Raw genomic sequence first — 70,833 nt, 5'->3', positions numbered from 1 at the left:
TTAGTGCAGCTTCACTGACCCCTGACCTCTTAAAGAGAAAGGTTAAAGGTCCCATCGCCTTTAATGGCCATGGGGACAGTGAATAACCACTGTATCTTCGGCACACGGGGACCATGGGGACAGTGAATCACCACTGTATCTTCGGCACGGCACACGGGACCATGGGGACAGTGAATCACCACTGTATCTTCGGCACGGCACACGGGGCAATGGGGATAGTGAATCACCACTGTATCTTCGGCACACGGGACCTGGGGGACAGTGAATCACCACTGTATCTTCAGCACACGGGGCCATAGGGACAGTGAATCACCACTGTATCTTCGGCACGGCACACGGGGCCATAGGGACAGTGAATCACCACTGTTTCTTCGGTACGGCACACGGGACCATGGGGACAGTGAATCACCACTGTATCTTCGGCACGGCACACGGGACCATGGGGACAGTGAATCACCACTGTATCTTCGGCACACGGGACCTGGGGGACAGTGAATCACCACTGTATCTTCGGCACGGCACACGGGACCTGGGGGACAGTGAATCACCACTGTATCTTCGGCACGGCACACGGGACCTGGGGGACAGTGAATCACCACTGTATCTTCGGCACGGTACACGGGGCCATGGGGACAGTGAATCACCACTGTATCTTCGGCACACGGGGACCTGGGGACAGTGAATCACCACTGTATCTTCGGCACACGGGGCCATGTGGACAGTGAATCACCACTGTATCTTCGGCAAACGAGGCCATGGGGACAGTGAATCACCACTGTATCTTCGGCACGGCACACGGGGACCATGGGGACAGTGAATCACCACTGTATCTTCGGCACGGCACACGGGGACCATGGGGACAGTGAATCACCACTGTATCTTCGGCACACGGGACCATGGGGACAGTGAATCACCACTGTATCTTCGGCACACGGGACCATGGGGACAGTGAATCACCACTGTATCTTCGGCACGGCACACGGGGACCATGGGGACAGTGAATCACCACTGTATCTTCGGCACACGGGACCATGGGGACAGTGAATCACCACTGTATCTTCGGCACACGGGACCATGGGGACAGTGAATCACCACTGTATCTTCGGCACGGCACACGGGGCCATGGGGACAGTGAATCACCACTGTATCTTCGGCACACGGAGACCATGGGGACAGTGAATCACCACTGTATCTTCGGCACACGGGGACCATGGGGACAGTGAATCACCACTGTATCTTCGGCACGGCACACGGGACCATGGGGACAGTGAATCACCACTGTATCTTCGGCACGGCACACGGGGACCATGGGGACAGTGAATCACCACTGTATCTTCGGCACACGGGGACCTGGGGACAGTGAATCACCACTGTATCTTCGGCACACGGGACCATGGGGACAGTGAATCACCACTGTATCTTCGGCACGGTACACGGGGCCATGGGGACAGTGACTCACCACTGTATCTTCGGCACGGCACACGGGGCCATGGGGACAGTGAATCACCACTGTATCTTCGGCACGGTACACGGGGCCATGGGGACAGTGACTCACCACTGTATCTTCGGCACGGCACACGGGGCCATGGGGACAGTGAATCACCACTGTATCTTCGGTACGGCACACGGGGCCATGGTGACAGTGAATCACCACTGTATCTTCGGCACACGGGGACCATGGGGACAGTGACTCACCACTGTATCTTCGGCACGGCACACGGGGCCATGGTGACAGTGAATCACCACTGTATCTTCGGCACGGCACACGGGGACCTGGGGGACAGTGAATCACCACTGTATCTTCGGCACACGGGGACCATGGGGACAGTGAATCACCACTGTATCTTCGGCACACGGGACCATGGGGACAGTGAATCACCACTGTATCTTCGGCACGGCACACGGGGCCATGGGGACAGTGAATCACCACTGTATCTTCGGCACGGCACACGGGACCATGGGGACAGTGAATCACCACTGTATCTTCGGCACGGCACACGGGGCAATGGGGACAGTGAATCACCACTGTATCTTCGGCACGGCACACGGGACCATGGGGACAGTGAATCACCACTGTATCTTCGGCACGGCACACGGGGACCATGGGGACAGTGAATCACCACTGTATCTTCGGCACACGGGGCAATGGGAACAGTGAATCACCACTGTATCTTCGGCACACGGGGACCTCTGTCCATCGTCTCATCCGAATGACCAGACGCTCAGTTTGATTTTCCAGTGAAACGTGGGAGAAAGGGCGAGAGCTAGATTTGAACCCAGACCCTCACGGACACTGTTCCAGCAGATAAACGTCTTTACCATTGTGCCACTGCTGACCCCAAGTTCCAACAAACTGTGAGGACAAACAACAGTTGAAATAAATCCTGTTGTCCGCAGACATTTAGACAGCTGAAGTCTGGAAAAATCCCTTCTGTGTGGGTGTGTGTCCAGTCAATTAACAGTGTTCAGTCGGGTCTACGTGCGTTAAAATAAGGCCATTGTTTTCCCTTCCCCGGTTTTTATTTGCGTTGGCTGATAATTGATTTAACCTAATGATGGACCGAAAGTTGGACAGACTGACGTCAATGTGGAACTCCGTGTGTGTGTGTGTGTGTGTGTGTGTGTGTGTGTGTTCGTGACGTCTGTTTGGATTTAAGACTTTTACGTGGGCTTTGGGTATTTTCAAAGTGTTGATGACCTCGATGTAGCAGTTTGAGTGAAAGATCGAGCATCTGCATAATTGCATTGACACATGTTGCAGTATTCACCTGTTTGGGCCTTACTGGCCCGCTAATGCGATCTATATGCAGGCGAACGTGATGATGTCTTCGCATGCAAGTCACGTCGACACTGCCATGTGCTGCGGTGTTCACGTGGAGAGAGATACAAGCTACTGGTTGTGCTTTGTGAGTTGGTTCTGGGTTGTTTGAAGGTTATTTTTTAGTCGTGTTATTGGTAAATCCCCACTGGCTCCCTGTCTCACACCGAATAAAGTACAAGATCAGCACTCTATGTTATTCACAAAACTGCCCCTTCCTATCTCTGCGGCTGCCTTCACCTCCACACTCCATCTCGATCACTGCGATTGGCTTCGGATCCACTCCATTTACGCATACCCAGATTCAAACACTCGACTGTTGGCCGCCGTTCTTTCTCTGTCTCTGGACCTTGCAACTGGAATGAACTTCCTCTTTCGCTTCGTCAAATCTCCACACTCAGCTCTTTCAAGGCTGGCCTTAAAACCCACTTCTTCCCAAAATAGCCTCCCTTGCCTGCCTCTTCCTTGTCTTTAGTTTCTACTGTTTTAGAGTTATGCATGCGTGTGAATGACTGGTGCGAAAGCGCTTTGATTTGTCTCTGCACAAGATTCAGCGCTATATAAATACCATTATTATTAATATTATTATAAATCAGTCAATCTGGAACTGTTTATCAAGGCTGGTCGCGTTTTATTTGGGTGATGATGTTCAGCTTTGCTGATGACGTCTGGGTTTAGTGAGTTTCATCCCACACATCATATTCATCATCAGTCATCATCATCATTATTCTTAGCTTTCTATTCTATTTTCAATATGATCTTTGGGAAATCTTTCTCTTTTTTTTTCAAAGTGATAGTGATGATCCTTGTTCATCTTCCCACGCTCTCTCTCTCTCTCTCTCTGTCTCTGTCTGTCTGTCTGTCTGTCTCGCTCTCCCTCTCGCTCTCGCTCTCTCTTAGATACAGAAGCGACCGTTGGCAGTAACAATGAGGGCATTGATACTTATTGGATTCGTTATTATTGTTTCTCCTTGTTCCTGTTTTGCTCTTGTTCTTATTCTGTCCTATTTTCTTTACATTTACTTTGGTTTGTTTGCTTGTTTGCATTTCTTTCATTTTCTTCTAATTTGTGTGCATGCATGAATATATTCATTTCATTCCATCATGGTGGTGACAGTAGCTGTTGTATGAGTGATACTGGTGATGGTAGTAGTCATTTTAGTATTGATTACAACTGACTGCGTGGATTTGATGACAACAACAATGTGGCTTTAGTCACCCGGTTGTCGATACTGATGACATATTTCTTTCCCCTCCCCCCACCCCTCTCTCTCTCTCTCTCTTTTCCATCTGTCAATCTGTGTGTGTGTGTGTGTGTGTGTGTGTGTGTGTGTGTGTGTGTGTGTGTGTGTGTTTTCTTTATTATATTCCTTCTGCAGGACATGTTTCTGTTTTGTTTTTTCTTCTCTCTTTCTTCCCTTTCCATTAAATATATATGTGTTGTTGTAACTGATGCAGATTAGCAAGGACAGATTGGAAGAATGGACCATGCCTAAAATCTTAATCCTTGAATAGAAAAACGTTTCGTGTTCTGAGTTCTGAGTTCTCTCGTGCTGCTGGGTGAAATGGCCCCGATCCTTTCTCAACTGACCAGCGTGACTCAACACAAGGTCACGAACATCTGTAAATTGAAAAGGAAGCCAGGGAGGGACAAGACAGGCGAGTGACACGTGAGACACGGCAAACTTGGCTGACCACTAAGAGCCGGGCCCCAGAGGGCTGTGATCATGTGGTGTTGCACAGAACGCGATACGTTAATGTCCAGTGATACTGCCAAGTAAATCACTAAAAGTGGACTCCGGGAGAAAGAGGGAGTGGGAGAAGGGAGGGAGGGGGGATGCTGGGTGAAGAAGAAGGAGAGGAAGGGGAGAGAGGAAGGAGGAGAATGAGGGAGGGAGAAAAACTAGAAGAGAAAGGGGAGAGGGATTGTGGGATGGAGAGAAAATGAGAATGATAGAGAGAGAGAGAGAGAGAGAGAGAGAGAGAACGAATCAACTGTTATATGAATTACTTTATTCAGTTAAAGGCCAAAGCACAACTGGAAGGGGTGAACGCATACGTAAATTTTACGCTGATAATTATAAACAATTGTGTCATCCGACAAAAAGTGTGTGTATGCATGTGTGTGTGAGAGACAGACAGACAGACAAAAAGAGAGAGAGAAGCAGACACACACACACACACACACACACACACACACACACACACACACACACACACACACAAAGAGAGAGAGAGAGAGACAGACACACACACACACACACACACACACACACACACACACACAAAGAGAGAGAGAGAGACACACACACACACACACACACACACACACACACACACACACACACACACACACACAAACAAACAAACAAACAAACAGACAGACAGAAAAACAAGACAACAAAGAGACAGATGAAAACAGAGAGAGAATGCCAGTTAACAAGAAAGAACACGTCATACTGATCGCTTGATCGTCTTTCACAAACCAGCACGATGACTGTTCCACACCCAGCACTACCCACACACACACACACACACACACAATCTCTCTCTCAAACACAAATATCGCAAATACATGAACATACATACACACAGCTACACACGCATCACACACATACACACACACACACACATACACACAATCTCTCTCTCAAACACAAATATCGCAAATACATGAACATACATACACACACAGCTACACACACACACACACACACACACACACACACGCGCGCGCGCGCGCGTGCGCGCGCGCGCGCACACACACACATTACAATCTCTCTCTCAAACACTCCCACACACACACAGTCCACACACAGAACACTATCAGCACGTCCCGTGCCACCCTGTGGTGTGAATGACGTCTGGCCCTGTGTCCATCGGGGTTACTTCACCACCCCTCCCCCATCAGGGTGGTGGGTGTGACTGATGCTGGCCGTCACTTCAGGATCCGAGGTCCCTGTCCGGCACAAGCTAATGGCTGACGAGTCTGACTGGAGATCTGCAGACTGCTCCACAGCGGCTACAGGGGAATGTCTGGTGTGGGGCGGGTTCCGTCTGTCCCCTGTTGTTTCCGCCTTGTCGTCCTCTCCTCCACGCTGGTATGACGGCTTCCCTCAAAGGTGCTGGCGGCTTGGTGGATGGTGTAGCGCCAGGCACTTCGGTCAGCGGCCTGGGTAATCCGTTGTCCGGGGGGATTGATGTAACGGGTTGTGAGGGACTTCTTCAGCGTGTCTCTGTACCGCTTTCGGGGAGCTCCTGTGTCGCGGTAACCAGATGACACTTCACGGTAGAGTATGGCTGCCTACATGGCGGGGTAAATAAACAAAACGGTCATACATGTAAAATGTTACATGTCTGTCTGAGCGTGTATGTGTGCGTGCCTGAAATCTGATTGAATGACACAGGAAACGAATGATGAGCGCCCAGTGGCAGCTGTCAGATGGCTCTTCCCACGTAGGCAGGCCTGTTGTGCAAATGACTTCGTCTTTGTAAAGCGCTTAGAGCTTGGTCTCCGACCGAGGACAGGCGCCACATAAGTATCCATATCATATCACATCACATCATATCATATCACATCAAAGCGTATATTGATCAGTCCGCACGTTCTGACACCTTTAAAACTAAAACAGCCGGTGTGTGGATGACGTCAGTAACGTGGTGAGGAGAAGCTTTAATTAACGACTGTGCCAGACATACCTGGGTGTGGCTGTGTGTGGGGTACCAGGGATGAACTGAGTGACAGTGATGCCACTGAATGAACGAATGTCATGGATACCTACATAGCGCCTATCTTAAGCTGCAGACCACGCTCCAAACGCTTTACAAACACTCATTGTGTCATTTGCACAGCACGTTGCCTACCTGAGTAGAGCCAACTGACAGCTGCCTTTGGGTGCTCATCATTCGTTTCCTGTGTCATTCAATCAGATTTCAGGCACGCATACTTATACACTCAGACATGTAATATTTACGTGTATGACCGTTTTGTTTGTTTACCCCGCCATGTAGGCAGCCATGCTCCGTTTTCGAGGAGGGGCGTGGGGTGCATGCTGGGTATGTTCTTGTTTCCATAACCCACCGAACTCTGACATGGATTACATGATCTTTAACGTGCGTATGTGATCTTCTGCGTGCGTATACACAGAAGGGGGTTCAGGTACAAGCGGGTCTGCACACATGTTGACCTGGGAGATCGGAAAAATCTCCACCCTTTACCCACCAGGCGCCGTTACCGAGATTCGAACCCGGGAGCCTCAGATTGAAAGTCCAACGCTTTTACCACTCTGCTATTGCACCCGTCGGCGAAACGGTGCAGATGATGGGGCAGATGATGTGCAGATGATGGGGCAGCAAAAAAATAACCCTAACGACTGGGCAGCCCAGGGTTTCCATGCATGTGGAGAGGTGGCCCAGTGGTTAGAGCTCCGAGCAAGGGAGTGAGGGGTCCAGTGTGACAGCCTCAAACTACTCCTCTCCCCCTCTCTCGCTGCTGACATCAACAATTGAATTCAATATGTTTTTGTGTCCAACAGGTATTATGCTTTCATAGTAAAATGTCCTTTTTTCGTTTTAGATATTGACATCAATATTTGTATTTGCAAATGTCCATTTTGTCACACAAACGCCTTCATTTGGGGCTATGGCCTTTACATGAATATACCATTTCTATCTGTGTGTGTGTGTGTGTGTGTGTGTGTGTGTGTGTGTGTGTGTGTGTGTGTGTGTGTGTGTGTGTGTGTGTGTGTGTGTGTGTGTGTGTGTGTGTGTGTGTGTGTGTCTTTCTCACAACTAAACGGAACCAAAGATTGGGGACTCCTGCTTCGATAGCCTGTTCTGAAGCCCACCCAACCATGAACACACGCAATACTGTCATGGCAACATTGGTCTGTGGCAGGGCGGTGCAGACGTCAGGCAAACGTAACCTGGCAATCAAGGCTGTGACTGTAAAAACAACTGTTGTGATAAATAACTTTGTTAATTAATGACGAACATAACTGCGCAAACTATAACCCATACAGAGTTCAACGAGCTACAAACTATAACGACGAATACAGCTGAGCGAACTAATGATTCTCAATGATGAATAGAGTTCAACGAACTGCAAACCATAATGACAAATATAGTTCAACGACTTGCAAATTATATAACGGCTAGTTAGGCTTCAGCGTTCAATGACCGCACACGCTGACGAAAGGAGGTGTTGACAGGCACAGACAAACACAATCAGCTAATAATCAGTGTCGATGAACCCGACATGACATCATTCATGAAAATCATTTCTACAAAAAATATCCGTTCATAATGACCGACCACCACCCGTCTCTCTCTCTTCTCTCTCTCTCTCTCTCTCTCTCTCTCTCTCTCTCTCTCTCTCTCTCTCTCTCTCTCTCTCTCTCTCTCTCTCTCAAATTCAGTGTTTCCCCTGTTATCCCACTTGTTTCAAAATGTCAACAGAAATGTGACAAGAGATGTAGCAATGTTCATTTTTTATGCGTCAAAGCAGAGAGCACAAAGCGCTCAGTCTCAGATGAAAGACACGTTTCTACACATTACTCTTAGTTGTTGTTTTATTATTATTATTTACTTTGGTTACATTATCAGTTTATTCTTTCTACATTTTGTTGTTAATCCAGCTCAAGGTTTGGTTTTCACGTATATGTGTGTGTACAACACGTGCACTAGGATGTTGAAATCAACCCTGGGACCTCGGACCTCGGGGTCTCATGGAGGTCTCATGGGGTCTCATGGAGGTCTCGTGGGGGTCTCATCGGGTCTCGTGGGGGTCTCATCGGGTCTCATGGAGGTGTCATGGGGGTCTCATGGGGTCTCTTGGGGGTCTCATGGAGGTGGCATGGAGGTCTCATGGGGTCTCGTTGAGGTGTCATGGAGGTGTCATGGGGGTCTCATGGAGGTGGCATGGAGGTCTCATGGGTGTCTCATGGAGGTGGCATGGAGGTCTCATGGGGGTCTCATGGGGTGTCATGGAGGTATCATGGAGGTATCATGGAAGTCTCATGGGGGTCTCATGGGTCTCGTGGGGGTCTCGTGGGGGTCATACACCACAATCAAAATCACTGAAATACAAAGCAAACATCAAATTAATTATATAAAATAATAATGATAATAGATAAACAAGTAAAGGTCAAGACCATATTTATAAAGCAGTCAAACTTGTTTTCAAGTTTTTCCACAACCGTCATATGACGTCATAATTAAGCTACAGGCTTGTTGATAACTAAACACCATTCAACCCCTGAGACCTCCATGAGACCCCACGAGACCTCCATGAGACCCCACGAGACCCCATGAGACCTCCATGAGACCCCACGAGACCTCCATGAGACCCCATGAGACCTCCATGAGACCCCACGAGGCCCGAGGATTGATTTCAACATCCTAATACTACTACAGACGTCAGAAAATACAACTGTTAATGGCGGAAGTCATCGCAGGCCTCAGACGCAGTTTTATTTGTGGCCAGGAAATTTGAACTGTCCAAACCAGTGGACGAGACAGCAGGAAGCAAGTTGCATTACGTGCTAGTTAGATCATACTGTGTGTGTATGTGTGCGTGCGTGTGTGTGAGAGGGTAGGCGCTCAAAGCCTGCTCCGTTTTTTAACGAAGAAGGGAGGGTTTTAAAATGTTCAGTGGTCCCACTTGGGAAGATACTGATTCTATATATTTTTATATCAATATTGAAAAAAACGACATCTATTCTGTGATTATTTAGAGCAAACACAACACGAAGATGTTTTCTGTTATTCAACTTCAAGTTTCCTTTTCTAGCGCTTTTTTGTTTGTTTGTTAGGTGACGCTGCTGGTCATGCATCTGTTAGCAGAAGTGGTGCAGCGTATATATATATATATATATATATATATATATATATATATATATATATATATATATATATATATATATATATATATATGGATTTGTTAGAACGCAGTGACGCCTCCTTGTGAAACTGAAATTATTTTTGTGTGCAAGGCATTGTTTGATTTTGGCAAAAAGCAGAAAATGAAATCATATCAACGGCATATAAGTATATAGTAACTGAACACGTTTGGCACACATAAATCAATTCTAACAAAAATAATGAAAACAATAAACGCATTATCCTTAAGGTACTGTTCACGATCAGTTAGAAACAGTGAGAAAAATATGGGTGAAAAATCCTGAGCTTGTCCAGTAGACTGCTCTTCCAAAACATATTTACCATTACACCTAACTCTCACTCTAACACACACACGCTCTCTCTCTCTCTCTCTCTCTCTCTCTCTCTCTCTCTCTCTTTCTCACACACACACACACACACACACACACACACACACCACACACACACACACACACACACAAGCTGATTCAGTGGTGGGTTGCTTTTTTACGAACCATGACAAAGCCCTGGGGGGTCAAGCTGTTCGGTGCCGGGGTCATGACGCTGTCCATTGGTGGAGGTTAACACGAGGTGCACGTGCAGCACGCAATGAGAGTTACAGGTTTGTGAACTCACACAAGCTCACAGAGCAGAGACCAATTCGAAGGGAACGGAGTGACAATTTTCAAGGACTCCCAACTTAAATGTATTGGTTATGGTGCAAAGAAGCACATTCACACGACCATACAAAAAAAATGGAAATGTACTCTAAGATAGACTTCTCATCATTTTTGGTGGGGAAAAATGGAAACGGTGAACTCACTGTTCTTCAGCCACGTTGTTTATGCAATGTGAAGTGTTACTTTTGTGAACGTGGAATGGAAAATTCAAAGTGAGTTGTGAAGTCTTCGGTCTGAACAACTAGGACTTGTGTGTGCGTTTTTAAAACGTGCTGGGACTTTGATATTATGTACAAGAACTAACTCGCAGCGCCGGTTTTACCACTCACTGTTTGTTCATTGGCCGTCAAGTGGAGTGTTCATTTTGTGAGCATGGAGTGGACAAACTGAATGAGTAGTGTGTTCTTCAGTCAGAGCAAGGACCTGTGTGTGCTTCTAAAACGAGCTGGAACATTCATATCATATTCAGGAACATACCTCAGCACGGGTTTTACCCCCTCACTGTTCATTCATTGCCAGTCATGTGCAGTTGGAGGGCGTACCCGGCTGCCCATTCGAGGGATGTGGTCGAAATTATTTCCGTGGATGAAGTGCTTCCATGGTTGTGCAGTCTACGTGATGGTGTGGATTTTCATTTAGTACAGAATCTTTGTTTACGGGAGTAAGGTAAGGTGGTCCTCACCATAGACATGTATATATATATATGTGTGTGTGTGTGTGTGTGTGTGTAAATATACATCTCAGTATATATATATATATATATATATATATATATATATATATATATATATATATATATATATATATATATAGATGTAAATATACATACATATATGTGTGTGTGTGTGTGTGTAAATATTCATCTCAGTGGTCCTCCCCTCCTCTTCCCCTGAGCAATTCTCACTCGTGAATTTGTTTCGGGTAAATGTTCACACGCAACTTTTTGTAGACTGAGCCTTTCTCGTATGTTGTATTCATCTTACAGTTGGGTAATGTCATGTTTTAGCATCCTAAATTACTGCACCTGTTGGTTACATTTCCTTGGTTTGTGGGACGAAAAAGGTAAAAAGCAAGATGGTGACACGTTAGTACAGGGACTGTGTGCGTGGTTTTTGTTTCCCCCAACCCCATCCCCTTACACACATACACCTCCAGTCATAAGAAAGTTGTATTGGGAGCATATACGTAGGTATATAATTAATAGATGGATTTTAATACATTGATCTGATGCGTTCCCCACCACCTTAATGCCTTAATGTTAGATAGATATCCCACGCCCCTCTACCCCCTCCCCCACCCCTATCAGGGGAAGTAACAACGAATGTATTAATGGATTGGAACATCAAGATGAGTGACTTCCCATTGTGAAAAAAAATAATAAAGGAACAAAATTAATAAATGAATGAATAAAATAAGCAATGTGGATATAGTCGATGAATAAATAAAACGAACATGTTTTCAGTATATATGAGAATGCCAGTAGACATCTTTTGGAATGGCAGTCATGAAACACTGTCTCCAGATTTGTAAGCTTCTAGATCTTCAAACAGGGGGGGGGGGGGGGGGGAGAAGAAAAAAAAAGACCCCAACATCACTGACAAAACGAACAATGGAAGGGAAGGAACTATATTTTGACATCTTCCGTAGGCGGAAGTGTTAACGGGGTTCCTTCCCTTTTACTTGTCGAAAATCGGTTGACAATCGGGACTTAGTACAAGTGTATATTTGTACATGTACACGACATAGCTGAAACTGTTGCGTACGGAATTCGATGGAAGCACTCGTGTTTTATTGAGGATCTGAACTGTAACGCGTTTTCGCACACAACACGAGACTAGGGAGTTGTACTAGCTCTTCCAAGTGTGGCCTTAAAACCCACCTCTTCCCAAAATAGCCTCCTTTCCCTGCCTCTTCCTTATCTTCAGTTTTCGAGTTATGCATGCGTGTGAATGACTGGTGCAAAAGCGCTTTGATTTGTCTCTGCACAAGATTCAGCGCTATATAAATACCATTATCATTACAATGTGTGTGCGCGCGCGCACACGCGTCTGTGCGCGCGCATGTGTATGTGTGTAAATATGTTTGTGATAGTCTGCCAAGCGCATTTTTGTAAAATGGAAGCAATGAGTGATGTAGGATGTTACGTGTTAAGTAACTGTAGGCCTTTTTTCTGGACAGCGTGCTGTTAAAATTTATTGTAGTTATCGTCAATGTACTTTTCACTACAATCCAGCGTTGTATCATATTGGACTGGTTTGTGTTATGATTTACTACATTCAAGTTTATTTCAGCTGTTCTGTTTTGTAATTGATCATAGTTAGTAATTATGTTATGTAATATCCTTTACTGTACTGTTCTCCGGTGATGTAACTGACTATTGACTTGTTCTGTGTCGTAATTCATAACATTAAACGGTTCTGTTTGTGTTATAATTTGTCATCTTGTTCAAACTGTTTTATGATCTATTTCTTATTGCATTGTAATGCGTCGTTCTATATTATACAGTGCTTTACTATAACTCTTGTGTTGCACTGAGGTTTATATAATGTTGTGCTGCACAGTATAGGACTACACGGTGGTGTTTGCGTTGACATTTGTATTGCGCGTTTGGCTTTTCCCACATTTTCCCCTCCACGACGTGTGACTGGTGCAGAGAACGTCCACGCCTTGTTGTAAACACTTCCCATTCTGTCTTAGGGGAAATTGTGGATGTTGAGTCAGATCTTTTGTGTTGTTTTTTAGGTTTGTGTGTGTTTGGTGTGTTTTTTGTGTTTTTGTTTGTTTTCGTTTTTTTGTTTTTTGGGGAGGATTAGGGGGGATGTTTGTTTTTTTAATTTGTGATGTATTTGCTGTGCAGAGTTGAAGCAGACCAGGACAGACTCCAAAGGAGACGCACCAGAATGGAGTGGACCCCTACAGCTGTGACCCAGGACTCGGGGGAAGCAGCCAGACCTCCGCCATGTCGATTCAGATGGAACCCCCCAAAGAAAACGAATCCCGTGGATGTGTTGCACAGATTGTTGCCAGTCATCACAGCTCCACTTGACACAGTGGTCCGTTGCTGTTGTGGTTGCAGAGGTGTTTACAGTGAACAGGTTATGTACCAACACAGTGTATACGTCAGTGATCATGACAGTGTCTGCAGGATGCGTGCTGTGAGACTGGCAGCAGAATGGAATTAAATGCTGGCCTGGAGCTTCTGTCACCTCGTGAAGGAACTAGGGCCCCAGTCAGTGTGTACAGTGTGGGGTGGGGGGCGGGGCGGGGGGTAGTGATTTTGTCGTTGTGTGGAAAGGGAGTAGGTCCAATTCGCCTCTTTCGTTACACCAACTCTGGTGCGGTGACTCTCTGTGGCCCCTTGATAGTTTGACTCGTTCTGTTTCATCTACCCGCCATTCCCTGGTGTTTTACTAAGTCAACATTTATCTGTGTCAAACACACACACACACACACACACACACACACACACACACAATTCATACAAGCACATACACACGTGCCCATCCCCCCCTCTCACCTCCACCCATATATATATATATATATATATATATATATACACCGCACGTTCCAATATTCCGTTGCTCCCACAATACACACACACACACACACACACACACACACACACACACACGGCATTGAGACTGGAAGATTCGGTGGTTGTCATCTGTCAGTCTGTGTGGAGAGAACAGAGTGTATGAGCATGGATAGCATTGGATCTTTTACTTTCAATCGCTTTTCAATGTGACCTTCCTTGAAAACATGGATTTTCTCGATGTCGGATCATTTTGAGTACATTACACACAGACACAGGAACAGAACATCGACAACGGAGTGGCCTCGTGCGATACCATCCTCTGCTGTGCTGTCAAGTTTTTAAATCAAGTACCTTGAGTCCTTTAGTTTTTCACGGCAGAAGGCGCAGTATATTCATTATTTCGGTGTGTCCAGGGTACGGCATAGGAAGGCGCGGCCCAATCCTCTCCTTCCGCTGGTTTGAAGTTCCCCTACTTGGCCTTGTGCGATACCATTCTCTGCTGTGCTGTCAGGTTTTTATATCAAGTTAAAGTACCTTGGGTCTTAGTTTTTCACGGCAGAAGGCGCAGTGTATTCATTATTTCGGTGTGTCCAGGGTACGGCATAGGAAGGCGCGGCCCAATCCTCTCCTTCCGCCGGTTTGAAGTTCCCCAACTTGGACCGGGTTTCCATTCACCCCTGGGTGGAGTGAGGGGGAAACTGGAGCAGTGCTTTTGGTAAGGTTTGCTAATCCTTTGTTTCATTTTGTCCTGGTAGTGTACATCGTTAAGTGCTTACACACTTGGGGCTTCAAAGTCGAAGTTATGTTGCACACAGGACCCGCGACTCAATCGTCTCGTTTGAAATACTTGTACCCAGACCACCGCTTAGGCTTTGTGGATGTCCAAGCCATATTGGAATCTGGAAACTGCCGTCGTCTGTGTTTGGGGAGGGGGGGGGGGGGTGTTGTTATGGTTGTTTGGTGTGTGTGTGTGTGTTTTTGTTGTTTGTTTTTGTTTTTGTTTTTTTTTGGGGGGGGGTTAAGGGGAAGGGGTTGGATGGGGGGGAGGCATGTGCTGCACAGGAGTGGACTGTTGTGAAGCCCTGTGTTATGTACCGTGACGCTCTGTTGTGAAGCCCTGTGCTACGTACCGTGACCGGGCAGACGGACCTGTGCAGTGTGGGCAGTCAGACAACTGCGGGTCTTCAGTCAGAAGTTGACAGTGCCAGCAGTTACTGAAGGGAGATGACAAACTGGCGTACTGAGCGGGGTTGGTTTTAGTTGTTTTTTGACTCACTTGTGTAAACAAAGTGAGTATGTTTTAACCCGGTGTTCGGTTGTCTGTGTGTCCGTGGTAAACTTTAACATTGACATTTTCTCTGCAAATACTATGTCAGTTGACACCAAATTAGGCATAAAAATAGGAAAAATTCAGTTCTTTCCAGTCATCTTGTTTAAAACAATATTGCACCTCTGGGATGGGCACTAAAAAAATAAAAAATGAAGCCTAATTATATGCAAACTGCATTTACTGTTATATATTTTTTGTATTCTCTAAACTTGGCACTTTGATCTGATATTCTGACCCAACAACAAGAGCAGTCATTATTATCATTTTTTGTTCAAACAGGAACTTCTTTTGCTAAGCATGGAAGTTTTATTTATTTTGCAAACGTTTTGGTGCAGATAGTAAAAAAGGGAAATTACTCTGTAATTAATGCTAGGGGACTTAATTTGCTTTAAACTGATCTTTCTCATCTTAAACATTACATTTTGAAATTATACTTAATACATAAAAAGCTTGGATTTTTTTTTAAGTGTATCACAAGTGAGTCTCGAAGGCCTTGCCTGTCTTATTGTTTTTTTGTTTTTTACTTGTCTTTTTACATTTTTACACTCATCACTGCAGATCTGTTTCTTGGCATTCACATCGTGCAAAGTGGACCAAAGTTCTGGGCCTGATTAAAGCCTAGTCATACCATGAAAACCTGACATCATCATGAGGGAATACAGACCTAGTCACTGTATGAAAACTGAACATGGAAGAACGCAGGCCTAGTCATAGCATGAAAACTGGATATCAAAATGGGGGGAATACAGGTCTTGTCATAGCATGAAAACTGGACGTGGGGGAATACATGTCTTGTCATTGCATGAAAACTGGATATCAAAATGAGGGAATACAGGTCTTGTCATAGCATGATAACTGGACATGGGGGAATACAGGTCTTGTCATTGCATGAAAACTGGACATGTGGGAATACAGGTCTTGTCATTGCATGAAATCTGGATATCAAAATGGCGGAATACAGGTCTTGATGAAAACTGGACATGGGGGAATACATGTCTTGCCATAGCATGAAAACTGGACATGGGGGAATACAGGTCTTGCCATAGCATGAAAACTGGACATGGGAGAATACAGGTCTTGCCATAGCATGAAACCTGGACATGGGGGAATACAGGTCTTGCCATAGCATGAAAACTGGACATGGGAGAATACAGGCCTAGTCATTGCATGAAATCTGGACAACAACATGAGGGAATACAGTCTTGGTTACTGCTTGTATGCTGGACAATGAGAGAATGCAGGCCGAGTTCGTGTATGAAGACAGAACATTAACATGTGAATGAATACAGACCTAGTCAGTGCATGACAACTGGGTGGATGGAATATATACCCAGTCAGTGCATGAAAACTGGGTGGATGGAATACCAAGAGCAAAACGCGAGGATGGAAGGAGGAGAGTGGAGGGGGTGAGGAGAAAAAGAACCTCTCCACAAACCCCCAGTCCGGAAGACATTAACGCTGGGCTCTGACCAAGCTTCAGCCAGTACCACCATGAGTCCTGTGTTAACAGTGAGCGATTCTCTCTCCCTCACAGACAAGTCGTCAGCTGCACGCATGGAAGAGGGGGGTGGGGGGGGGGTTGGAACGGATGCAGACTGGGGTTAAAAGGTGGGAGGGGACCGGGAAAAGGTGGCACTGGAGGGGGTGAGTGTGGTGGAGGGGAGGGGGAGAAACGGGCTCGTTTCTGTGGCATTAACCAAGGCCTTGACACTCTTCCTTTTCACTCTGGAGTCCTGTCACTTTTCGCCCTGGTGTTACACATCCCGGCCACTGATCGCTCTTCCCTGTCGACGTGCACGTGCATCAGGCAGCAAGGATGGCCAAGAGGTGATCAGTGAATGCACTGCCGCCTTTTTTCCCCCCTTCAAGTGAGAAAAGTCTGCCATCACCAGTATGTGTGACGGGGCATGAAACAAATACCTCCAGGGGAAAAATCAATGCTAGGTGTGACGGACAGAAAGATACAGACTTAAGAGAGAATCGAGGAGAAACAGTGTTATCAAAAACTTGACTGGGAATTAAAAACCAAACATTACAACACCAATCAAGTTTGCCTACACATTACAACACATTTTACTTTACTTTTCCGAACAGCTCGTCTTCTAGATCCAACTGATACAATCCATTATCATACTCACACATATAAAGAAATCCCAAAGCAAACGCAAACGCAAACACAGGCGCACACGTGCGCGCTCACACACACATGACCGGGACCTATGTGTGAATGGCTACTAGGGTTGCTGGATTCTGTCCCGTGTTCGATTCCCAGCTTCGGCGCACCTGTTGGATGAATGGTGGAGATACTTCCGATCTCGCAGGTTAACAGATGAGCAGACCTGCTAGTGCCTGAATCCCCTTCGTGTGTACACGCATACAGATCAAGCTGGCATGTCAAAGACAAGGTAATCCATGTCGGCGTTTGGCGGGTTATGGAAACGTGAAATACCCCACATTCACGAACCACGAGATTCATCAACAAATTGATGTTGGTCGTATAATGGAAAAACAAGAAACAACAACCTTGCACTCTTCCCACCACTACCCCACCCCTGTCTCTCTCACACACACAAACACACACACACACACACACACACACACACACAACACCATTCTTTCAACACCCAACAGACGAGGCTAAAGCAGTATGCCCGATATTCCCTAACCTCCGTAAACCACCGCTGATTACCTGTGGCAGTGGACACACAATGTCGGTATGGTCCACATCTTATGTATAAATCCGACTCATATGACAGTTTCAGCGCACGTGCCTGCACAAACCCTGGCATTTCAGTGCACGTGCCTGCATAAACCCTGTGTCATTTGTTTTAATGCACGTGCCTGCACAAACCCTGGCATTTGTTTCAGTGCACGTGCCTGCATAAACCCTGTGTCATTTGTTTTAATGCACGTGCCTGCACAAACCCTCTGTCATTTGTTTCTTAAGTTCACAAACAAACTGGCTTTGCTGCCGGCCATCTTTCTTTCTCAGTCTTATTTTACACTCCCCCGCCCACCTCTCTTCCCCAACCCCCGGCCCCCCTTGGAGAAGATGTGCCTCTTGAAGTATAAACAGCATCCCCGTCCTCCTCCCCTCCTCCTCAACTGTGTGAAGAGTCACTGGGGCACCGCACAGAACTAGTTGTTCACCAGAGGTCCGCTGTTGAGTTGTGTGTCAAAGTCTGGGTATCTGGTTTTCCTTCTGCATGGTTGTCGGCCCTTCTTTTCCCCGTCTTCCCCTCCGTGTCTCTGCTCCAACAGATCCTTGGTGATTGTTCTGGCAAGGTGATTCCATAACAACAGCACGTCCATCTTCTGGAAATTCTGTGATGCCAAGACATTACATTTCCTCTTCAGTTTCTGTCGCTCTCTGGTCGCTCTAGTGTTTCCAGCTTTTTCTTGTTCTTTCTGTCATGTCTGCAGTTCCTTTCTTTTAGTTCTGTCTTGCTTGTCCTTTCAACCCCCCCCCCCCCCCCCTTTTTTTTCTTTTTTTTTTTAAGCTTTGAATTTTTTTGTCCTTCTCTGTATGTGTGTGCCCGTTCTTTAGCTAAAGTCTTTATAAGAAGTGACATTTGACGGATGTGTGTGTGTGAGAGAGAGAGAGATTTAAAATGCACTTTGACAAGTTTCCGTCGTGCGAGCTAATCTAAATCCAGTATTTTCTTGAATTTGATTGTGCCGCTCAAGGATACGCAAGCTGCATCGTGATCATAAACACTGCGTCACTTTGAAATGTTAATTATGTACGATATGTATATTGACTGGTGTTGTGAGTGGTGTTTTTGAGTGTGTTTGTACGGAAATATCATCATCATCATCATTGTAGTAATAATTATCATGATCATTGTTGTAGTAGCAGCAGCAGCAGCAGTAGTCGTAGTAGTAGTGGTGGTAGTAGTAGTAGCAGTAGAAGTATCGTTATTGTTGTATTACTACCATTCTTCTTCTTCTTCTTCTTACTATTATCGTGATTATCATTAGCATTCTGACAGCCCACACCCGAGTGTCGGTCTTTGCTCTGGAAGCGATTAGCCGTGGTGAGAAAGATGACCGAGTCCGTATGTCGGATACATCTTTTCCGAACGGAACAGGATCGAGGCAGTACAAATTCCGAGTAGATTCCCTGTGCCCAGCCCGAATCTGTTGTGCGTCCAAACAGACTCTGTGTGATATAACGCCCCCAAAAGCACGTGTGTCCTTCCGTGCATGTGGGTTACAAGCCTTGAAAAACCGGACTTTAGTGAGAAACTAAAATGTAATATCCATAAAGGGAGCAAACTCAGCCTAAAAACGTTTTTCTTTACGATTATTATCTAACTTCTGCCGTGAAATTTTCCGTTCTTTACTCTTTTTCTTCTTTTTTTTTTTTTTTTTTTTTTGTTTGTTGTTGTTGCGAGAATGCAAGTACATACTTTATAATATGTTAACAAATGTGCTCAAGCAAAACGTCCAGTGACTGATAGTAAATCAATTGAAAAGAAATGATAAAGAAACAAGTTGGTTTTTTTTCAGTACAGTTTGGTTTCCTTAATGGCTTTTGTACAGCGTATTTTTTTTAGTTTGTCTACATGAAACATCCTCCAGAGTATTTTCTTCAATGTGTGTGTGTGTGTGTGTCTGTATTTGTGTGAATGGAATAGAACAGAATTAAAGAGAATGTTTTATTGTCATAAGATTTGATAGAGACACAAAACCATACAAATGACAAAACTGGGCTCCTTTTTTTTTTTTTCTTTTTTTTTTGATATACAATCCACTTACACATACATGACTACACACACACACACACACACACAAACACCAAATCAGGAACTCTGCCTCTACAGCATTTATTCATGTAAGTAAAAGAGAACATAAATATGGGGTGCTTGCACAGACATCCTTACACCGAGTCACAGATGTCTGCCATCAAGCATCCAATGAACAGAAGCAATGCATATATATTCATACAGGGTTCACAAAAAGTAAAGTACCACTTGGGAACTTGCCCTGTTGCCTTTTTGGTGGCTTGGTTAAATTACACCGGTTTACAGAGGTGTACACTCCATGTATTGAGCACCACTCATAAGCTGAGGATTTTTTTTTTTTTTTTGCACATGCACTCCCATTAACCCTTCCATGAAAAACCACACTTGTCATTTATAAAGTGCTGAATAACTGTCAAATTTGGGATGAAAAAGTTTCAGTTCAGTTTCAGTTTCTCAAGTAGGTGTCACTGTGTTTGGGCAAATCTGTATATGCTACAACACATCTGCTGGGCAGATGCCTAACAGCAGCATGACCCAACATAACAGCCAGGCCAAGAGTGCATGCATGTATAATTGTGTACCTATCAGAGTAGATCTCCTCTACAGAATTTTGCCAGTGGACAACACTTTTGTAGCCATGGGTTCTTTTTCAGTGAGTCATGTGTGTGCTGCACAAGGGACCTCAGTTCATCATCTCATCCAAATGACAAGCTAATTTTGATTTTCCAGTCAAACTACATGCACATATATGAATGTGTGCGTGTGCGTGTGTTTATGTAAGTTAGTGCCTGCCTATGTGTGCGTATGTGTTAGGGTAGCTGTTAGATACACATGTATGTTAAAATGTATGTATGCAGTGTGTGTGTGTGTGTGTGTGTGCATGTGTGTGTGTGTGTAACATAGATTTTTATGTTAACAAAAGTGTTTTTGTAAAGCACCTAGAGCAGATTTCTGGATAGTGTGCTATATAAGTATACATTATTATTATCATTATTATTATTAAACTTGGGAGAAAGGGTGTGAGCAGGAATTGAACCCAGACCCTCACAGACGCAGTATTAGCAGATGAGCACCTTAACCATTCTGCCACCTTCCTCTTACGTGCCAAAACATCAATTTATTTCAGTGCATTTTTCAAGCTGTTCATGGAGACATGTGCCTAAAACAGCTGTTTGTGTTCAGTGACAGGCCAGCCATGGACCACATGCTGCTTGCAGGATTCAAATCATCTCTGTTCTTTCAGTACATTTTTTTTTTTTAAAGCACACCTGATTTTATGAAGTGGTCTTTAACTTTTTGTGAAGCCTGTACATTCATTACATTTGGTGTGCAATAGTAAGGTTTGGCAAGTTACACACACACAGACATGCACAAAGATCACAGTCGATACACAAAAAATGATTCAATAATAAATCAAGAAACCCACACTACTTTGGTTTTTTGCTGTCTTGTTATAATTCTCATTGGTATAAGGGTATCACATTAAAATAACATAATAGACTAAAAAGAAAATTATAAGAAAGAAAAGAAAAGATATCCATTTGTTCAACTGGAGTACATGTTTTGGTGAGGGGTAGAGGGAAGAATAGGGATATCAAATTTCCTCTACAGTCAACATGCTGTTCTTTTTCACCCTGTGATGAATGAGAACCTTCTGCATTAATGAAAGAATAAGAAGAAAAGAAAAAAATGTACACACACACACACACATACACAAACTCACACACACACACCTGGGTTTATACCAAAAGTTCTCGCTCATCAGAGGGTAAAAAACAAGAGAATATTTACTATCATCCCATATACATTCCACAGTCTCTTTTTCTTTAAAAAAAAAAAAAAAAAAAAAAAAGATTAACTCTTTACAAAAAGCAACATAAGAAGGAACATAACCAAAACATTCTGAGTTTGTATCATTGGTACACAACGTTCATCCAGTTACAAACAGCAGTGGACGTGCAAAGGGCACATCACATGCAGAAGTGCATGCTCACAAGCACACACATGCACACACACATCAACCAACCAGCCCACACCTGATTATTTATTTAACACATGCATAAGTTAGTTCTGGGAATGAGTATATCCAAGTAAAAAGAAGATGAAGAAGAAAAGAGACAGACAGAAAGGAAGAAAGAAAAACAAAAATAAAGCCATGGAACTCAGTAAATGTTGAATTCCTAAGTCGGGGAATAAATATTTCAATTCGATGAACAAGTAAAAAAAACCAACAAGAAATGAAGAAATAAAATGAAAGAAAGCCATGGAACTCACTAAGTTTGACCCCATGAATCAGTGGACATTTCAGTTCTTTTGAACAGTGGACAAGCCTGGCCTTTTGTTCTTCCTGAAAACTGTTTGAGTCACCACCATACCTTACATGGTACTGTTTACAAACAAAATAAAACAAACCATTCAAAAGCTCTTGAATGTGTGCAATTTGTTCAGTCTTTCCTGTATGGCACATGGGAACAGATCTCAAATAAAGAAACAAGCAAACAAACAAGCAAGCAAAAATCAAACAACTTAAACAATTACTGGGACTTTAAAAGTAAGAAGGTCCCATAGCCACTTGCAGCTATGAGGGGAGTTAATTCAGAGCCAGTGTCTAGAGCTCAGTGAAGGCAGGCAGGATCCAATGCTCTCCTTCCACTGCTTCAACCTTCCCCAACCAGTCGGGTACCCATTCACACCAGGGTGGAGTGAGGAACACTGGAGTAAGGACACACCACCATGATAAAACATGGCCTTGAACCCTGATCACTGTATCACAAGTCCAGCACATAACTGAATCTGCTATGCGGCGTCTCATGACTTGGGGAATTATTGGGATCAGTTTCCCCTTTGTGCTTTCTACTGCTACCTTTGGCATTTATAATGAGATCTCACAATCCAGATGTGTCTTACAGAAACAAGTTGAGGGGGTGAGGTGGGGTTGGGGGTGGGTGGGTGTGTGATGTTGGCTTGAATCAGACATCAGGGGATGTCACACACAGCGTAATCATGATTTATCAGCACTGATGTGAGTGATCTCTAAAAATGTTGCCAAATGCATACATGCACACCCTTGGATGAAAGGTCAGATTGTACGAAGGCACATACACTTGTATGTGTACATTATACTGAGTGTGTGCATGTGACAGAGAGAGAGAGAGAAGTTAGAGAAACCAAGGGTGAGACAGCACACCACAGCTAATAGGAATAAAATTGTCTATTATGATTTACACTGAGTTGGATCTACCATGAAGGCATACTGTCAACCACACAATCAATTCAGTAGGAGTAAAAACCTCTGTTGTACAGAGCTGGATCTGTGATCAAGGCCTATAGCTGACCAGTCAATAGGAATAAAATCCTCCATAATACTGAGCTGTTTCTGTGATCAAAGCATTAGTCAACCTCATAGTCAACTCAGTGTGAATAAAAGCTGCAACTATACTAAATGTGATGACAGTCATGTCTGGTTATGTAACATTGTGTGTGTGTGTGTGTGTAGATGTTAAGACCTGTGTGTTTGCATGTGTGTTGATGAAGAAAAGAACAGGGAAGAACAAATTCATTTTACACAAGAAAATGAACAAAGAGAGGAAGAATGACACATCACGTTCATTGTGGAAACAAAAAAAAAGTGCAAATGGATCTCAGCATAACTAATCTCTGACACAACACACAATAAACTGTACATAAAAATACACGTTTAAAAAAAACTTGAACAAAAGGTTCCATAGTCTTTTATGGCCAAGGGGACAGTGTCTAGGGCTGTGTACAGGAAGTGAGGAAGGCAGGGCCCAGTCCTCTCCTTCCACCCTTTAAACTTCCCCCAACTGGTCAGCCACCCATGTGAGAACACACACACACACACACACCCCTTTCAAACTTCCCCCTACTGGTCAGCCACCCATGTGCACACACACACACACACACACACACACACACACACCCCATTCAAACTTTCCCCTACTGGTCAGCTACCCACGTGAATACACACACACACACACACCTTTCAAACTTCCCCCTACTGGTCAGCTACCCATGTGAATACACACACACACACACCTTTCAAACTTCCCCCTACTGGTCAGCTACCCATGTGAATACACACACACACACACACACACACACCTTTCAAACTTCCCCCTACTGGCCAGCTACCCATGTGAATACGCGCGCGCGCACACACACACCTTTTAAGCTTCCCCCTACTGGTCAGCTACCCATGTGAACCTGGGTGAAGCAAGGCAAATCACAGCACAGTGCCTTTCCCAAGGACACAACGCCATAACCAAACGGGGCCTTGAACCCTGATCACTGGTGAACATCTCTTCACAAGTCCAATGCCTTAACGGTTCTGCCTTATGATGAGTGGAAATTACATTAACATAGACACGATTTCTGTATTTTTGGCACACGTGCACACATGCATGAGCGTGCACACATGCTTGAGCGCACACGCGCATGCACACACACACACACACACACACACACAAGCTCTTGTCAGTAAAAGTATTGCTTGCAGTAACACTAAGTGCTGAATATAGGTTAACACACAAATATCAAATATGCACCACAAATAGTTTAAATCATATATGCCTTCAAATAAAAGCCCTGAAATGGCACTAACCAAGGTTGTCACAAAGCATTCAATGATTCATCTTGTCAACAAACAACAAATCATCACACCATCTGGATAATAAGTTTGAAAGGACCAAAAGAAAAGAAAATGAAATTATAAGCCTTTTTCCAAAAGCTAATGAATCCAGGATGCTGATAATTTACATCTGAGCAAATATATACGTGTTCCAAAAATATCACTGTTGTGGAATGCACAAAATTCTTTCTTCTTCTTTTTTTTTTTTTTTTTTTTTTTTTTTTTTAGTAGGTTTCTCTCTCACATGCACATATGCACACATGCAAGCATTCCCCAAACCCCCCCTCCACATACACACACACAAATCACAGAGACATACACACACAAATACAATATACACTTGCAGTATGCAAAGTTCTGCTTTTGGAAAGTTGCAGGAACTGTTCTCTGAAAGTCATTAAGATGACTCCTAGATATTCACAGACACCATTACCAAACTGAGAGAGATGAATTATGTATGAAATGCGAGAAAGAAAGTCCAGACCCAAGCCCCTAACAACTTGACCATAAAGGGGTTAACCAGTACACATGGCAGTTGATCATTAAACTCAACTGTACTACAAATACAAATTGTATAAAGATGTTTGGCGATAATGATTGAACTTCTTAATAATCCACCACAAAATGTACAAAATTATGTCTTTCACATTGATATAGATGTGCCCCTTGCTGACAAAGATGCATGCAGTAAAATATTAAATACAGGCCTGTCTTTCAGTCAAAAAAGTGTCAATCAAAGTATGATGAATCTATGCTATTTTACAGTCAAATTTCAAAGCGATATCTTACTAGCGTAACTTCATGAAAGATTATGTGCAGAAAAGAGGACAAAGACAGATCATATGTACATGTGTACAAGTAGGGTTAATACAAGATTCCCAATATCAATATTTTAAAAGTGAAGTTAAGGGTTGGACTTGAATCCAAATTTTGGTATTTATTCAATAATGATCATTTCATATGGGTCTCTCTTCTGAAAGTTAAAGGACAGTCAAAATGCTTTACTTCGTTTTCTTAACTGACTGACTCTTTCCAGTTATACCTTAATAACATACATTATATCTCCACCAGTACACACAGAAACAGACATTCATAATAGTATATATATATATAGTATACTAATTCTCTCTCTCTCTCTCTCTCTCTCTCTCTCTCTCTCTCTCTCACTCTCTCACAGAGAGAGGAAAAAATGCTAAGACAGTAAGAGCTATGGAGGTTTGCATCCCAATCTAATATAGATGAATTTATAAAGCTGACAAACTGAGCAGGCAAATAATTGTACAGTTATGTTTAACTCAGAAAAAAATGCTAAGACAGTAAGAGCTGTGGAGATTTTTCATCCCTCTATCTAATATAGATGAATTTATAAAGCTGACAAACTGAGCAGGTAAATAATTATACAGTTATATTTAACTTGAAGCAAGCAATCAGTAGTTCTAGTGAAGTTCTTCAATTGATACTCAACTATCTACTATGCAAGTGACACATGTACCAGTGTACTTAAGTCTCAGGACAAAAAAAAACATTTGTACACTGTGTGAATCACACAAAATGTCATATTATATAATTTCATTTACACCATTTATTGTTCTTGTTTCACCGTGCTCAATGGGATACACAATTCATTTGGTTGCTAAATGGAAAAAAGAACAACAAAAAACAAGCAAAGTGTGGCCATGTATGGGGGACTTAAAATGAGTGGTGTCGGAGTAATGCCACTGAAACCGTCAGAAGATGGGGCAGCAAAAAAAAAAAAAAAAGCAAATGATTAACCCCCCCCCCCCCCACCCCCCCATAATGGAAAGTGACTCATTACTGACCTTCTCTGGCACAGGATTGGCAGGAAACATAATTCTAAAAACATGGAAACAATGGTCATATTGAAGAGGTCTTCTAACTGACTTGTTTGGTGTCTGATGAAAACCTTGGCACCGTCCATCACAGAAGATGGGTCCAAGAACAAAGGACAGGCAAGAGCTGCATAGAGTGCAACTTCACTGCCAAGACTGAACCCCATTTTCATGGAGAGGCAAGAACATCTGTCTCAGAACAAAGCTGAAGCTTCTGTACGCTCTGGTCCTATCTGTTTTCTCAGAGCCTTACAAGTTATGAGCTTCAGAGAAGGATCCAATCAACGGAGATGAGATGCTTGACTCCTCTGTACTGATCTCCAAGGACCACATGACAAATCAAAAAGTTAGGAAAACCATCAGAGCAGCATGTTGGTTGGTATGAAAACCTACTGACTACAGTGAAAAAAAGGGGAAACGATATGGTATGGCCGTGACAAGATCTGACATGCTCCCCACGACCATCCTTCAGGGAACAGTGCAGGGGAACAGGAATTGAGGATGACAGCAAACATCACGGAGAGGACAGAGAGGAGCTTTGCCAAATCTCAGGCTCTGTCCCACAACTGCTGGAAATGGAGACAGCTGTGATGTGTTCAGCGGACTAGGTTTCAGAAACAGTGACAGTGACAATGACAGTGAAACCCATTCACAAACAGTTTCACTAGTGTTTTGATCACTGCAACTTGAGCATACTTTACTGCAAAACTGTTCTTTTGAAAATACTTTATTTTAACTTTAAAATGTTTATATATATTTTCTCCTAACCCATAGGTAATGTAATTCCTTTTAATAAATAGATAGTTTGAGAGTGGATCATACTTTGTTACATTCAGAGTAATGGAAACCAATTAAAAAAAAAAAAAGTCTTTGAAACACAAAAATATATATATCTGGAGCAAAGCTAAGGAATGAAGAGCAAGTTAATATCACATTTTGTTACTTTGCATCAATGTTTTATAAGTATCTACAATTCATCTGTGCAGTTAAAACAGAACATTAATAGCAATTTATGCCTATTTTTCTTCATCTTTCGTCTTTTGTCCCGTGACCCAGCAGGTCGTGGGGGGGACACAAGGGATGCAGCGGACGTCACTCTCCTCCAGCCTGGTCTGATCCCAGCCTCTGACACCAGCTCTGGCATCTTCAGATGAGTCCAGGTCTTGACATCATCTGTCCAACTTCTCCTTGGTCTTCCCCTCTTTCTTCCACCCTCCATGGTGCCCTGCAGGATGGTCTTGCACAGGGTGTTGTGGCGGGTCACGTGGCCAAACCAGGCCAGCTTCCTCCTTTTGATGGTGGCCAGGAGGGGTTCTTGATGTCTGGCGAAAGCTTCGACTTTGCTCTGGACATAGTCGTTGGTCTTGTGTTCGACCCATGAGATGCAGAGCAGCTTTCAGTAGCATTTCATCTCAGATGCTTGGATCCTCTTCTCAAGCTCGGCTGACAGTGTCCAGCTTTCACATCCATACAAGAGAATGGCGAGCACTAAGGATCTGTACAGTTTGAGTTTGATGGCAAGGGAAATGCTCCTGCTCCTCCAGATCTTGTCCAGTTTTGCCATCGCTGATGTTGCTGCTGCGAGGCGGATCTTCACTTCTGTGTTCGACCTGCCGTCCTTTGTAAGTGTTGCTCCCAAGTACTTGAAGGCTTCCACCTCTTCAAGTTCCTGGCCATTCATGGTGATGTTGGCGTGGGCGTTGCTGTTACTGTTGACCATCACCTTGCTTTTCTCAGCGCTCACTTCCATGCCGTAAGCGCCTGCGTGATCAGTCAGGCTATTTTTCAGCATTTGAAAGAAAAAACAAATGTCAAATCAAAGCTGTCAAAGCTCTGATGATTGATTTAAAAACAATTTTTTTTAATTAAAGAATATGCTGAGATATTATATTATCTACTTTTCTCCCCCCCAAAAAATCAGAAATAATGTTGAAAACTCAGATCAACACTTTGAAGATTGAGGAATGTGTCTGATATATATAATGTCTATTTTTCAGTATTAAAAAAAAAAAAAAAATCAAAAACCAGGAATAATGTTGAAAAACTCAGATCAAAGCTTTGAAGATTAAGGAACATCAACATGTCTGAGATATTCTTAGCCTGTCAAACGGAATGACAGGAGTGTAGATTTCAGCTGTGATAACTTCACCAAATCTCTCCGTACTGACCTTACAATCACCAACTGCATCATACTAAAGCTCTGCCAAAAGTGACAGGTATTACAAAAATACATTTAATCATCTGCATGGACAGTTTCAGAGTTTGCCAGTTCTGTGCCTTTAACAATTATACCAAGTTCAAATCATAAAATACCATAAAATGGCAAGATGCAACATAATAATACAGAGCAACTGGTGCATTACAATTTACAATGCCATACACACAATCATTCATTGTGTAGTTGATTCACAGTTTCAATTTCAGTTTCATTGTGGTGTCAATGCGTGCAGACTGAGTTAAGTTCAGTAACTCAGAGGCGTCACTGCATTCCAACTGCTAAGCAGATGCCTGACCAGCAGACTGATCCAATACACAACATCTACTGTTTAAAACAAATAGGTAGAAATGATTATACTAATATTACTAATAACAACAAATTTATACAACAACAACAATAATGATTATAATAAATAAATAAATAAACAAACACAATTAGAAAATTAATAAATATATTAACAAGAGAGACAAGGCCTTCAAGACTCACTTGTGATACACTAAAAAAAAAAAAAAAAAAAAAAATCTAATCATTAAAATATGTTCTGTATTTGTTACCATAAAGCTTTGGGTTAAAAGAAAAAGAAAAAAAAAGTCCTAAGGGAAGATTCGAACCCCACGTGTTCGGGTGAGAAGAAACTGTCTTACCCATTACACTATCGTGGCTCCTTCACTGACGTTCAAAAATATAATATTTAAACATGCATTTTAAAAGGGAGATAAATCGATTGCAGTATTCGCAGTGAGAACGCTGTTTAAATCATATTATTCTGGTGTATCTTGGGCATTCAAAAAATCTTAAAGGGCAATTAAAAATTCTTTTAAAGTCCATGGTAAAGGAGACGTGGCTATTGCTGCAATCACACTGCAACATTTAGCCGTTTTCTCTGGATCTTGATAGATGTACAAGTTTAGTTACACCCGGTTGACACACCATCGATTCAATTCTCTTTTATGTTCATTCTAGTTTTATAGTTCTAAAGTTGATATGAAAATTGAGTATTTTGTTATACTGGTAACATGTAGTGCCAAGTACAAGTACTTCTAAACGTCAGTCATATGAAGTGAAAAGGACTTCATTTTGAGAAAAGACTGGAAATTTTTACGTTTCATCAATTCAAGGGTATTAACTCTCATGGTTTATTATTTTTAACTGTGAATTCCGACTGATTCTGTGGATATTTCTATGGCAGTTTGGGGCATAATCCAGTAAGTGATGAGGCGTTCACAAATCTTTCTCTGAATAAATATTTAACGGTCTCCTTCTCCAACTTTCCATCACATGTTATCGTGTATTGTCGATTGAATATAGGATTGAATGGGCAGGTCAACAACTTGAAACAAAATGGCGTCGTTTGCATTCGCAAAGAATATGAGCACACGCTTTGAATATGTATAAATATGTGTACGCAATTGACTTTTGCCCATGACCTTCAGGGCTCAGCCAATAGACCTGTAAAGTCCACTCGTTGTACTGATTTTAGTATTTTCCGAAAAAGACCACTTGGGCAAATGAACATAGTGAAAGCCCTGTACACTGAGAGTAAAACACACAAGCCTTTTATGTACTGACTATAATTTCAAAATGTAATGTTTAAGATGAGAAAGATCCGTTTAAAGCAAATTAAGCCCCCTAGCATTAATTACAGATTAATTTCCCTTTTTGACTATCTGCACCAAAGACATGCAAAATAAATATAACATCCATGCTTAGCAAAAGAAGTTCCTGTTTGAACAAAAAATGATAAAAATGACTGCTCTTGCTGTTGTGTCAGAATATCAGATCAAAGTGCCAAGTTTAGAGAATACAAAAAATATAAATATAACAGTAAATTCAGTTTGCACATAATTTGGCTTCTTTTTTTTTCTTTTTTTGTGCCCATCCCAGAAGTGCAATATTGTTTTAAACAAGATGACTGGAAAGAACTGAATTTTTCCTATTTTTATGCCAAATTTGGTGTCAACTGACAAAGTATTTGCAGAGAAAATGGCAATGTTAAAGTTTACCACGGACACACAGACATACACACACACACACACACACACAGACAACTGAACACCGGGTTAAAACATAGACTCACTTTGTTTACACAAGTGAGTCAAAAATGGTGTGGACAATACACGGGTTAACCAATATTATTAACCAATATCTGGTCATATTTTTCACACACACACACAAAAAAAAGAAATGTTGACCGACTTGTCAAACAGTCACAAAGAAAATTATAAACCAAACTGGTCATCGTACGAAAATCACAGTTTTTGCCAAATGTGCTTTCTCCTGAAAGTCGACAGGAGAAGTAAATCAGGTGCAGGAGACTGCACCCGTGGGTCATGGAACAGTATGTGTAATAAAACACTTTTTGCCAGATGCATTTTCTCCTAAAATCAGCAGGGGAAGTAAACCAGGCGATACACAACAGCACACACTGCAGAACTCTGCAGAGTGGTGACTGAAGTTCATGGAGTGTCAACCTGTAACTGTTGGTATAACAACGCTTCCAGTTCCACTGCTGAGTCCACATCCGCCCCACCCTCCTTCAACTCCTGTAGCTTTCCCTCCACGTCCTGTTTGTCCCGCCCCAGGCTCCAACGAATCTGTGAAAGCATCTGCAACAATGGAACCGTCAACACCGACTCGGGCAAACCGTCCATGGCCAGCGTGGCATACGTGTCGGCCACGTCTGGGCGGTTCATCTTGTTGTGGCACACGACCAGCGCACACACCGCTTGGGCCAAGCGCTTGTGGGCACTCCCATACAGCTTCTCCATCACGGGCACGTAGCGCTCCAAGGATGTGATGGCCTGGAAGTACTTGCCCTCAATGAAGCTCTGCATGGCTTGGGAATAGTCATCCCCCGTGAAGAACTTGGTGAACTCTGAGGAGTACCTCACTTCCAGGAGGGAGTACAGGTGAGTGAGGTACTGCTCAAAGGCTCGGCTGCGTCGCGCTATCGTCTCGCTAGTGAAGTTTCCAACAAACACTTTCTGAGGGAAGACGACGCCAGAGAGGTCCTTGGGGAATCGCTTCTTCAGCAGTTTGTGCATCTGCTCAAAGTCAGAGTAGCGCCGAACGATGCAGGTGGCAATGTCTTTCAGGCCGCTGCTGGAACTGATCATGATGGTGTAATCCTGAAACAAACCACACTCTTTATCAGTCTCCAATTTGTGTAATCAGGCATTATCTGCAGAGACTCTGGCTTTAACACCGAAACGTAGACCTTGAGGGACCTGGTGAACATTTCTTCTGTGTGGCGCCCTTTTGACTCTTCACAGAAGGGGGAAGAAGAAGAAAAAGCAGAAGAATTTGTGTACTATATTCTGCTACTGTTACTTGTTCAAACTTTAACTGTGAATGTATCATAAGTTAATGATAATTCAACAATAAACAATTATCTTGCAAACATAAAGTATGCAGAGACTGGTAAAAATGGAGAGAGAGGGGGGTAAGTGGAGAACAGACAGATATGAAAGACAGTTTCAGTTTCAAGGAGATTGCAGATCGTGCGTACATATCAATACAAGCTACACCACCACCACTCTTAAAAAAAAAACAACCCTAAATCAACAGCAGATGCTTGATCTCTGCATAAACTAAAAGCCCTGGCCAGGCCATGAGGGACAGAAGGAGGGGAAGAAAAGACAGAAGCAGTGAGGAAAGGAAGGGAGGAAGAAACACTGGAATTCATCTGAGACGAAGGGCGCAATAGCCGAGTGGTTAAAGCGTTGGACTTTCAATCTGAGGGTCCCGGGTTCGAATCTCTGTGACGGCGCCTGGTGGGTAAAGGGTGGAGATTTTTACGATCTCCCAGGTCAACATACGTGCAGACCTGCTAGTGCCTGAACCCCCTTCGTGTGTATATGCAAGCAGGAGATCAAATACGCACGTTAAAGATCCTGTAATCCATGTCAGCGTTCCGTGGGTTATGGAAACAAGAACATACCCAGCATGCACACCCCCGAAAACGGAGTATGGCTGCCTACATGGCGGGGTAAAAACGGTCATACACGTAAAAGCCCACTCGTGTGCATACGAGTGAACGCAGAAGAAGAAGAAGAGACAACTGACCACATGACTGGAACTTCCTGGAAGCACAGAAGAGGAGCGCATCTCCTTGATGACCTCTGCTGAAGTCACCTCAAAGGTCACTCGGCAGGTGTCTCTCTGACTGCCTTCGTATGGCACAGGGTATTGTAACATGTCTGCAATAGCAAGAATACAAAAATGTAATAAAGAATAAACCTCAGAAAATGCGAGAAAACATAGTCATGAGTCATGTGTATGCAAAATAAACCTCTGCAACATGTATGATTATGAAGAACGTACCTTTGCAAATGAAAGAAAACAGCACAATTTTGAATAATAACAAACCTTTGCAAATGTTAAGAAAAAAAATATGAACAAATCAAAATGAATAATAAACCTCTCCAGATATGAGAAAACATGTTTGAAAAATGAACCTCTTTGAAAATTAATAATATTCATTTATATTGTGTAATATAAGAACACAAACAGTAATTTTCATTTTACACATACCTGCCCTGTTACTACATTAAGTAACACTAAACCCAACAAAGCAACAGCAACAACATATATATCAGCCCCTCTTCTACCCATCCAGACTAATTTCAGAAATATATGTGTGTGCATGTGTTTGTATGTGTGTGTGCATGTGGCCTGCAGTTCTGGTCTGAGGTTCTTCTCTGCTACTGATAACCATGTAACCCAGTACTACCTGCCACATGTGGGGTGCAGATCCAACATGAAAATCTGATCTGAAAAGAGACTGTCTCTGCCATATCTGGCACATCATTAAAGATGGCTAATGCCAATAAAGGGAGGTGGTTGCTGGCCCCCTATACATGACGTGCGGTGCACATGGCCCACCAGTGTGTGGATATATATGCCCTGGCACCTATGAACCAGCCCCCATGTACAGGTCCAATACAAAGAGGTCATCCCAATGGCAGAGCAAGTGGAAGAGGAGACATCTCCCAACAGCTGCAATGGTGGATGAGGATGCCAAAATAACTGCAGTGGACCCTCAACAATTAGGGCTTGTTTACCCAGAGTGTTACACCTTAATTCAGCGGACTGCGCAGAAGAAACCATCACTGGTTCAACCTGCAGAAAGACGATTCTCAGCAATGTGCCATGGAGTGTTAAAAGAGCGCAGTGAGACACATACACAACACCACTGGCCATCTACTGTGTCCAGACCTATCTCCAGCCATCTCAACTATGTCTTGCCAATGGGTCCAGATAGGCAGGAACGAGAGAGTGAGGCTGACGACCTGCGCAACTCTCCCTCACTTTAATCCAAGTCAAGCGCAAGTCATTAACTTCAAAATACACCAGCCTGCAGTGATGTTAATTAGAGAGTGCAAGTGTAAGGGGAAGCTGTAACTAGAATTTAGTAAAGCCTTTGACACAGAACCACATGACAGACTCCTCAACAAGCTAAACCAGAGGACCCATTGGATCAAGAACTACCTGACTTGTTGGAAAATGAGGTTGGTTCTTAAGGGAGAGAAATCAGAGGAAACAGAAGTGCTATCAGGTGTCCCACAAGGTACAGTTCAGGGTCCTTTACTCTTTCTGTGTGACATTAATAACCTGCCACAGACCATAAAGTCAACAGTACACCTCTTTGTGGATGACTGTCTCCGGTGCCTGGCAATTTCTTTCTTTCAAGACCATATTACCTGACAGAAAGATCTGGCCAGTCCAGAAAAACAGGCAAAAGGCCATGGAATGCGCTTCAATGCACAGAAAAGTGTTACATTCTATACAAAAGCAAACTGCCCTGTTTCTTCCATCTGAATGAAGTAGTTCTAAATAATATCCAACATAACCCCTACTTATTCTCATAGCCTGTTACTGCCACTGGCGCAGTGAATTCATATCATATGTGTCTGTGGCTCAGCATAGGAAGGTTGGGCCTAATCCACTCCTTTCAACATTTTAACCTTCCACAACCAAAGTCAGGTACCCATTCACACCTGGGTGGAGTGAGTAAAAATTGGGAGAACAGTGCCTTTCCTCTGGTCACAACATCATGCCAAAACAGGGCCTCAAACCCTGATCACTAGTGAACACTGAGATCAGAAGTCCAACACCTGACCGATTCTGCCATGGCACCTCCTGGGAGTCACTGGTCCTAAATCGTGTTTTGGTCATGGGGGCAGTGCACTGCTGAAGGTATCACTGGGATGTACTCTTGGGATTACAGGATTGGCCATATCATCTACAAAAGGGCCTACTGCTCATTCAGCTTCCTGAAACGTAACGTAAGGAACTGCTCTCCAGAGAGTCGGTGGATGGTTCTTTTCTTTCCTGTCAACTCAACACTGGATATAAAGGGGTATCGTGCCACTTAAGAAAGATGCTGCATGGAAGACTTGAGCTGGTCCAATGCCAGGCTGCTGATTCACTGCCAAGGGACCTAGGCTGTGTGACTCAAATGCTGTGAGTACAAAGACTATACCATCCCTGGAGGAATGGCTCTACCACCAGAAAAGTTCCTAACACCTGCCAGTAAGACTAGCTGAAGATCCAGATCAATGATCATATACAATGACTATGACTCAGAAAACATAGAAAGAAGAACTCTTTTTAACATGCGCTCTCCCAAATTTGTTTCGACAATAGCTAAACTGGCTTCTGCAACATATTGATACCGATACTAATCTTGTTTCATCTTGATGACAACCTGGTGATTCATATCATATCAATATGAAGGCCTTTAGGCCATTAAGGCCTTTTGCCCATTTGGGGGGAAGTGAGAGCCTCCATAAATGTATAGAGATTTTTTATAATCTAACAGTGCGCAATGCTTATTAAAGAATATTTAAATGAGTTTAGTATTTCAATTTTTGAAAGTAAGTGCCAACACGGTTTTTAAAAGTATTCACTGTTCCTGCGGAGAAAACATCTTGTGGCAAATTATTCCAAACATTTCTTAGTCTGTTAGTTAAAAAAAAGTCCAAATCTGGAAGTTTGAACAGAAAGTTTTCACAGTTTGTAGGAATGTCCTCTTGTAACATTGTTGTCATTTAAGGTGAACAAGGGATATATATAGTTTTACTGTCATAAAAACCATGCATCATTTTATATATATATATATATATTAAATAACCACGCAGTCTTCTATATTCTTCTTCTTCTTCCACTTAACGACCAACATCAGTATGCTGATGAAAATTGTGGTGTTATGGGAGGTTGCTGTTGGGCGCAATTTAGCTGGGCTACCGAGAGATGCTCTGTTAACTGATATGGGAGATGGGGCGCAGTCCACTGGTGTGTTCGCATCTCCAGCTAGGCCAATCCAGCTACTTTCCAGCAGAAAAAAAAAGTAGAGGTGGGTGGACTTGCTGGCTGGTGGGGGGTGGGGTGGGGGACCTAAACAGGTGTTGGAGGGTAGTGGGGGTAAGGGGGTTGAATCTATTCTGTTGTGTCACAGGTAGGAGGCGAGTCTAGACTGAAGCAGTCCAGCGACTCGGCTGTGACAACCTCCTGGGGCAGAGTATTCCATTCCGGAATGGTACGAGGGAAGAAAGACATCTGTCTGTACTGCGTCCTGCAGGCAGGTATGTCGTAGTTGCAGGTGTTGTTTTTCCTGGAGCTCAGCCTGCTGTCTGATGCTGTTGGTAGGTAGACTGAGTTGATGGAGATGAGACCATGGTGGAACTTGTAAAACATCTCCAGGCGATATTTTTTCCATCCTACTTGTCGAGCGTACCAGTTGAGAGAGCTAAGGATGGAGCTGACACAAGATGTCTGTCGATGTCAGTTTGTGACCCATCTTGCTGCTCGGCACTGGACCTTTTCAATGGCCTGGATGTCACTGGCTGTATAGGGATCCCACAAAGATGCAGCATACTCAAGGATAGGTCGAACAAGGGCTTTGCACACAGTTTCCTTTGTCTTCTTGTTCCCTATCTTCAAGTTGTGCCAGAGAAAGCCTAAGGTCTTGTTGGCTGTGTTAGTTGTAAAATTGATGTGGGATTCCCAGCGTAGGTTGTCTTGGATGTTCACACCAAGATATTTTGTGGTGTTGACATTTTCAAGCGGATGGCCATGGAGTTTGTAGTTTGGTGCGATCTTTTTCCTCTTTCTACTGACACTCAAGGTGGAGCACTTCTGCGGGTGGAATTGCATGGCCCACTGTTTCTCCCAGATGGAAAGGGAAACTCGGTCTTCTTGGAGTGTTTGCTGGTCAGCTTCCTTCTTGATTATTTTGTTGCACATGGTGTCGTCTGCAAATAATCTGGCCTTAGATTTGATGGTATTTCGGAGGTCGCTGATGTAGAGAAGGAAGACACATGGGCTGAGGACCAAGCCCTGGGGAACACCTGAGTTGACTGGAATGTATTTTGAGGTGACTCCCTCCACCACAACTGCTTGCTGCCTGTCCTCAAGAAAGCTTTTGATCCAGGTGTTGAGCTGACCTCAAATTCCATAGCGCTGTAACTTACAAACAAGCAGGGCGTGGCTGACCTTGTCAAAGGCCTTGGAGAAGTCCAAGGCAATTGTATCCACTTGGTTTCCTTTTTCCAGCTCAGTTGTGGTTTCGTCAATGTATCCGAGCAGCTGTTTTTCACAAGATTGTCCTCTTCGGAAGCCGTGCTGTTCTGGGCAAAGGAGACCACTGCTCTCCAGGTACGTCATGATGTTACTGGTGACAATGTGCTCCATCATTTTGCAGCCTACACACGTGAGGGAGATTGGTCGATAGTTTTCTGCCTTGTAACATTCTCCCTTCTTGAAGACAGGTGTGATGTAAGCCTGCTTCCAGTCATGTGGCAGTATTCCGGTGTTGAAGGAACTGTGGAAGAGCAGGGTAAAGGCTGGAGCAATCTCAAGAGCAGGGTGAAGGCTGGAGCAATCTCCTCAGCAACTGTCGCTTGAGAGTCTTGAATCGCTTGTGCACTTCTTCATCACCAGATTTCTTCCGCCGCTTGTACAGTCAGTCTCTCCTTCGGATCAGCTTATTCGCCACACTATCGATCCATGGACAGCTACGTTTACTATTTGTAAATTTGTGTGGGACATGTTCAGTGAGGGCATTTTTCAGACCCTGCATAGCTCTGTCCAAATCTCTTCAGTGCTGCTGTCATCAGTGAAAGTGGACACTAGATGGTCATTCAGATGTTGGGCTGCCTCTTTAAAGGGTCCTTTACTGACTTCTGTGTTGATTGGGATAAGTATATGTGGCTGGCGTTTCATTGGAGGGTACATTGCATCATGGTCACCAAGTCCGGGGAGTGTCTCAGTGCGTGGCACCAGGTTTGGGTGGTTTGTCAAGAACAGGTCAAGGAAATTCTCTCCTCTAGTGGGTTCCTGCACCATCTGTTCCCAGCCCAGGTCATTTACAACCTCCATGAACATGCAGTGGATGCTGGGGCATAGAGCTCCTTTCTTCAGAGATTTTGATGGCCAGTGCCATCCAAAATAAGTAAGTGCAGTCTTTTTTCATAGTCCATATCAGTAAAGCCATTAATTCTTTTCGTAAATCTTCTTTATACATTTTCAATAATGTCTGTATGCTTAACTAATCCTGTGTTCCAGACCGAATTCCCATATATTCCAAGACTGGCCTAACAGATGACTTAAATAAAGGTATCATTATGTTCTTACTTTTACACTGTACATTCCCAACTAACATTCCACTTTCCAGTCAGTCTGTTGGCTTTTACATGGTTTCATGAATATGAGTATCAAATGAGAGATTGGGGTCAACAATAACGCCAAGATCTCTTTCAGATGAAGTTTCCTGCAGTTCAGTACAGTCCATGTAATACTTATAACGTGGATTATTCTTTCCCACATATAATTCAGATAGGAAATAATCCAATAATCTTCCATTGGAAAAAAGGAAGAAAAAACATTATCACCTCTGTCTTCATCTGTGATGTCCTTGGCAATACCACAGTCACCACCAGCAAACGTCAATTTTCCGGCAAAGCCTGGTGTCTGAAATGGATCATCTTGGTCATCTTCCAGAGCTAGTTCCGAATCATCCACTTCTGCGTCACATTTATCGTCAAACGGAACATGCTTATGTCGAACCTTTTTCATAAATGCATCCATTGCTCGAAAACAAGGTCAACACCGTTTCTGAAGCACAGATTATAAAGTTCTGCGACAAGAAAAGTATCTTCTTTTTCTTTTCTGATCAAAATCGTCTGCAACTCTATCGACTTCCGCTTCGTCTGGGAAGTGAGTTGAAAACTGTTTGTATCTTCGAACAATTTGATTCCTATAATGTTGCATTTGTTTTTCTCCAACATGGAGGGAGACAAGTATTTTCTTGCTTGTGTGTGATTTCTGTCATTGTTCTTCAAAACATTCAATTGTTATTAACTTGCGCTGGGCGAGAATATTAAAGAATATGTGAATGCCATGTACATTTTATGAACAGTGCTCTGACCCCGGGATTTAAGCTTTAGTTTGAAAAAAAAACTTCAATTGACTTTGCCGAGCTCCCTTCAAAATGGCGACGTTTATGGTGAGGCCATCTATTTTCCGTGATACAGACCAAACTAGCCGCGTACTTTCGATTTTGAATGAACAGAGAGCAACATCAAGGTTTTGTGATGTTATTCTTAAAGTGAGAGATGATCACATATATGCACATTCTAACGTTCTAGCAGCGGCAAGTCCCTATTTTGGATCGTTTTTAGGCCTCGGTCCAGATCAGCCGAGAGCATTTTGCGAAAAAACACCACAGGTGATTGAAATTCAGATTGATGGTGCAGACGCTACCAGTGGTTATGGTGATGCAGTACGCCATGTTGTGGAATATATGTACACCTGTACATTGGAACTGAACTCTGTTATTATTACCCAGATTGTTGAAATTGCCAGGATCATGCAAATTCAACGCGTTCTGGACTACTGCGACAGATTCTTAAAGGGTGAGCTAGGGGCTCAACCCCTTGACAAAAGAACATCCACACCTTCCTCACTGCCAGATTATGCACCTTCAAAGAGGGTGAAGAAAGCTAATGCTTCAACAGAAACTGAATTGGTGATGTTTCAGAAGTCTAGTGGATTATGCATTGAGAAATTGCCCCAAGAAGTACTTTTGTCAGCAAGTGTCTCTGAGCAGGATGCAGATGTCAAGAACAAAGATTTGGCAGAAGGAAAGTGTGTATGTGATGAACTAGAACCAGATTTAGGGGATCCTGAAAATGAACTTAAAAATGTCATTGACAATGATTGCCCAGTTCCTACAGATAAGGCAACACAGTTGGACTCTGATAGCCTGCCTGACTCACAGGAAATGAAACCCATTGAGGCAGTAAGGCAAGGAGAAGGTTCTGTAGTTCTGATAAAGAATGAGGATGGGACTGTCCTGTTGAAAAATGAAGATGGAACAGTGACGGGAAATGTTATGATTCCATTTGTGAATGTCCCCATTGTTGACAGTGAAATCGACCCAGAGACAGAAATTCCAGTTTTAAGTAAAGATGAACCTGCTGACCCTGGAGCAGTACTTCAACAAAGTCTTGTGAACACAGCAGGTTTCTTTGCTACAGATACAGATACTCCTAGCAAACCAAAAGTCACACCATCAAGGGGAAGGAAACGAGGGAGACCAGGAAACCGGGGTCGTGGCCGGAGACGTAAAGTACGAGAAGTTTTGTCAGACAGTGATCCTGAACTTATTCAAGAACCTGATGATGAAGCCCTTGATGTTCTTTCACCCACAAAGCCTTCAGAAACAGAAACAAGTATTGCAGATGCTGAAAATAGTGAAATGAAAAGTGCAGGAGAATTGATAGGGAAAGACCCCTCAGAGTCACTTTCATCTCAAGAGATGCCGGCTACTTCAGCATCAGCTACTGATTCCACCATTTCAACAGTCAGTGGTGAAGGATGTGTGAAAGAGGAGATGGTAAGTACAGAAGGGGGTGTAAAAGTAGAGTCTGCCAGCATTAAAGAAGAACAACCAGAGACTTTGTCAAGAACTCGTGGCCGCAAACCCATCACATCTGTCATGGCCTCATGGACTTCACCTCGACGTCGTGCTGGCATTCCACGATCAGTGTTTCGCTCAGATTATGTGATGCACTCACTGATCAGGAGGCGCCGGCAGAGTAGTGCTTTGGAGTCTGAATCATTAAAGGATGACGAAAAATCTTTTGATGAAAGTGAGAGGGGCTCAATGGGTGTGTACGAGGCATTGTCTAAAACTGTAAATGAGGCTTCTGCAGGCATTGAATCTTCCATCAAGTTCGTGTGTCAGACTTGTGATTTTACAACAGCATCATTTCGCTTCTATCGCCAGCACATGAAACGCCATCCTGAGACAGACACAAGAAGCTACACATGTACAGAATGTAATTTTCACACAACCAAGGCACGGCAGTTGTTGCAGCACCGGAAAAGACATCTCCATGAAGACCTGATCTGCAGGTAATGTTTTTTACATGTGTAGAAAATTCGTTGAGGTCTGGTAAAATAGATACAAACTGAACCTGTGATATCTCAGTTTCGTTTTATATATGACTGCATTAGACTAGAGTGACTTAGTGAGTCTGTTATATATATATATATATATATATATATATATAAATATACTCGTATATATATATATATATATCATTATATGAGTGTAACTCTGTATAAGTGTAATCAACAGTGTGTTTGTGTCCAGGGTACACTTAAGGTTTATCTTGTGAACCGCATCTAGTTTAACACTTGACAAAACTTGGTCAGATGGTCAACCTGTATCATGAAAAAAGATTTCATTAACTAAGACATTTGTCAAGTTTTATCCCTTTTATCCCATGGTGAAACATTGAAGGCCCAGACGAATTATTTCAAATGTTTGGCGCACACATACACACAAAGGAAAATGATATATTAGTCTTTACAGAATCAACTCAGCGGCAAAGTATACTTATTAATTAATATTATTTATTGATATTAGTACTATTTTTAGGAATAGTATACTCTACTTTTTCTTCAAAATGTCTATTACGTTTAAAAATAGTATGACTATGAGACTGTAGTGGGCTTTTTTTTTTTTTTTAAGGATTGGGTTCACATAAAACTTTAATGAAAATTGAAATATTAATCTTATCCTCGCTGAGTCGCTCTCTGTGCATATTGTTAAAATAATCATTGGGCAGCTATTGTGAAAGCCAGTTTGACACGAAGGAGAACTTTGAGACCCACCTGCTGCGACATGCACACATCCTGCCCTACTTCTGCCATGCCTGTGACATGCGCTTCAAGACACGCACCCAGCTGACCACCCACCTGCCTAAACATCGCACCGAGAAACCCTTTGTCTGCCAGGTAAGAGCTGTGTTCTGTGTTAAGTGACTTCCAGACACACATGTGGTGTGAGGTGGTACACATGCACTTATACTAGTTATAGGCATACACACACACACAGTTTCTGTTTCTCAAGGTGGTGTCACTTTATTCTGACAGATTATCCATGTACACCTCACCAATTCTGTTAGGTGGATGGATGCCTGACCAGCAGCATTGAAACCAGTGTGCTAGTCAGGCCTTTAGCGCATGACGGGGGCAGTAGCCGAGTGGTTAAAGCACTTTCAATCTGTGGGTCCCAGGTTTGAATCTCGGTAACGGGGCCTGGTGGGTAAAGCCACTAAAGGGAGGAGATTTTTCCAATCTCTCAGGTCAACATATGTGCAGACTTGCTAGTGCCTGAACCCCTTCGTGTGTATACACACACAAATCAAAGAACGCATGTTAAAGATCCTGTAATCCATGTCAGCGTTCAGTGGGTTATGGAAACAAGAACATACCCAGCATGCACACCCCCAGAAAATGGAGTATGGCTGCCTACATGGTGGGGTAAATAAACGAAAAGGTAATACACGCAAAATGTTACATGTATGTCTATCAGAGTGTGTATATATATGTTTCTGCCCAAAATCAGACTGACACAGGAAACAAATGATCAGTGCCAAGTGGCATCCATCAGTCGGCTCTACCCAGGTAGGCAGCCTGTTCTGGAAATGATCTGAGTTTGTAAAGTACTAAAAGCTTGGTCTCCAACTGAGGATATAGGTGCTATATAAGTATCCATATCATTCATGCATACATGTTTTTTGTCTGCCTATCAGACAGACTCAGAGTGGATATCTTCTACAGAATTTGCCAGAGTATAAAACTGTAACACTTGTCTTGCCATAGGTTCTTTTTCGGTGTGCCAGGTGCATACTGTACATGGGACAGGTTTCTGTTTATGATCTTCTCTGAGTGACTAGATGCTCAGTTAAATTTTCCAGTCAACTTAGGGAGAAAGGGCTAGACTGGATTTGAACCCAGACGCTCACAGATACCGTATAAAGTGTGTTGGCAGATAAGCATCTTAACCATTCTGCCACCTTCTGCAACACACACACACACACACACACACACACACACACACACACACACACACACACACACACACACACACACACATGTTTACTTGCATACAGTTACAAACACAAAGACACGCACACACATGCACATGCATATATATATATATATATATATATATATATATATATATGTGTGTGTGTATATATATATATATATATATATATATATATATATATATATATGCATGTGCATAGTACACACACACACATTCACTCACTCTCTCTTCCTCTCTTTGCAGAGCTCTACAGAGGCATTATATATAATATATATCACAATTCTGATTCAGTCCCCATCCAGTCACACTCACAGAGAATAAACTTACCCATTCATCAATCATGGGTACATGTTTTTCACAGGCAGATTTGTGGCAATGGCTTCAACTACTGGAAGTTCAAGTGGAACTTCAAATATGCACTAAAAATTATTAATTTTTTTTTTTTACTCTCTCTCGCTCTCTCTCTCTCTCTCTCTCTCTCTCTCTCTCTCTCTCTCTCTCTCTCTCTCTCTCTCTCTGTTTATAGTTTTAGCTCTGCTGATATTATTGTTCAATGAAATGATTACACACACACACACACACACACACACACACACACACACACACACCCTTGTCTACAGGGTTTATCTGCTAAATGGACAATAAAATGTGTCAGTGTCTATGTCTCTCTGTCTCTGTCTTAGTGTCTATCTCTGTGTGTGTGTGTGTCTCTCTCTGTCTGTCTCTCTCTGTGTCTGTCCCTCTCTCTGTGTCTCTGTCCCTCTCTCTGTCTTTGCCTCTCACTCTTCCTCTCCCTCTCTATCTCTCTCTCTCTCTTTCATTGAAATAATTATAGAATATAAGACATTACTGACAGAAGGTGTGACATCTTCACGGCAGATCTGTGGCAACGGCTTCAAGTGGAAGCATGCCCTGAAGAGCCACATGGTGACGCACAGTGCCACCAAGGATCATCTGTGCGACATCTGTGGCTTCGCCACTGCCCACAAAAGCCAGCTGAAGGCCCACCGCCTCATCCACACGGGCGATACCTTCAAGTGCCCGGAGCCCGGCTGTTCCTTCGAGGCCACCAAGCGGCAGAACCTCAAGTACCACATGGTGACACACACACAGGAGAAGGCCCACCAGTGTGAGGTGGGTGGGCAGGCAGGATCGAACCCTGGGTCTGATGGGATGTGATGGGAAAGGGGAGGTTGGGGTTGTGTGGTTCTCTGAAGCTTTTTTTTCTGTTTTTTGTTCTCTTTTTTCTTTTCAAAAGTTTATTATTTTATTTTTCCTTTTTTCCTTTTTTTTTTCACTGGACCTGCACGAAAAGTGCACTGAATTGAACTTAATTTGTAATTGTAATAAGTATACACGGCTTATGATTGAATCTAAGTACTTCTTGATTTTGGATGATGTTCAAAATGTATTAGATTACTTTTTTGTCACGACAAATTTCGTTGTGTGCTCTCCCCCAGGGAGAAAATACTGGTAGGTGAGACTGAGAGAATCGAACATTCCAACAAAGTGATTCATGTGGTTCATTTTCTTTAGTTTTCAGAATGTGATAATTAAAGGTGAAAAAGTAATTGAAATTGAACATTGATACTGGGCTGTTTGCTGATGTCTTTCATCAGTGATGCAGCAGATTAATTTTTTTTTTTTATTCAATTTGCCTTTGTGTTTGGTATGGCAAATTTTCAGTCTGACTGGAAAATGTCTGGGAAAAAGTGAAGAATATTGTTCGGTCACTTCTGTAGCAACCCAGGGTCACTGTTGTAAAGCTGAGCTTGACACACCTGTATTGCAGACCTGTGTTTACTTACTGCCCATTAGGCCCTCTGGTATGTAGGGCAGCAACAAAGAACCACCACTCTTGTCTGTTTTTGGCAGTCTGTAAATGGTGTCCCAGGTGTGCTTCAGGGTCTTGAGTTCTCTATCTGTTCTGTGCCAGATGTTCTTTGGCCTTCCTCTTGCTGCTTCTTTTGTCCAGTGAAGGACTGTCTGGGTGATGTGACTTTGTACTCTTCACAGAAAATGTCCAACTTCCTCGGCCTTCTTGTAATGACAGTCTCTATGTTCCTTTCATTGCTTTGGGTGAGTAGTGTTGACTGGAGGTGGTATTAGGCCAGAAGATTTACAGCATTCTTCCAAGCTTTTTGCATGGAAGGTTGACAACTTTGTAACATCACTATCAGTCATCCTCCAGCATTCTGAGCCATGGAGGAGTGTAGAAAGTACACAGCACAACACATTGTTTACTTTCTGAGCTTGGTGTTGGCGCTGTATTGGGGGTGTCTCCACAAGCTGATTCAGATTCTGATGATGATGATGATATCATGATATGCATTACAGGTGTGCGGCCAAGCGTTCTCTCTGATCAAGAACATGCGTCGCCACATGCTGCTTCACAATGACACACGGCCGTTCCACTGCTCAGTTTGCACCTACACCACGACGCGCTACGACAAGCTGAAAGAACACAAGCTGAAGCAGCATGGCATCGGCCAGCCCCCGGGAAAAAAGATGAAGTTTGGAGACGCTCGCCACATGGCCGCTGGCACCCTTACTGTGGCTGATGATGGAACTGTCGTCAGATCAGGTAGGGGGAGGCAGAGGGAGGGGTGCGTGGGTGCGGTGGGGGGGGGGGGATGTTAGCGTGTGTGTTGGGTGGGTATGTGTGTTGTTGGTGGAGAGGGATGTTTGTGTGTGTGTGTGTGTGTATTCGCATTGTATACGTGTGTGTGTGTGTGAATGAGTGAGTGGGGATGTGTTGGTGTGTGTGTGTTTATTTGTGTATATATGGAATCACTGCAATCAGTTCTGGTATTTGTTGATTTTTGTTGTTGTTTTGGGGGGGTTTGTTTTTTACTGAAGCAAGCTTGATAATGAAGGGATTCAAGTTATAATGATTTCTTGTACAAGTAGTAGTGAAGATCTGCTTTACAATATAATATGATGGGGACAGAGTCAGAGGGGACATCGCTGATTGGTTGGCCCCTGATGCGTGCCAGTGTTTTGCAGGGCGTCAAGTACCATGGGCGACTGTGTAAGGGCTTAGTGAGGGCCATGGGAGGATCTGTGGATGCCCATAATTTCCATAGCACCGCAGGTTTGAGGCGTGCCCGGTGCTTGAATTGTCTCCACCCTATCTGGAGTGTAGGAAGCTGGGAGGGCTTCCTGCTGATTTTCCTCTGAAGGTGGTTCCTCTGTGTCTTTGTCACCATCAGAAAATGTCTCTTCAGTGGCATAGAATGATGGGTCAGGCTGTGTGCTGAGCACGTGACCAGTGTGGTTGCTCTGAGTGTGCCCTGTTGTAGTGGAGGGGAGCTGCTGGGAGGTGGCAGGGGGTGGTGGAAGGAGATGTGCTGCAGTAGAAGGAGCAGGAGAAGGTGTGGCACCAGGAAGGAGAGTGGAGCATAATTGCTGCAGCAAGTTGACAGTGAGCTACTGGTTGTTTGGTAGAGCAGCTTGCTGAGAGACCGTTAGTGGCTGGGAAACAGCAGCAGCCGGCGGTATGGCAGATGTGGACATCACTGCATAGCTTGCTGGAACAGTGCACGCACCTGCACTGTAGGCAAGGGGCAGTGCCGGTGCAAGGGAAGTAACCGCAGCGGTCACTGGTAAGGGATCCGAAGCAGGAGTTACCTCCCTTGGATTGGAAAATCGTGACAAGGGGAGGGGTGCACACGTATTGGCAAGCGTGTCCCCTAGTGGTCCACCTTCCTCCCTGCACATGGGGAGGGCATCCCTACACGCTTCGGTCGCCATTGGATCCGAGACGGTCGAGGCATGCCGCGTGGGGGCTCGTGATCCGATGTCACGGCCGCCACCACGGACACATCACACATAGGGCCCAGTCTAGCGTGTGGATCCAGAGCAAATGTATGGTGTTGTTTCCCCAAAGGGTTTGTGCTATAATCCCTTGTTAAGACTGGGCATGGGGAAAGGAATAGAGGAGGTTGACTCGGGCACTGCCGACTGGCAGAGCCGAGAAATTGCGGATCGCGTCGAGTCCGTTCGCGGTTCAAAATTAGAAACATCAATGGTACCACAGACCTGTGTTTGGGATAACAAACCTCTAGAACTCGCCGGAGGAGGCGCGTGGGGTTGGCGTTGTTGAGAGAGGCAGAGGTAGAGGGCCCAGAGTGATCGCGAATCAATTGCAATCGTGCCTTAATTTTAGCCCGATCTCCGAATCGAGCCACATAATTTTGCGACCTATTTGAAGACATAATAGGACACAAAACAGAAATGCCAAAGAATCGATAGACAGATAGAAAATGTGAGAAAACTTAGCCGTATGAAGTGCACAGGAACAGGTGTCGAGATGGCTGCCGGAAAAAGAGGGCGCTAGCCAGGGGGACAAAGGGGACGTTACCTACTTCCAGGAGGTTATCGGCCATAGTACTTTCGTTTTCTCCGCATAGGCGGATAGTAGTTTGCACAGGACAGGAATGTCAGACCCCTGCCGGAGTCTGCACTAGTTGGGTCACAGTAAGTATGTTATTTAAACGTAATTTTAGATAGAAAATTTCCTTTATGAAATACAAAGCAGGTGTAAAGTCCTATTGCACCTTGATTTATTGCTTTAAGCCATTATGTGTTTTGTGATCCAACAGGTTCTTTGACCTTTAATTAAAAGAACACAACAGATTTCTCTCTGTGAAAATCTGGTTGCTCCACACGGACAGCACCACAACAGTGCCACACCCCTTAACTTTTTCTCTCTCCATTTTTCCTGTCTGAAGGTGTGTTTTGTTTTACTGTCAAAGTGAATTTTTATATCAAAAGTGGATTACGACAGATCTAATGGGAGAAAGTGATAAAATATAATTGCAACGAGACTTCACACCTGCTTTATATTTCATATTGTAAGGAACACCAGATGTTTGCTACAAGGAGTCATTACTACTAGGATACTTTCAATTTCTTATCATGCTTGCTGAAAAGTGAAAGCAAAAAACAAATCAGACTGACCCAAACTCTGCGGCTTGTGTCAGTGCATGTTGTGCATGCATTTGCGTGTTTCTGTACATGTGGCCCTCTTGCGGCCAATCAGTGGCAGCCTCTGTGCGTGTGTGTATCTGTGTGTTTGTGTGTGTGTGTGTGCGTGCGCGAAGGTGTAAGTGTACACAAGTGTCAGGAGAGTTCTGTGCACGTGCATGTGTGTGTGGCGGGGGGGTAGAGGATGAGGTATATGTGTGTATGCATGCCTACACTGTGGGAGCAACGGAATATTGGAACGTGCGGGTGTGCATATATATATATTTGTATATATCTGTGTGGGGTTGGGGGTGGGAGATATGGGCGTGTGTGTGTGTGCTTGTACAAGTAAGTGTGCCTCTGTGTGTGTGTGTGTGTGTTTATGCCGTGGAAGCTTCGATACGTAGCTTAGAAATGAGTGTGTGGAGGAGGGGGGGTAGAGGGGGTGCAGGGTAATGTGTGTGTGTATGTGTGTGTGTGTTTTGGGGCTCATGTACATTTATGTGTATTTGGTTGTGCTTTCTTATCTGTGAAACTGCATGTTTGGTGCATATCTGTTATGCATGTGTGTGTGTGTGTGATAATGTTTTTTTGTCTGCATGTTTTACATTTATTTGCTTATTTATCATCATTGTTGTCTTTTTAATTAATTTATTTATTTTATTCTTTTTTTTTCTTTCTTTTCTTTTTTTTTTTGTGCGCTTATAGTTGACTTCAAGTTTTTGCGCCTTATAAATATTATTATTTTCAGTAGTAGTTCTTTTTTATGTATTTATCTAATATTTATTTATTTATTTACTTATTTCTTTTTATTTTATTTATTTATTTTTGTTGTTGTTGTTGTTTTTTGTGGGTTTTTTTGTTGTTGTTTTTTTCTCAAGGCCTGAATAAGCGCATTGGGTTACGCTGCTGGTCAGGCATCTGCTTGGCAGATGTGGTGTAGCGTATATGGATTTGTCCGAACACAGTGACGCCTCCTTGAGCTACTGAAACTGAAACTGTACATTTGTGTGTGTGTGTGTGTGTGTTTATGTATGTATGTGTGTTTGAGTGTGTGTGTATGTGCGTGCATGTGTCAGTGTGTGTGTGTGTATGTACATATGTTTGTGTGTATGTGCATGTGTGTGTCAATGTGTGTGAGTGTGTGTTTGTGTGTGAATGTGTGTGTGTCACTGTGTATGTGAGTGTGTGTGTGTGTGTCAGTGTGTGCGTGTGTGTTTCTATGTGTGTGTTTCAGTATTTGTGTGTGTGTGTTTCTATATGTGGGTGTCACTGTGTGTGTTGTTGTTGCGGCAGTGTCTGACGTGGAGGGCCTTCAGATGGTGGACATGATGGAGCCCATCACCATCGCGCAGGGCGACAGCAACATCACCATCCGCTCAGAGGTGCAGCTGACGGAGGAGGCCCTGCAGACCATCGCCCAGCTGGCCAAGTCCAGCACGGACAGCGTGGCACAGGGATCCCAGCTGCAGGAGGCCCAGATCAACATCGCCACCTCAGAGGGGATCCCCATCATCGCCCGCCTCCAGTTCACCTCATCCTCTGATCCAGACGTTGTCAGCTACGTGGAGCAGGTCCAGGAGTGATGGTCGCTTGGATCCCTCAGGGAATGGTGCTTTTGATCCAGCTGTAGATCCATCTGTGAATGGTTGCTAAGACTGGTCAGTGAATTGTTGCTTTGATATATCAGTAAATGGTCGCTTTGCTTCAACAGTGAATGGTGGTTTAATGTCGCTTATATCCATCAGGGAATATCCATTAGGGAATGGTCGCATAGATCCGTCAGGGAATGGTTGCTTAGATCCGTCAGGGAATGGTTGCTTAGAGCCGTCAGGGAATGGTCGCTTAGAGCCGTCAGGGAATGGTTGCTTAGATCCGTCAGTTGAAGTTCGCTTTGATCCATTAGGGAATGGTTTCTTACATCTTAGTGAAGGGTTCTTTAGATACATCAGTGAATGGTCCTGACCTGTAAGCTCTGTCTGATCTCAGTGAGGTGACAGCCCTTCACTGACATCCTGACCTGTAAGTTCAGTCTGTCTGATCTCAGTGAGATGACAGCCTTTCACTGACATCCTGACCTGTAAGCTCTGTTTGATCTCAGTGAGGTGACAGCCCTTCACTGACATCCTGACCTGTAAGTTCAGTCTGTCTGATCTCAGTGAGATTACAGCCTTTCACTGACATCCTGACCTGTAAGCTCTGTCTGATCTCAGTGAGGTGACAGCCCTTCACTGACATCCTGACCTGTTAGTTCAGTCTGTCTGATCTCAGTAAGGTGACAGCCATTCACTGACATCCAGACCTGTAAGTTCAGTCTGTCTTATTTCGATGAGGTGACAGCCCTTCACTGACATCCTGACCTGTAAGTTCAGTCTGCCTGATCTCAGTGAGGTGACAGCCATTCACTGACATCCAGACCTGTAAGTTCAGTCTGTCTTATTTCGATGAGGTGACAGCCCTTCACTGACATCGTGACCTGTAAGTTCAGTCTGTCTTATCTCGGTGAGGTGACAGCCCTTCACTGACATCCTGACCTGTAAGTTCAGTCTGTCTGATCTCAGTGAGGTGACAGCCCTTCACTGACATCCTGACCTGTAAGTTCAGTCTGTCTGATCTCAGTGAGGTGACAGCCATTCACTGACATCCTGACCTGTAAGTTCAGTCTGTCTTATCTCGGTGAGGTGACAGCCCTTCACTGACATCCTGACCTGTAAGCTCTGTCTGATCTCTGAGAGTCAACAACCCTTCACTGACGAGCGTACTCATCATCAGCAGTCAACGGGTTAATAATACTAATAGCAGCCTTCTGATTAAAAGAAAAACCAAAAACCAAAAAAACACTGTTACTGCATATTGTGTAATGTTCATTGTTGACCATTTTGCACTGGAGGAGTATTGTTTATCTAGCATGTTTCGTTTGTTTCTTTTTTTTAATCTAGAAGAAGAAAAAAATCTTAAGAAATGTCATTGTGTCATGTGATATATGAGAATTATTGGGGAAAAAGGACTATTCCTACTCTGCTGGTGTCAAGGCAGCAGGAATTTGATTTGGACGTGTATGGTCATGAAATGTATTGATCAATGTTTTTTTGTGGGTTTTTTTTTTGTTGGTTGTTTGTTTTTTATCTGTTCTGGTTTGGCTGTATGAATGTGAGTACATGTACTGCCTTTTTGTTTTTTGTTTGTTTTTGTTTTTTTCATTGTGATAGTTTATGGTATCTCTGTTCATGGTATATCTTTCAAAGTATTCCTTCATGTTGAAATTGAATGTGTTCTCCGTCTCCAGTTTGTCATTATTGATTATCACTTTGTAATACGATTAATGTGTTCATTTTTAAAGGGTTTTTTTGTTGTTTTTTTAATTGCATGCTCAAGTCTGTTGCAGTAATGGCCAAAACTGGCCACTGCAATACATTTGTTCCTGACCCTGAGAACAGTATTGCTGTTTTGAATTATATGTTGTTGTTTTTTTTCTTCTTCTCATCCTAAACAATGACAGATGTGGCAGAAAGCTCACATCAGATATCAGATGTCATGTGACTGTAGATTGCTGTCATGTGATGTAGGTTGCTGTCATGTGACTGTAGGTTGCTGTCATGTGATGTAGGTTGCTGTCATGTGACTGTAGGTTGCTGTCAGGTTGCTGTCATGTGATGTAGGTTGCTGTCATGTGATGTAGGTTGCTGTCATGTGATGTAGGTTGCTGTCATGTGATGTAGGTTGCTGTCAGGTTGCTGTCATGTGATGTAGGTTGCTGTCATGTGATGTAGGTTGCTGTCATGTGATGTAGGTTGCTGTCTTGTGACTGCAGCATTCTGTCATGTGACTAGGTTGCTTGCAGGTTGCTGTCAGGTGATGTACATCATGTTGTTTGCTGTCATGTGACTAGGTTGCTGTCAGGTTGTCATGTGATGTAGGTTGTCATGTGACTAACATTCTATCAGACTGTTGTCATGTGACTAACATTGTGTAATGTGACTGAAGGTTGCTGTCAGGTTGCTATCATGTGACTATAGGTTGCTGTCAGATAGCTGTCATGTGATTGTGACAATAGGTTTACTGGATTTCCTCTTCTGCTAGTTCAGGGTGGATTATTTTTCTACGTGTATGTGTTTTCTGTTTCTTTGTTTAACCAAGTGTGGCGTTTTGTTTTGATGGTTCTCATGGGCTGTTTTCAACCCACTCACGTCCCTGAGAGATGCTGCGGCAGAACTGGTTTGGCATTGGATTTCTGATCCATGTTCACCAGTGATCAGGGTTCAAGGCCCTGTTTCAGCATGTTGTGTCCATGGGAAAGCACTTTACTCCAGTCTTCCTCACTCCACCCAGGTGTGAATGGGTACCTGACTTTGGTTGCAGAAGGTTAAAGAGGATGGAAGGAGAGGATTGGCCCTGCCTTCCTGTGCCGAGCCATGGACACAGTGGATACTAATTCACTGCCCTGATGGCCAAAAAGGTGATGAAACATTTAACCCTTTTTTTTTCTTCTTTTTTTTTTCTTTTTTTTGTCGGATCATCTGCACCATTTTAGTGGCATTACTCCCCTCCTATGCCACTCATTCCAAGTTCCCTGTACACAGCCATCCCTTGTTCCTCTGGCCACACACCAGAGGAGACCCTGCACTGCTGCTGAGTCGCTTTGATGGTGTTACTAGTGCCTGCTCTGATTTAATATACAAAGGACACCACCTACTAAGCCCCCTACTGATGACAATAATAGCTTAGTCATGGAGTTAGACTGACCATTACTCCCAGAGTGGAGACCGCTACCACATCCCTCCAGTGAGAGTCCCCCATGAATCTGCCAACACCAAAGACCCTGACAGGACTTACTTCAAGCACAGAAATGGAGGGGAATTGAATCTAAGGTCATCATGAAAGTAGGACATGAAAGTCCTCCAAGTTTGGGACATTGTTTAGTTATTTAGAGTGAAGGAGGACGATGGTAATGATAATGATGTTGCTTTGGAGATCCATTAGGTTTGGGACTACATGACAAGGTGGTACTCTACACTTCCTTTCATTATGATATCCTGGCTTAACCAGACCCAAGAGAAACAGACCCACTGTTGGTCAGGAAATTTGAGCAACACACCCAAAAACACATCCATGAAGTAAATAATACTCCACTGTGTGATCCCATTTGAGCCCATACCTTACTTAAATCTGGATAGGAGCCAGCCGCAAGCCGAAAATACCAACCTCCATTGGGAATCGAACCCACGTCCTCCCAGCCATCAGTCTGTGACTCTAACCACTTCGCCACACAGTGACCATTACTTTTCTGTTTTGTGGGGATGGGGGAGGGTTGAATGTCTGTATGTCCAGGTGCTGTCAGCTGGTTGATGAACCAGATGGACTGAAAGGCACCGCTGCACCAGCAGACAGACATTGTGAGGAATGGTGTCCAGGCCAGTGTTTTGTTGCACACAGGCACTGGTCACTGAATCACAGATTGTGTTGATGTGTTAGATAAACTGAGCATGCTTTTCTGGTTAAAGCTAAACAATCCACATCCTTTAAAAATGTCACCTCAAAACTGTTTCAGTTGGTATTTTGTTTAGTTTGTTGTTGTCTCATAACTGTCTGGGGGTAACATTGACATCTAGAAGTGATCATCTATGGTATCTGCTTCATTTTAGATATAATATGTTTTTGCAGCTTCTTGAATTTGTGTTTATGTATTATATACGTCAGTATTGTAGCCAAATTAACTTGTACAGTTGTAGTTATGTTCATTAATTTATAAAGTATGTAAAGATTGTTGCCAAAAGTTATTCACTTTTTGCTGTAGTTTAGTACTTTAAGCATGTGTAAATGTGAGAATTGTTAATTTTTTTTTTTTTTTTTTTTTTTTTTTATGTTACGTGGATTATATACCAAGCAATATACCTTTCAAATTCAACGTTACAAAATGTATTGTTCAGATATGATTACTAAAGTGTGATTGTTGTGCATGAAGTCAGCATTTCCACATTTTGTTGTTAATTAATGAGGTTTGTTCATTTGCCTTGAAATGGGTATTATGCTGGAAAGATGTTTCTCCGTGTTCTAGAGGGCTGGCTCTTTATGTGCCAAATATTTTGGAGCAGACACATTAGAAAAAGTTTGCGGTCTCCTTTTGGTGTACAAATAGATAAACTGATTGTGCTGCCAGCTGTTTGAAGCTTTTGCACATAACTAATTATAATTGGTGCCTAAGTTTACATATAAAATTATAGCTTATTTGTTTATCTCTGTGGGTATGTTTGTGTATTTAACTGTTACGTCTGTGACCTGTCTTACACACACGTAGGTTTTTTTGTGTTATGTGAATATGTATTTTTATATATTTACATGCATAGTTGCATCAATGATATATGGTGTGCATTATTGGAAAATACAAAGAATATATCTTTTTCCCAGTTTGACAGAAAAAAGACTGAGGGAATGATGGTAAACGTAACAGGGACATGTACATACATACATACATGTATACTTTTGTATATGGTATGCACAAGGCATGCATGCATGCAGATGTGTGTATGTAATCAACAGAGAATTAAACCTGAAATGAAGATCATATAATTTCATATTTGATTGCAGAGGCTGATATTTCTGTTATTACAAATTGTTGTCCCATTCTGTTCTTCTCACGGTGGTGTCATGGTGTACAGATTCTAGAAACTTACTACTTTCTGTCCACTCTCTTTGTTTATTGTCTGTCTTCATCTTGATAATGGATATACCTTCTTCATTTGTGTAGCAGTCTATTTACTCCTTGGGAGGGGGTTTTCCTGAAAAAATGTTACAGAATGCAGAATTCTTTATTATCTCGAAAGAGAAATTACATTACAGGATGAGTTATAGCAGTACTATGTACATAGCCACTTTGATATAGATTTTCCAATAATAAACTTTTTCATTTAAGGGATATTATAGACCTGCCATAGCAGAATCAGTCAGGTGCTTGATATCTGGTGTGGTGTTGACCAGTGGTCAGGGTTCAAGGCCCCTTACTGGCAATGTGTTGTTTTCGTGGGGAAAGCACTTGACTCTGATTTTCCTCACTCCACCAAGTGTGGATGGATAGATGACAGGTTGGGGAATGTCAAAATGGCGGAAGGAGAGAAATGGGATCTGCTTTCCAATGCCCAGCCCGTAACACAGTGGATGTGAATTCACTGCCTTCCTGTGCCCAGCCCTTAACACAGTGGATGTAAATTCACTGCCTATCTACAGCCCTGGACACAGTGGATGTAAATTCACAGCCTTCCTGTGCCCAGCCCTTAACACAGTGGATGTGAATTCACAGCCTTCCTGTGCCCAGCCCTTAACATAGTGGATGTGAATTCACAGCCTTCCTGTGCCCAGCCCTTAACACAGTGGATGTAAATTCACTGCCTTTCTACAGCCCTGGACACAGTGGATGTGAATTCACTGCCTTCCTGTGCCCAGCCCTTAACACTGGATATGAATTCACTGCCTTCCTACAGCCCTGGACACAGTGGATGTGAATTCACTGCCTTCCTGTGCACAGCCCTTAACACAGTGGATGTAAATTCACTGCCTTCCTACAGCCCTGGACACAGTGGATGTGAATTCACTGCCTTCCTGTGCCCAGCCCTTAACACAGTGGATGTAAATTCACTGCCTTCCTACAGCCCTGGACACAGTGGATGTGAATTCACAGCCTTCCTGTGCCCAGCCCTTAACACAGTGGATATGAATTCACTGCCTTCCTACAGCCCTGGACACAGTGGATGTGAATTCACTGCCTTTCTACAGCCCTGGACACAGTGGATTTGAATTCACAGCCTTCCTGTGCCCAGCCCTTAACACAGTGGATGTAAACTCACTGTCTTTCTACAGCCCTGGACACAGTGGATGTGAATTCACAGCCTTCCTGTGCCCAGCCCTTAACACGGTGGATATGAATTCACTGCCTTCCTACAGCCCTGGACACAGTGGATGTGAATTCACTGCCTTCTTACAGCCCTGGACACAGTGGATGTGAATTCACTGCCTTCCTACAGCCCTGGACACAGTGGATGTGAATTCACTGCCCTGATGGCCGTAAAAGGCTGTAGAACTTAAACTTTTTAACCTTTACCATAATTGAATTGATGATTACTAGACTGACTGACTTTGGTGTTTTTGGTGTGATACGGAGAAGCTGTATTTGATGTGAGAGGAATTTGTTGGTCTGAACATGTGTTTCAGTCTCTCTGAGATAAGAGTTGTTAGCTGGATAGCAATAGACATTACATATTTATAATAAGATAAAAAGTTTTTGTTTGTGTTTACAAATGTGTATATTGGATGTGAATTGTAGGTTTTTCACACAAACTTACAGTAGGCTGTCAAGGCCTGACTAGTACATCGGGCTTTTGCATGGGCCAGGCATCTTCCGGTTGTTGTTTGTTTTTGTGTGTGTGTGTGTGTGTTGTGCTGAAGTGGTCCAGGGCATATGGATCAAACCACACACTGACACTACCTTGAAACTGAACTGAAAGTTTTAATAGTCCCTGAAATAGCCACAGTGGTTAGCTAGATTATAATGGTGTAATATTGATATTATGTTTTTGTGATGTACTGAATAAGAAATGTGTATATGTGTATGAAAATGCAAAGATGGTTTTGGAATAGTGAAACAAATTGTACAAGAGGAATATTTCCTTCTTCTCGTTTGTTGTTGATGTGTGATGAGTGGGTGTGTGAAGTGGTAAATGCTTTAGATAGACTGTACACCTGAAAATTTTGTGCTACAAATTCCCTCCTTTTTTTTTTCTTTTTTTTTTTTTTCTTTGCTGACCCATCATGTGCACAATTTCAGTGGCTTTAATCCCGCTCCACTCATTCAGAGTCCCCCATATATAGCTGATAGCGTGAACGAAAACTGTGTCGATCAAATGTGATCAAACGAAATGAAAGAAGTTATGACATGGGAGAGTGAGACTTGGTCACGGAGCAACAAGAAGACACTAAGTAGCAACGAATGGCAACAACGTACCCAGGAGGCAAATTCAAAACAGTAAATAGTTTGATCTCAATAGCCACACCTGGGTTCATCTGTCGCAGTTCATCTTTCACAATCCCAGCGTTGGCAGTCCACAAGGAATAAGGAGCATGATATGGATACTTATATAGCGCCTATCTGCAGTCGAAGACCAAGATTAAAGCGCTTAACAGTCATTTGCACATGAGGCTGCCTACCTGGAAGAGCTGGCTGACAGCTGCCAATAGGTGCTTGTCATTCATTTCCCTGTGTCATTCAGTCAGGTTTCAGTCATGCACACACATTCCCATACATGTAATATTTTATGTGTATGACCATTGTGTTTATTTACCCCACCGTGTAGGGAACCATCGTTGTTGTGTCACCATAATGCCACACGCCAGAGGAGACCCTGCACTGCTGCTGAGTCACTTTGGTGGTGTTCAATAGTGCCTGCTCTGATTTAATGTACTCAAGACATCACCTGCTAAGCCCTGTGCTGCTGACAGTAATCACTAAGTCGCACAGCCAGAGTGAGTGAGTGTCCCCCCCCCAAGAGTGGAGACCACCACCATTTCCCTCCAACTAGTCCCCTAAGGATCTGATGACATCGAAGACCTTGATAGTACTCGTCCCAGCACAGAAATGGAGTATTTTTGCTTTTTCTGTTGTTTCTTTCATTCTCATTTTCTACCTTTCAGGTCCATGGACCTGTATCACTTCCTTCCTTCACTGTCTGTCTGGGCTTGATGATGGGCAGTTCTGTGATGTGTCTTCAGGTACCCAGTAAATCAGTGTACCTGTACTGCCCATCCACATTTTTCTTTCCTGTCTGTGCAGGCACTTATTTATTTTTGCTGTGCTATGATTGTGAAGTTATTTCAGGTATATGGCCCAATGTGGTCATTTGGGCTTTAACCCTTTCATCGCCAGAGGTGCAAAGCTTAAGCAAATGAGATCAAATATCATAGTTCTTGTCAGTGTCTTTTTGTAATCTGCGGATGGGGGGTGTGACAGAATGTCCCGCCCCATGGTTGTCAAAGTCTGACAAACTTTGCTTAACTCCGCCCCCCCCCCCCCCCCCCCCCAATTTGGATGGAGTGACGCTGTTCATGGTTTTGTTTTGATAGTTGATAGAGTGATGACCACTGCTCTTAGCAGTGGTCAAAAGGAGGAAGCTGTCATGGTTCGGGCATGTGACACGCCACAATTCACTGCAAAAGACAGTTCTACAGGGAACGCTAGAGGGTGGTAGGCGAAGAGGGAGCCCAGCCAAATGCTGGATGGACAACATCAAGGAATGGACCAATATGGATAGCGCTACGCTGATACGACAGGCAGAAGATAGAACCGGATGGCGTCGTTTGACTACGGAATCGTCCCTCATGTCTCCTCTATGCCCATCCCGGGCAGGAGAATGAATGGAATGGAGAGTGATGAAAGTCTCCAGCAGTCAGGACGACTTGAATTGCTGTGACTGCCCATCATACATTGTGGATTAGAGATTTTATTCCCTTAGTTGTGAAAGTCAGAATGTGTAAAGAACTGGTGCACTAATATTCAATTCTTGACATGATGTTAAGTGACTGGGCCAACTGGATTGTCGTGGTTCAACACCAAAAAAACAAAGTTATTCACGATCACCCATTCCGTTCTTTTACAAATACGTTTGCATGAATGTGCACACAAGAAACCAATCTTCCAAAATTTTATTCTCCACCATGCAGAAAAACACATGCACACAATATCACAAACACCAACACTGGATTTAAATGGGCAAGTTATCTACACAGTCTCAGGTCAACAAATGCTCGTAAAAAAAATGCTTCTTTTCACAAGGTTTCAGTGTCAAAGGGTTTGTACTGATCCATATATTCTAAATCATATCTGCTTTCAAGTGTAAAAAAAAAGGTGGAGCAGACACCTGACAAGGACTAAGTACTACTGATGCACAATGCTGTGGGTTTTGTTGTTGTTGTTGCTCAATGCTGTGGGTTTTGTTGTTGTTGTTGCTCAATGCTGTGGGTTTTGTTGTTGTTGTTGCTCAATGCTGTGGGTTTTGTTGCTCAATGCTGTGGGTTTTGTCGTTTTGTTGCTCAATGCTGTGGGTTTTGTTGTTGTTGTTTTTGTTGCTCAATGCTGTGGGTTTTGTTGTTGTTGCTGCTCAATGCTGTGGGTTTTGTCGTTTTTGTTGCTCAATGCTGTGGGTTTTGTTGTTGTTTTTGTTGCTCAATGCTGTGGGTTTTGTTGTTGTTGCTGCTCAATGCTGTGGGTTTTGTCGTTGTTGTTTTTGTTGCTCAATGCTGTGGGTTTTGTCGTTGTTGTTGCTCAATGCTGTGGGTTTTTTCGTTGTTGTTTTTGTTGCTCAATGCTGTGGGTTTTGTCGTTGTTGTTGCACAATGCTGTGGGTTTTGTTGTTGTTGTTGCACAATGCTGTGGGTTTTGTTGTTGTTGCACAATGCTGTGGGTTTTGTTGTTGTCGTTGTTTTTGTTGCTCAATGCTGTGGGTTTTGTCGTTGTTGTTGCACAATGCTGTGGGTTTTGTTGTTGTTGTTGCACAATGCTGTGGGTTTTGTTGTTGTTGCACATTTCTGTGGGTTTTGTTGTTGTCGTTGTTTTTGTTGCTCAATGCTGTGGGTTTTGTCGTTGTTGTTGTACAATGCTGTGGGTTTTGTTGTTGTTGTTGCACAATGCTGTGGGTCTTGTTGTTGTTGTTTTTAAACACAAACCTGGGGTACGCTTTCAAGGCCTCATCAGTGTGTTGGCTTTATGAGAAGATCGGGGTGACTGCCTGTCTTTATATAGAGAGAGAGACAGAGACAGAGACAAAGAGATATTTATATCTTCTAACATCAGAGGTACTGCCATGTATATGGATCAGTCTACACACTTTTGACACCTCCTTAACTCTTTCCATACGAACGGCGAAAGAGACAACGTTAACAGCGTTTCACCCCAATTACCATCATCAAAATATTGCAAGCGGAAGGCTCTTATACTGAAGACGTGAAGGTTGACAAAGAATACCACAATTCTGACGACGGAAGCTAAAGGTTGGGTCATTCAGACACCCACTGGACATCCGAAGGGTCTGTGTAGAGGAGAAGAGAGGACTGGCCGTACTGAGTGAGTTAAAACTGAAACTGAGAATAGTTTGAAGCCCAGACCACACACCCACTTTTGTGATTTAAATTAATTAAGCGAGCAACTGTGGCAGAGTGGTTTCTAATGCAAACTGATGACTGTGGGTTTGAAAACCAGCAGAGGCAGAAAAAATATTGTGGAATTGTTGGGCCTGTGGTCAGTTTGGCTCCTGGCCTGCATTGAATGTGCTGGGAGTTTCAGTTTCAAGGTGTTGTCAAAGCATACAGACTGATCTGTAAGTATGCAACACCACATCTGCTATTAAAAATTTTTTTTTTAAAAGAAAGAAAGAAAAAAAAAGAGATGTATATGATTAAGTGGAGCAGATGCCTGACCAACCCATAGACTCAACACTGACAGAGCCTTGAAAGCTTACCATAGGAGCGTATAAAACAGTAGCCTAAAATGAAATAAGATAAACAACTTAAACAGATAAAGCATAATCATAAACCTGGAAGAGAAACATGCTAAAACCACACAGTCAAGTGCAATCACTTCTGATTCAGGAAGTACTGATACAGTTTCCTGATCAACACTGCAGCTTCTCCCATGTTTTTTTTTTCTTCATTTAAATCTATTATCACTTTTATAATCATAAATTATTTAATTTTCTTTTAAAAAAAAAAAGAAGAAAAAAAAAAGAACTGAATATCATCATTTGTTCATTGCTCTGAAGCTAAGCGAGCAATTGTGCACTGTTCAACTCTTCAATCTTGTTGGGTTTTGTTGTTGTTTTTGGGAGGGTAAGTTTTGTTTGTTTGAATTATCTAAGGTTCAGTTTTCTTATTGAAATGCTACTGCCACACAAATATTTCACACAAGTGAAAGAAGAAAAAAAGCCTACATGTTGCAGACAACAGGTAGTCACAGTGTGAAGAGCAGTGCCACACGCCCATCAACATGGCTTCCAGCCCAGCTGATGGCACAGGGCTAAATAAACAGGTTGCAAAACCAAACCACCAAAACAGGTTTTAATAAAAGGTTTAAGGTCCCACAGCCTTTTATGGCGTCAGGGCAGTGACTGCACATCCACTGTGTTTAGAGCTTCCTGAACCTAAGTCAGGTAATCGTCACAGTGACTGCACATCCACTGTGTTTAGAGCTTCCTGAACCTAAGTCAGGTAATCGTCACAGTGACTGCAAATCCACTGTGTTTAGAGCTACCTGAACCTAAGTCAGGTAATCGTCACAGTGACTGCACATCCACTGTGTTTAGAGCTTCCTGAACCTAAGTCAGGTAATCGTCACAGTGACTGCACATCCACTGTGTTTAGAGCTTCCTGAACCTAAGTCAGGTAATCGTCACAGTGACTGCAAATCCACTGTGGTTAGAGCTTCCTGAACCTAAGTCAGGTAATCGTGACAGTGACTGCAAATCCACTGTGTTTAGAGCTTCCTGAACCTAAGTCAGGTAATCGTCACAGTGACTGCAAATCCACTGTGGTTAGAGCTTCCTGAACCTAAGTCAGGTAATCGTGACAGTGACTGCAAATCCACTGTGTTTAGAGCTTCCTGAACCTAAGTCAGGTAAGTCAGGTAATCGTCACAGTGACTGCACATCCACTGTGGTTAGAGCTTCCTCAACCTAAGTCAGGTAATCGTCACAGTGACTGCAAATCCACTGTGGTTAGAGCTTCCTGAACCTAAGTCAGGTAATCGTGACAGTGACTGCAAATCCACTGTGTTTAGAGCTTCCTGAACCTAAGTCAGGTAATCGTCACAGTGACTGCACATCCACTGTGTTTAGAGCTTCCTGAACCTAAGTCAGGTAATCGTCACAGTGACTGCAAATCCACTGTGTTTAGAGTTTCCTGAACCTAAGTCAGGTAATTGTTCACACCTGGGAGAGTAAAGAAAATCAGAGTAGAGTGCCTTTCCCAAGGACGCAACACCATGCCACCAAACAAGGCCTCAAACTCTGGTCACTGGTGAACACAGAATCACAAGCCCAGCACCTAACCGACTCTTTCTTGGTGCCTGCCGAAAACAGTAGCATGTCAAAAACACAAAGCCACCATTAAACAAACTCAAGAAGGAAACCTGGCACACAATATGCCTCTGACTTCGGCCATTCCACATTTCCTGCCACCAAAAGGTGAAGTAACAAAACAAAAAAGTCGTAACAACAGCTATAATTCATACAGAACAGAAAAAATACATTTTTTAACAATGTGCACAGCACACCAATGTCAGTCAAATGGTAACAAATTTTTTTCGATGGCTTTTTTTTTTCTTCTTCTTTTTTTACATATATAAATTTGTCACATCCTGAGGGAGACCAACAAACACTGCAGTTCCATAACATGAGAAAGGTAGAGACAACAGAAAGTCCCTTTTACATGTCCAAGTGTTAAAACAAACAACATGTACACACTAGCAAGGTCCCATGTAAGACTGGTAAGGTCCCAATGTCAGATGCATCAATCACTAACAATCTAACAATCTTGAGCAATCTAATGTTTGCATACAAATGCATCTCAGGACACATCACAAAACTCCTCCCATTATTTACATTGATACAACAACAAAAATCAGCATTGACAAGATGCAACAGGAGATACTGGTCTCAGGGCTCAGACCAGGTCTTATACATATATTCAGAAAGGCCTTAGCCCCATTTGAAGGGGTGAGATACATTGGTCATCTAGAAATGCATTTTTATCTTGTCTGGCAACAGGAGATACCATTAAAATGGTGAAGAGCCCTGAGCCTTTTACGGACATTGGGGCAGTGAATTCATATCCACTGAGTTGAGGGCTGGGCATGGGAAGGCAGTGAATTCATATCCACTGAGTTAAGGGCTGGGCATGGGAAGGCAGTGAATTCATATCCACCAAGTTAAGGGCTGGGCATGGGAAGGCAGTGAATTCCTATCCACTGAGTTAAGGGCTGGGCATGGGAAGGCAGTGAATTCATATCCACTGAGTTGAGGGCTGGGCATGGGAAGGCAGTGAATTCCTATCCACTGAGTTAAGGGCTGGGCATGGGAAGGCAGTGAATTCATATCCACTGAGTTAAGGGCTGGGCATGGGAAGGCAGGGCCCAGTTCTCTCCTTCCGCCATTTTGACCTTCCCCAATCAAAGTCAGGTACCCTTTCACACTGTGTGAGGAAAAATCAAAGTGACTTTCCCAAGGACACAACACCATGCCCAAACAGGGCCTTTAACCAGATCACTGGTCAACACGAGCTCTAAAGTCAAATTTTATGCATAACCAGATTCTGTCTGAGTGCCTGCAACAGATTTTGTCCTACAAGCCACATCACTGACAGAGGAGGCAGTGGCTGCTGTGAGGAATCCTGACTGCCTGCTGTCCCTGCACAACAGTAGTGAAGTACAGGGTTCACAAAAAGTTAGGGACCACGTAGGAACTTGTACACTTTTCTTCTTCAGGATATGGTGACATGATGCTGAATAGACAGCTGGAGAGTTCCATGCTTACACCACTCACATAGAGGTGCATCACATCATCTGTGCTCTTCAAGGTGATTGGCTCTCCAAAGTTGCGGGCAACGAGGGCGATCGAGAGAGGCAGAATGTGTGAAACAGCAGACTTCTTTTTTCGACTTTATGCTTCATATTTTATTGTGCGTGCGATGGCACTTGATTGTACAGTGTTTGGTTGTAGCAATGGGGGCTATCAACACAAGGAATGGAGGACAGCACATGATGGCTGCTTTTATCTATTTGATCACCTGGCATTGCTTGTGATTTCGAGTAAAAGTTAGATGCACAGCACAAGATCCACAATGGCCGTAGAACTCTCCAGCAGCCTATTTTCAACAATCAGTTGCACCATACACAGTCAAAGGCGTTACCTTGCATGTGCACTTCGCTTTTCTTGTTTTTTGATAGACCAATGGCAAACCATATACAGCCATCTCTCAATTTTTCATACATTTTATGAAAAATTACCTTTTTTCATCTGGTCTTAACTTTTTGTAATGTCTGAACAAAAACTGAAAGAAAATCATCCATACAAACAAATGTTGTATTCTTCAAGCTAGACTTTAAAAATGTTGGCAATAACCCTGGATTTGAAACAAATGAAAATATTTAGATTTAAATGTTCAAAAAAAGGAAAGGGAATGGTTACTGATTTCATGAATAGTCTGACCCCTGTCCGTCATCTCTTTATCAATGGCCCAGAATTCAAAAAAATTAGTGATTATAAGTATTTGGGGACAATAATTTGATAACTCAGTACAAGTATTTGGGGACAATAATTTGATATCTCGGTACAAGTATTTGGGGACAATAATTTGATAACTCAGCACAAGTATTTGGGGACAATAATTTGATATCTCGGTACAAGTATTTGGGGACAATAATTTGATAACTCAGTACAAGTATTTGGGGACAATAATTTGATATCTCGGTACAAGTATTTGGGGACAATAATTTGATAACTCAGTTTTACACCAAACAGCTATCACATCCAAAAGAAATGCAAATCTTGCATCTAGGAAGTATCTGGGAACTATAATTAATTAAAGAATCAGTTTTACACCCAACACCAAATGCATCCAAAAGAAACGCCAGTCTTGTCTCTACTGCTGACAAAAGCTCAGAAGCAATCTGGTCAATCCTAAAATTCTCCAAGATTTTTACCACTGTTTCATTGGTTCAACTTTCTCTTTTATCTGCTGGAACAGAAGTTTAAACTTGAAGAACAAGGACATATTGAGCAAAATCGTTAATGTATCCGGCAAGATAGTTGGTGTCCAACATGAATGAGCTGTACAAACAGTAGGCGAAACAAAAATCAACACATGTCATAAGTGATGACAGCCATATTCTCACAAATACTGCAAACTTTTTACCTTCTGGGAAATGCTACTGATTTCCCAAACTGAAAACTTAGAATCCACAACAGTTTCACACCCAAGTCAGTTAATTTCTTAAATTTATATAACTATCTGAACTTTACACACAACCGTTCTTATCATAAGTCCTTAACATTTACGCACTTTTTGTCTTTCATATATTCATACTGACCGTGATTCTCATGTATTGCTTTTGTAACATACACCATACACATATTTCTCTTGTTGAGATAAGAAAGTGTTATCTGTTCTGTAAAAGATTACACTGGAACATCATGGGGACATAACAAACGAGAAACTTCAGTCAGCTGCTGATCTTTAATACACAAGTATTCATTTTGAAAAAAAAGAAAAAGAAAAAAAGTTATAACACATTTGCAGTATTTGAATCCTGTTGCATGCACATCTATGTGGGGAGGAGAGTTCCCATTTACAAACATATGAACAATTTCGAAACACAATGTCTACCACTGTGATGCAATTGAGCTTTTCCTTTCGTCTTCCCCCGAAGCAAACCTGTGTGCAAAAAAATGGGCAGGAATGATCAGAGTAATTGAACAGAATATCGTCAACACCATACATGCAGGATTCTGACCAGTTTTGGTTATTTTGCATCGACTAATTGGTGCACCTGGACAGAAGCAATGACATCAGAAAGACAGTTGGTGCCACACCTATCAACCAGTTCACAGCGCACCAATGCAATGCGGCTTGGTCATCTAACATGAATGCCAGGTAACCAGCCAGCCCTGTGATCCTACAACACCAAGAACTCCAGCTTCACAGCCACAGGAAGACCTCACCGGTGCTGGACTGACAGAGTTGACACGCTCCGTACCCACAACATGACACTAATTCAGGACTTCCATCTTAAGACAGATCATCGACTTCACCTCCCAGCGACACCTTCTCAGTAGAAGCAGTCAGATAAAGTGAACATACTGGTGGCAGCAGCATCTTCACTTGCTACCATTCACTCTCCATCACCAACTGTTACAGAATTCTGAACACTGTCTGGTTAAAAAAAAGGTTAAACATCCTACAGACATTTACAGCCACTGGGGCAGTGAATCCACATGCACTGTGTCTAGGGTTGGTAAAGGAAGGTGGGGCCCTTTCCTCGCTCTGCCACCATTTTAATTTTCCCCAGGGGTGGAGAGTAAAGGGGGGGTAGGGGCAGGTGAGTAGGGAAAATTCCATACTTAAGAAAAATCCAAAAACTATTTACAAATGAGATTGCTATCATGAAAAACAAACAAAAAAACAACAAAAACCTTGACTTTCTGGTCTGTGAACTGAAAAAAACACTGCTCTACAACTTTTAACAACAGCAATACTGATATTAAGAATAATAATAATAATAATAATAATAATGGCAGCTTGTCGCATGCTTAACGCTGCACTCTGTCACATATATTGTGGCAGGAAGGAACAATTGTAGTTCCACATCCAGCTTAAAAAAAAAGGTTATTAAACACACAGAATATATCTCAGTAAAAAAAAAATTTTTAAAACATGAAAGAAGGAAATGTATGGCAGTAGAAAAACAGACAAAGGTACGTGATATGGCAGTTAAAAAAACCAAACGTTTTGTTTCAAGGTGTCAGAGCATTTGGAGTGATCCATACATACACCCCACATCACACTTGCTGTACAAAAATCTATAAAAAAAAAATTAAAAAAAAACAAAAAACCAGCACATCTGACCTCCACGTAAACATAACACACTGATCAGGATATATGGCAGTAATTTTTTTTCAATTTTAAAAAAAGGACACGGGATATATGGCAGTTCAAATTCTTTAACAACAGGACCATAAATCCATAATCGACAAAACATTCACTCTCTTTCCAAAACTCTGACACACAACATGTGTGCATGCACAGATAAAGGAATCATGTGAGTAACTGAGCAGAATGTTGCCAATACAATTCATGTGGATTTGTATGCCTACACACACGCTGTTAAGTGTAACAAGTTGTCCCGTAAGCATTTATGGTAAACACGTTTGACAGATCTAAAAAAAGTTAAAATGATAACAAATCTTCATTGTTGCCAACACACACTCACACACACACACTCTCTCTCTCTTTCTCTCTCTCGCACCATTCCATATAATTATACATTTTCTCACCCTGTTCCAACTCTCAAATCCCACTCAACCGAACATCCACCTTTCTCTTTTTTGTTTTCTTTCTTTTTTTTGTTTTTTTTTTGGGGGGCGGGGGGGGGGGGGGCGGAAGGGGGTTGGGGGGTGGGGTGGGGGGTGGAGAGTATGTGTGTCTAATACCGGTCCTGGGAAATAATGTAAAAACTGATAATTAAATCCACTGATAAATAAATGCTCTCACTCGGGTATTGTTTGAGAAGAAAGGTGGCAGAATGGTTTAGATCTCGTCTGCCAACACAGAGAGTCGGTAAGGGTGTGGGTTCGAATTCCGCTCTCCCCCGTTCTCCCAAGTTTGACTGGAAACTCAAACTGAGCGTCCAGTCATTGGGAAGAGACAATAAACCAAGGTCCTGTGTGCAGCAAACACATGGCGCAATGAAAAAGAACCCATGGCAATGAGAGTGTTATCCTGTAGAAGAAATCTATTCTTATAGGTACACAAATATATATGCATGCATTCAAGGCCCGACTCAGCATGTTGGGTTATGCTGCTGGTCAGGCATCTGCACTGCAGATGTGATGTAGCATATATGGATTTGTCCAAACACCATGATACATCCATGAGAAATTGAAAGTGAAACATAAATTGATGAACACTAATTAAATCTGATAAATTAATTATTATACACATACTTGGAATTATCCATGCACTTACATATTTGGCGTATAATCAGTGATTGTCAAGATAATATTATGACATGACTGAAAAATGGTTACAGCAAAATATCATCTCCTGCAAAGCATGAAACCCACGCAGTCACATGGATACACACCTATCACCCCCACCTAACCCCACATTCACCCCATTCCCTTCATACATATGTACACACACACACACACACACACACACACACATGCATGCATGCACGCACACACATGGGAAGAACAACAACGGCTTATCAAGAGAATGACGGGCGCAATAGCCAAATGGTTAAAGCGTTGGGCTTTTAATCTGAGGGTCCCAGGTTCAAATCTCTGTAACGGTGCCTGGTGGGTAAAGGGTGGAGACTTTTCCAATCTCCAGATCAACATATGTGCAGACCTGCTAGTGCCTGAACCCCCTTCATGTGTATACGCAAGCAGAAGATCAAATACGTACATTAAAGATCCTGTGATCCATGTCAGCGTTTGGTGGGTTATGGAAACAAGAACATACCCAGCATGCACACCCCTAAACATGGAGTATGGCTGCATACATGGCAGGGTAAAAACTGTCATACACGTAAAAGCCCACTCATGCACATACGAGTGAACATGGGAGTTGCAGCCCAAAAACGAAGAAGAAGAAAAAGAAGAAGAATCAAGAGAACAATTGAACGAATAATGACTGCACACAAACAAACACACATTTAAACACACACACACACGCACACACACACACACATACACACACACAAACGCTCATACACATACTCACACACTCACACCCACACATACACTGGGCAAGCAATATCAGCTTATTAAAAGAATGATTGAACAAATACATAAATGAAAGCACACAGTTAACATACAGCCCAAAATTGAAGAAAAAGAAAAAGAAGAATCAAGAAAACAATTGAACGAATAATGACTGCACACAAACAAACACACACACACACACACACACACACACACACACACATTCACGCACAAACACACACATCAGTACACACTGGTAACAACAGAACACCAGCCAAACAATATATATATATATATATGATAGTCAGTCGTGTCCGACTATGACCATCAGAACAGCAGAGGAGGCAACTACTGTTCCAACTATTTGGGCTAGAATTTGATTATTGTGGCAAACTTTAACACAGTAATACAACAAGGAACATACCAAGAAAACATAGAAATATATATCATTATACAAGATACAAATAAGACCAGACAAGATATAAATTTACGATCTGTAAACTCAGATATTTTCCTTTGTCTCAAGTACTCATTTCATATTGTGATATACCCCCCACCAACACCATCCACCCACACTGATCACCCACCAACACCATCTACCCACACTGATCACCCACCAACACCATCCACCCACACTGATCACCCACCAACACCATCCACTCACACTGATCACCCACCAACACCATCCACCCACACTTATCACCAACACCATCCACCCACACTGATCACCCACCAACACCATCCACCCACACTGATCACCCACCAACACCATCCACCCACACTGATCACCAACACCATCCACCCACACTGATCACCCACCAACACCATCCACCCACACTTATCACCAACACCATCCACCCACACTGATCACCCACCAACACCATCCACCCACACTGATCACCCACCAACACCATCCACCCACACTTATCACCAACACCATCCACCCACACTGATCACCCACCAACACCATCCACCCACACTGATCACCCACCAACACCATCCACCCACACTGATCACCAACACCATCCACCCACACTGATCACCCACCAACACCATCCACCCACACTTATCACCAACACCATCCACCCACACTGATCACCCACCAACACCATCCACCCACACTGATCACCCACCAACACCATCCACCCACACTGATCACCCACCAACACCATCCACCCACACTGATCACCCACCAACACCATCCACCCACACTGATCACCCACCAACACCATCCACCCACACTTATCACCCACCAACACCATCCACCCACACTGATCACCAACACCATCCACCCACACTGATCACCCACCAACACCATCCACCCACACTGATCACCCACCAACACCATCCACCCACACTTATCACCCACCAACACCATCCACCCACACTGATCACCCAGCAACACCATCCACCCACACTGATCACCAACACCATCCACCCACACTGATCACCCACCAACACCATCCACCCACACTGATCACCCACCAACACCATCCACCCACACTGATCACCCACCAACACCATCCACCCACACTGATCACCCACCAACACCATCCACCCACACTGATCACCAACACCATCCACCCACACTGATCACCCACCAACACCATCCACCCACACTGATCACCAACACCATCCACCCACACTGATCACCCACCAACACCATCCACCCACACTGATCACCCACCAACACCATCCACCCACACTGATCACCAACACCATCCACCCACACTGATCACCCACTAACACCATCCACCCACACTGATCACCAACACCATCCACCCACACTGATCACCCACCAACACCATCCACCCACACTGATCACCCACCAACACCATCCACCCACACTGATCACCAACACCATCCACCCACACTGATCACCCACCAACACCATCCACCCACACTGATCACCCACCAACACCATCCACCCACACTTATCACCCACCAACACCATCCACCCACACTTATCACCAACACCATCCACCCACACTGATCACCAACACCATCCACCCACACTGATCACCCATCAACACCATCCACCCACACTGATCACCAACACCATCCACCCACACTGATCACCCACCAACACCATCCACCCACACTTATCACCAACACCATCCACCCACACTGATCACCCACCAACACCATCCACCCACACTGATCACCCACCAACACCATCCACCCACACTTATCACCAACACCATCCACCCACACTGATCACCACCAACACCATCCA

The 70,833-nt window shown here is 43.2% G+C and overlaps 2 protein-coding genes across 2 annotated transcripts; one reads left to right on the top strand and one right to left on the bottom strand.

Moving 5' to 3' along the window:
* Positions 1–27,348: 27,348 nt before the first annotated feature.
* LOC143285897 (sorting nexin-20-like) lies at positions 27,349–38,901 on the bottom strand. The gene is made up of 3 exons (XM_076593342.1): positions 38,600–38,901; positions 32,772–32,905; positions 27,349–31,834 (listed from the first exon to the last, which is right to left on the bottom strand). The coding sequence occupies exons 1-3, from the start codon at positions 38,793–38,795 to the stop codon at positions 31,163–31,165; spliced, it is 1,002 nt and encodes a 333-aa protein (XP_076449457.1). The 5' UTR covers positions 38,796–38,901; the 3' UTR covers positions 27,349–31,162.
* A 103-nt stretch (positions 38,902–39,004) lies between these two features.
* Positions 39,005–51,805, top strand: LOC143285533 (uncharacterized). The gene is made up of 5 exons (XM_076592891.1): positions 39,005–41,126; positions 41,846–42,014; positions 43,993–44,247; positions 45,451–45,697; positions 49,378–51,805. Exons 1-5 carry the CDS (start codon positions 39,199–39,201, stop codon positions 49,665–49,667), a joined length of 2,889 nt encoding a protein of 962 aa, XP_076449006.1. The 5' UTR covers positions 39,005–39,198; the 3' UTR covers positions 49,668–51,805.
* Positions 51,806–70,833: the final 19,028 nt, after the last annotated feature.

This window comes from Babylonia areolata, chromosome 9 (assembly GCF_041734735.1).
Source record: "Babylonia areolata isolate BAREFJ2019XMU chromosome 9, ASM4173473v1, whole genome shotgun sequence".
NCBI lineage: Eukaryota > Metazoa > Mollusca > Gastropoda > Neogastropoda > Buccinidae > Babylonia > Babylonia areolata.
This window is presented reverse-complemented; position numbering and strand designations above follow the sequence as displayed.

Excerpts from the sequence above, each read along its gene's own strand:
- LOC143285897 (XM_076593342.1), bottom strand. The coding sequence starts at position 38,795 with ATGGATGCATTTATGAAAAAGGTTCGACATAAGCATGTTCCGTTTGAC. Across the intron at positions 32,906-38,599 it reads CATCACAGATGAAGACAGAG|ACATGTTACAATACCCTGTG; the intron begins GTGATAATGTTT and ends TTGCTATTGCAG. Across the intron at positions 31,835-32,771 it reads CAGGAAGTTCCAGTCATGTG|GATTACACCATCATGATCAG; the intron begins GTCAGTTGTCTC and ends GGTTTGTTTCAG.
- LOC143285533 (XM_076592891.1), top strand. The coding sequence starts at position 39,199 with ATGGCGACGTTTATGGTGAGGCCATCTATTTTCCGTGATACAGACCAA. Across the intron at positions 41,127-41,845 it reads CATGAAGACCTGATCTGCAG|CTATTGTGAAAGCCAGTTTG; the intron begins GTAATGTTTTTT and ends ATCATTGGGCAG. Across the intron at positions 45,698-49,377 it reads TGGAACTGTCGTCAGATCAG|TGTCTGACGTGGAGGGCCTT; the intron begins GTAGGGGGAGGC and ends TTGTTGCGGCAG.